The sequence below is a fragment of the Python bivittatus genome, unplaced genomic scaffold (genome assembly GCF_059951505.1).
Source record: "Python bivittatus isolate LINGU-HERP-01145 unplaced genomic scaffold, Pbiv_v1 ctg000810_np1212, whole genome shotgun sequence".
NCBI lineage: Eukaryota > Metazoa > Chordata > Lepidosauria > Squamata > Pythonidae > Python > Python bivittatus.
In genome coordinates, this window is record NW_028277111.1 from 2,747,933 (window position 1) to 2,815,872 (window position 67,940).

General features: G+C 50.1%; 2 protein-coding genes across 4 annotated transcripts; one reads left to right on the forward strand and one right to left on the reverse strand.

Moving 5' to 3' along the window:
* Positions 1–1,082: 1,082 nt before the first annotated feature.
* LOC103068224 (BOLA class I histocompatibility antigen, alpha chain BL3-7-like) lies at positions 1,083–21,849 on the forward strand. Of its 2 annotated transcripts, XM_088129687.1 has the most exons (7): positions 1,083–1,255; positions 9,593–9,868; positions 15,244–15,519; positions 16,659–16,940; positions 19,612–19,704; positions 20,238–20,270; positions 21,379–21,849. In XM_088129687.1, exons 1-7 carry the CDS (start codon positions 1,186–1,188, stop codon positions 21,444–21,446), a joined length of 1,098 nt encoding a protein of 365 aa, XP_087985813.1. In that variant the 5' UTR covers positions 1,083–1,185; the 3' UTR covers positions 21,447–21,849. The 2 variants fall into 2 exon arrangements, with proteins under 2 accessions (XP_087985813.1, XP_087985814.1); XM_088129688.1 differs by lacking the exon at positions 21,379–21,849 and having other exon boundaries at positions 20,238–20,278.
* A 9,745-nt stretch (positions 21,850–31,594) lies between these two features.
* LOC103064902 (BOLA class I histocompatibility antigen, alpha chain BL3-7-like) lies at positions 31,595–58,933 on the reverse strand. Of its 2 annotated transcripts, XM_088129689.1 has the most exons (7): positions 58,736–58,933; positions 44,773–45,048; positions 38,069–38,344; positions 36,855–37,136; positions 34,086–34,178; positions 33,519–33,551; positions 31,595–32,411 (listed from the first exon to the last, which is right to left on the reverse strand). In XM_088129689.1, exons 1-7 carry the CDS (start codon positions 58,803–58,805, stop codon positions 32,344–32,346), a joined length of 1,098 nt encoding a protein of 365 aa, XP_087985815.1. In that variant the 5' UTR covers positions 58,806–58,933; the 3' UTR covers positions 31,595–32,343. The 2 variants fall into 2 exon arrangements, with proteins under 2 accessions (XP_087985815.1, XP_087985816.1); XM_088129690.1 differs by lacking the exon at positions 31,595–32,411 and having other exon boundaries at positions 32,700–33,551.
* Between the last annotated feature and the right edge of the window lie 9,007 nt (positions 58,934–67,940).

Here is a 67,940-nt window from a genome sequence, read left to right on the forward strand (position 1 = left end):
TTCGAGCCTGTGTCTCAAGGAGTCTTTATTCAGCGCTGAGTGCAGCGACCTTTACACGGCCGAAACGGCAGAAAGGCAGTTCCAGAGACTCACCCAGCAATTGGAAGGTCCCTCTAAGGACCTTATAAATAGAGACCGTGAAAGGGAGGCAGAATCTCACTCCTCTTCCCCACAGGCACGGCCTAATTTCCACTCTGTACATGCTCGGTGGAAGGCTAACCGCAGAAGAGAGCAGGAGATGGTTCGAGACCTGAAAAGGCCCTTGCATCTTACTCACGCTTTGCTCAGCATAGGAAGCAGTACAGCAGCAACAATTCATTATCAACTAAATTTGGGAATCTTCATAACCACTATCATAACCAGAAGAGGGATTCATTATTTGAATCCATCATTCCCCAGAAGAACCGCCAAAGGAGGGAGCAGCCAGCTTGGTTTATTGCGGGAGACCCGAGGAGCGCTGAAGCTTCGTGAAGATTCATGTCTGCGCTGGAGAATGACAAGAAATGGGGGATTATTGGGGTTCTTTGCACCTCTGGCCTTTTCCCAGAGGAGACGCGTCTTCGCCTTTCAGAGGCCGCGAGAGCCGTCGGGCGTTTGGAGCAGAACCAGGTTCCAATAGAAGCGAATATGTGTCGCTCCCGGTTGAACTGCGGAGTCCTTGGGGTGCTCTGAGCTCGGCTGTTTTCTTGCAGACGTTTCAGACGCTTTCACTGAAGATCTTACCTAGCCGGGTTTGCAAGAAAACCACCGAGCTCAGAGCACCCCAAGGACGCCACAGAGCCAAGTCCACTCGGGGTCTCCGACCTTCGCCTCTTCCCCGCCTGCGAGGGCTCTGCGGGGTCCGAAAGGGACGCGACCCCCTGCCTGCGCCCCTCCCCCTCCCCCCGCCCGGATCAGCCTCCCGCTCTTTGGAGCCCCGCAGTTCCGCCCCTCCCCCAAGACGCGGAATCCCTGCAAGGGGGTTTTCCCGAAGGAACTTTCGCTTTCCTTTTCCGCCTCTCTGGAAGGCTGTGCCTGGACGTCTGCCTAGCACCCACTGACGACATGGGAATGCTTTTATTCCACTGGTTACGCCTGGCCAACGCCTGCTTTCTCTGGATTATTGGGGTGTTGCTCACCCGCCACTCCTCATCCTTTGCCCGCGACTGAAGGGGAGCGGAGCGCAGGTGGAGGTTTGCGGACAGGATGGCTCTGCGCTCTGTGTCCCTGCTACTTCTGCTGTTCGTGGCAGTCGCCCTTCCGGAGAGCTGCTTCAGTGAGTCCCTTTGGGGGCGTCGGGGGTTACAGCCCCCTTTTCTGCTCGTGGGAATTCATCCAGGGAATCTCTCTCTCTCCCCCCTCCCCCCAAAAGATGATCCCGAGAAATAGAACCCTGATTCGGTCCTCTCTCTAGTCCGCTCCCCCTCCAGCTCTTGCTACTTTCAGAACAGGCCCCAAAGCGTGGGTGGGGCTCTGCTGCCGCTCTCATTCCCCCCCAGGAGAGCCACTCCGGGAACAGGTCAAGGGTCCCCTCCAGCTGCCAGCCGAGTCTCCCTAGGCGCCCCGGAGCGCCTCCTTCCCGGCCCTCCAAGCGGAGGGGGTCGGGGGGCAGCGCTCGCCCACCCGTGGGCAGGTCCGTCCCGCAGAGCGCCCGGCTGCCCCCGCACGGCCCCTCCGCTCGGCCGCCTCGCCTGCCTCTGGCAGCGGCTGGGCTGCTCCTTCGGGCTTCGGGCGCTGGGAGGACCAGCCCGTTTCTCGGATCGGTTCCACGGATTGGGAAACGCGGAGGCTGTGCGAGGGAGCGATCGGGTTACGGCAGCCGTGTGAATGCAGCGGGGTGAGAGTCTGCAGAGAAACGCTCCTTGAATAATCTCCCTAAAGAACCGTCCAGCTGGATTTTCACCTTGGCCTCGATCTCCCCCCCCCCCCCCGTGTCCTAAACCCCAATATCCCCGGAGCCTTTTTCTTCTTCTTCCATCCCAGAACCCCCCAGTGTGGGGCAGCTTGCAGAATAAAAAATATGAAAAAATATTATTCCATATTATAATTTAGCTCAGCTTGCAGAGTTAAAAATATTTAAAAATCATTTAAATCCTGAGAAACTCAGAGCAGAGGAGCGTTTTTTCTTAATCTGCCTGAATCTCACTGGGCCAAATGGCCAATGCTGTGCTTTGCTATAATTCTTTCCTGCAATGGAAGAGGAGAGTCCTGTTACTCACAAAAAATCCGAGGGCATCTGAGGGAGGGAGCTCCAGATTTAATAAAGTTTGTTCCTGGGAAAAGGACTGCCACATTCCTCCTCATTTCTTGCAGTGCCTTCTTAGGCTCCAGCTTTCCCGCAGAAGGACAAAAGGTGTCTCTCCTTTATGGCGGGCTTTGCATCAGGGCCAGGATGCCAGAAGGGCGGGGGGGACGACAGAGTCTCTACTACTGTAGGTCACCCCCCAATTCCAGGAAAAAAGGGAACCTCTCCCTCAGATTGAACTCAGCGTAACAACAGAGAAGTGATTTTCTGTTGCCATCTTGTGGGATGTTTTTGTGAGTTTCTAGCCTGGCCTTCAGCCCCTGAGATTTCCTGGTGGTCTCCCAGCCAAGGACTAAACAGCTCCTTTCCTGCTTCTTTTTTTTTTAAATCTGCCAAGATTGGCTCTGTGTTGCTGTGAACACCTCGTTGTGACTTTTTGGGCATCACTGTGGGATATTCTTTGAGAACAGCATGAAAAAGAGAAAATACATGTTGTACTCTCCTGCTTTTCAAATTGCATTGTATAGTGTCATTTCAGGCTTTTTAAAATGGCTGTGACTGAATGTCTAGTTGATATTTTTCTAACAAATAATCCTAGCCTATTGCAGGGGTTTTCAAACTTTTTCAGGCAGCGGAAAAATTTTAATTTTTTTTTTAGTTAAAAAAATAAAAACCCTTGAATTTTACCATCCTTTGAGAGGTTACATTTTAACAAAGAAGTCGGTGTTGAAGGACTGGAATGTGATTGCTTTTCCTTGGATAAAAGTTGTAAGTGGAATCCTCTTCTCTATGTTGCCCAATTTTATACTTCTTTTTACTTGCTGTGTGTCAAGAGCAGGTTCTCTCAAAGGTATTTCAGTGCTCGATGGCAATTCCAGATATTCTTTTAAAACTTCTGTCCAATCCCCTTGATGGACATTCTCTGCAAACATTAATAAAAGTGGGCTGAATATTTTACTGCAGCCCTCCTCTTGGGAGGGTGGGGATCGATGTTTTCCTGGCAGCTTGGCCTGTGTCTGTGGTCTTATTTTGTGGGGTGGGGTGGGGTGGGGTGGGGTGGGGAACACTACCTCTTTTAAATCTTTGTTACTCTCAAATTGCTTTTCCTAATTGTGACACATTTTCCAAATCCCTGGGCTACCCTGTGGAGGGCACCAAGTTGGGGAAGGGTGCTCTAGAGCAGCGTTTCCCAACCTCAGCCACTTTAAGACGTCTGGACTTCAACTCCCAGAATTCCCCAGCCAGCACCTTAGTTGAAGTCCACACGTCTCAAAGTGGCTGGGGTTGGGAAACGCTGCTCTAGAACAGCGGATCTTCAGTTCGTTGGAGAACAGGATGCCATTGTTACCAGAATGTTTTTTCTATGTATTTGATTATCTTTCTTGTCTTTCTGTTCATAATAATCAGTATGACCCCTGGACAAGTATCATAAAGCTATATGGGAAACGCATCCTGTCCCTTCACTTTGCACCCTGTTTCTTAATGGATTCTTTCCCCAAAGTTCCTTTTGTCATCCTGTTTTTCTCTTTCTTTCTCTGATCTCCCCTGTTCCTTTCTGCCTAAAAGGCAAGCCCATTGTGTCCACTTGCCCCACAGCCATGATGACCTTGGTGTCCGTGGGGCAGGGGGGGACATGTGCCTTGTGACCCAGGTGATGGGAATGAAGCCCTGTTAATCACTTTAATGGGAGGCTAGAAATTCTGCAAAACCCTTAAAAAACAACAGGTTCAGTGGGGTCCAGTTCTCTGGAACAGCCCATGGGTGGTCAAATACGTAACAAGGCATCTTAGTTGGTGGGGCTGAATATCACTGAAGAAACTAACCGCTTCCTTTCCATCTATGTGTGACTATATGAGATAGTGGTTTTAGTTGTATGTTGTATTGTCCAGTTGGGGTCTGGAAAAATGGGGTTCTTTTCAGTGAATTATGTCTCCATAGACTGTATACCAAGATTAAAAAGGGATGTGTTGAAGACTGCATGAATTTGAGGAATATTGGACCTACTCAATGGGCTTTTTTTCAAGAGTAATGTCAATGACCGTTCACATTTGCAAGTGATTTTCTTTACATAAAAACGAACTTTAGATACAAACTCCTGACTCCTTATGGTGCGTCATTTGAGATCCTGCTCTGCAGCACACCTCCAACACCTTAACAGGAGGGATGAATCAGTCACGGCCCTTGTTTTAGCCCTGACACATCTGGAACCAGAAAGGTCATGCTAAGCTGTGCCATGCTTAACCATGCTCTGTAGCACAAATGTGTTTGCATGCCATCCCATGCCTAAACAGGGTTGATAAACCAGCATGGCTGGGTCCGTGCAACACTAAACCACAAGCCAACGCTGCAATGGCTCGGTTGCATCTGAGAGCTGTATGCGGTGGGTGACTGGAGCACGCAGCTCAGCGGGGCACAGAAGGCGATGGGGTGAATCTCTAGCATGTAGTGCCCATTGTGTGACTTATTGCAGGGTCAGCGGGGAATATAATGCAATATGATGGACCGCCTTCGACATGCTGCCCCTGGGGGCTCACTGGAGTTCGTTCAATACCCAAGTGAGGGACCAAGAAGTGGGATATCCATCTTTGAGGACCAGCTGCCCCATATGAACCAGGATCTCTTTCCCTGGGATCTCCTGGTAGTCTCCCAACACTGCCGGGGGAGTGGCTGGGAGGTGGGAAGGGAGGAGCCCCCAGATTCGCCGCCACGAAACAGCAGCTAGCGCTGTAAGCTCCGTCTCTCCTTGTCCGCAGCCCCCCCCCCCCGGACTGGTCGCCCCTTGCCCTGTCCTTAGGCCGGAGCCCCCAGGCCCATGCACCTGCTCCCCACCCTGGGCACTGGCGGGGTGTGCGAGGATGACAGTCCCCACCGTCCCCAGCCCCTCCTGCCCACGGGGCTCGCAGGCAGGACCCCCCCCTCATAATCCTCCCCCCCCCCGCTCTTCACTGTTCTTCTGCTTAGGTCCGCTGGGACGGCGGGGCGGGAAGACGGACGGGAGGACTTTGCCTCGGACCGCGGAGGGAGGGAAGCAGCCCGGGAGGGAATGAGCAGCAGGACTCCGCTTTTCTTTCTCTGCGCTGCGCAGCTCCTCCTTTCTCCGCGCAGACCCAGGTTGTGCGCAGGTCAATCCTGAAAAGGGTCTTGAGAAGGGAAGAATTTCCCATCCGAAGACCTTCCGAAGGGATCGCGTTGCCGATTGCGATGAGCAGCGCCCCCTGGTGGCCGTGCGGACTTTGCAGTTCAACCGCTTTCTCGGGAGCTCCGTATCTTCCTTTGATCCTTTCAACCGACTTACGAGCTGTTGTTTTCCTGTTAATTGGGCAGCCCAGTTACTTCCATGTTTGTCTTTTCACCTTTAAAACTAAAAAGTGACTTGATGGACTTTATGTGTTCCTTTTTTGTAGTTGTTAGGAAAAGTTGGCATTGTTTATGCCTTGTGAGTTTGGTCTGTCTCCCAGGGAAGGACTGGAAACTCTTTTATGCTCCAGGTCAGGAGTTTGCAAGATGGAAATTGACATATTTTTCCATGTTTATCTCTGACTCACCAGAAGGGCTCTACAGTTTGCGGGAGCCTCCACACACAGACTGAGTTTATGGGGAGGATGCCAGGTGAGCCCCCCCACAAGATGGGTGGTGGCAGCAGGAACTCCCAAGCAGCCTCAGCTGGGCAGGGGGTGCGGCCAGGGTGGGGAGACCCCATGGGTTTCTGGGAGTGAGGGGGAATTCTGGGAGTTTAAGTCCCCACTGAAGTCCAAGTGGCTGAGTTGAGAAACATTGATCTAAGCATTTATGTTGATAGTCATTGATCATTTGGAGAGTCGGATACAGTCAGGTCCAGAAATATTGGGACATCGACACAGTTCTAACATCTTTGGCTCTATACACCACCACAATGGATTTGGAATGAAACAAACACAATGTGCCTTAACTGCAGACTGTCTGCTTTAATTTGAGGGTAAGTACATCCAACTCAGGTGAACGGTGTAGGAATTACAACAGTGTGCATATGTGCCTCCCACTTGTTAGGGGACCAAAAGTAATGGGACAACTGGCTTCTCAGCTGTTCCATGGCCAGGTGTGTGATATCCCCTCAGTACCCCAATTACAATGTGCAGATAAAAGGCCGAGAGTTCATTTCAAGTGTGCTATTTGCATGTGGAATCTGTTGCTGTCAACTCTCAAGATGAGATCCAAAGAGCTGTCACTATCAGTGAAGCAAGCCATCATTAGGCTGAAGAAACAAAACAAACCCATCAGAGAGATAGCAAGAACATTAGGCGTGGCCAAAACAGCTGTTTGGAACATTCTCAAAAAGAAGGAACGCACCGGTGAGCTCAGCGACACCAAAAGACCCGGGAGACAACGGAAAACAACTGTGGTGGATGACCGAAGAATCCTTTCCCTGGTGAAGAAAACACCCTTCACAACAGTTGGCCAGATCAAGAACACTCTCCAGGACGTAGGTGTATGTGTGTCAAAGTCAACAATCAAAAGAAGACTTCACCAGAGTGAATACAGAGGGTTCACCACAAGATGTAAACCATTGGTGAGCCTCAAAAACAGGAAGGCCAGATTAGAGTTTGCCAAACGACATCTAAAAAAGCCTTCACAGTTCTGGAACAACATCCTATGGACAGATGAGACCAAGATCAACTTGTACCAGAGTGCTGGGAAGAGAAGAGTATGGAGAAGGAAAGGAACTGCTCATGATCCTAAGCATACCACCTCATCAGTGAAGCGTGGTGGTGGTAGTGCCATGGCATGGGCATGTATGGCTGCCAGTGGAACTGATTTTCTTGTATTTATTGATGATGTGACTGCTGACAAAAGCAGCAGGATGAATTCTGCAGTGTTTCGGGCAATATTATCTGCTCACATTCAGCCAAATGCTGCAGAACTCATTGGACGCCGCTTCACAGTACAGATGGACAATGACCCAAAGCATACTGCAGAAGCAACCAAAGAGTTTTTGAAGGGACAGAAGTGGAATGTTATGCAATGGCCAAGTCAATCACCTGACCTGAATCCCATTGAGCATGCATTTCACTTGCTGAAGACAAAACTGAAGGGAAAATGCCCCAAGAACAAGCAGGAACTGAAGACAGTTGCAGTAGAGGCCTGGCAGAGCATCACCAGGGATGAAACCCAGCGTCTGGTGATGTCTATGCGTTCCAGGCTTCAGGCTGTGATTGACTGCAACGGATTTGCAACCAAGTATTAAAAAGGGAGAGTTTGATTTATGATTATTATTCTGTCCCATTACTTTTGGTCCCCTAACAAGTGGGAGGCACATATGCACACTGTTGTAATACCCTACACCATTCACCTGAGTTGGATGTACATACCCTCAAATTAAAGCAGACAGTCTGCAGTTAAAGCACATTGTGTTTGTTTCATTCCAAATCCATTGTGGTGGTGTATAGAGCCAAAGATGTTAGAATTGTGTCGATGTCCCAATATTTCTGGACCTGACTGTAGCCCAGGTCCCCATCCTCCCAAGCTGGCTGAGGGGCTTTTCTACCTTTCTTGGTGCTGACAACGCTGCGATCCTCTCTGGGATCCCCACTGGCCCTAGGAGGCATCCTGAACCCAGGCTCAATATTGTCAGGACCCTCAGCTGGAGATGAAATACTCAGACCACAAAATGATGGTGTTTGCCAGAAGGCCAAAAACTTATTCCTGGCACGTTGTACAATATTTCTGCTTTAAATATCGGGGATGGGGGGGAGTATTTCATGCCTCAGGTAGATGAAGGGCACACCCAGCGATGTTGCCTTGACTGCACAAATAAATTCAGGAGCCATCTTGTTATTCCAGGGAATGGAGATGAGGGGGGATATTGCCTTCCCTTGTTTTTCTGAGGTACTTGATAAGGGCTATGATCAGGCAACATTGCTTATCAGGCAGTGCCTTATGGACGTGGAGCACCAAACCCATCTAGGCCAAGCCTCTAAAAGGCCAGTGAATCAGCGCATAAGCGCCTCCAGAGATCTGCCTCTCGCCTTACCCCGTTGGTTTATTCGGGGCACAGGAGAGCTCTCCCCCTGGCCAAGTGGGGGGCTCTTCCTTCAGGGAGGCTCAAGGGGAGGGACAGAAAAGGCCCCTCCCCAGAAGGACTGAGCCTGTGGGAGGGGGAGGGGAAACAACTTACACCCACGTGCAAAGCCCCTTTACCTCAGCATGGCTAGCAGACGTCCCAAGAGTTTTTATGCATCTCTCCTGCTGTCTGAAGGGAGCTCTGCTGTCACGCAGAACGTTGCCCGGTTTTTCTCCTCAGGTGGTTTCGTGTATTTCAGAAAGGGTAATTTTATAGTAGCTTTAGGTTTGTCCATATCTTATTTATTTCTGCTGAGGTTTGGGTTGCCTTTCTTCATCATAATAATTCATGTTTTTTAGCAGTATTATTATTCTGTGCCGATCTTTGGTTATAACAAAGTGTTTTAGATCTAGAGTAAATCTGGTGCGTTGCAAGCCCCTGGGAAGAAAGGTTTCGGTGTCCTAATTGTGCTGCCAAACTTAAGAAATCTTGGGATAATCAGCAGTGAGATTTTCTGTGGATGACAGTGAGCCCCTTTTGGTCCTGGGTTCAAAGCCAATTCCTGCTCAGATGCCTCAACTCTGGGACCGGAGGGGGAATCTCCCAGCCGGGTCCCAGCAGGAAGATCCATGGGGGCTGCGTGGCTTCACTCCTGCCCCCTTCGCTCCCCCCTTTGACTGCCCACATCTCCCTGGTTTGGGCTTCCCAAGGGTCCCGTGGCCTCTGGTCTCATCTGGATCCCTCTCTCCCCCCTTTCCCTCCCCCATTTTATAAAATCTCCCCTAAAATCTGCACCTATTAGCAATCCATTTTGGCCCTCGTGAGGTGAGAATGGGTTTTTCCCCGTGAATGGAAAGTTGGGGTGACCAGGTGGGGTTTCCTGCTGCTCCTGTTCTCCCTGTGGGGCAACTGCAGCCTCCATGGGCAGAGTCTCCACACTCCAGAAGAGGGTTTCAGGGAGGCCTTCCTGGAAGGGGGAAGGGAACAATTTTGGGCGGCAGATACGGTTTGGGGCTCCGGCTCTCCCTTTGGCCCTGCTTTCCCTTCCCTTCCTCTCTCACCCCTGAACTTCTCTCCCCTCCAACCCTTCAGGCCCTCCAGAAGCTGCTTCTTTGCCTCTCAGTCACTCCCTCTTTCCGCCCTTTGCCTCCTGTCCCTCTTCCATCTTCTCCCCCTTCCTTTCCCCTTCTTCCTCGCCCCCCCAGCCCCTCCGGTCTCTTCCTCCTCCTCCTCCTTCCTCCCCAGACGCTCAGCTCAGGGCCTGCTGTGCCCCATAGGATCAGGGTCCCTCGGCTGAAGCCCCCTAACTCTGCCCTCTGGGTCCCTTCCAGGCTCCTCCTCGCACTCCCTCAAGTATTTGTACATTACTGTGTCAGAGTCCAGTCAGGGGCTGCCCCACTTTGTCGCTCCGGGGTACGTGGACAATCAAGTCTTCATTTACTACGACAGCAACATCAGGAAGGTGCAGCCCCGAGTCTCCTGGATGGAGAAGGTGGGGAAGGAGGACCCCCAGTATTGGGACAGAAACATCCGGAAAGTACGTGGTGATGAGGAGGCGTCCAGAGCAAGCCTGGAGAATCTGAGGACTTACTATAATCACAGCGAAGGTGAGTGATGGGTCGGGTGGCTCCTCCTGCCCCATATTCCCCCCCAGGAGCAGGAGGGGGGAGAAAGGGGTCCTTCCCAGGGGAAAGGCCACTTCCACACTTTTTAAACAAGGTTATTTTAAAGTATTTTTATTGCTTTAAAAATATATATATATAATTTTATCCTTGCCCCATAACTGAAGTTCTCTGCACAGAATACAGTTACTAAAAACATTTTTAAAGTTTAAAAAAAAAATTATAGAGCACAGGAGTGATATACTGTAAAGGTAAAAACAGACCAAAATCTCCTCCCACCCGATTCTCCCCCAGCAAAGAAGGAGAGCCTGGCTTGGTGGACATCCTGCTGTGGGGGAGGAAGGGAATAACAGGTCTGCCCCCCCAGAAGGCAGGTGGATCCTAAGAAGATCCTGGTGGAAGCTGGTCCTTGTCCTTCTGTTTCCACCCCAGAGAAATGAGGGACCAAGTGCAGATCCAGCTGGGGAGACCAGATCCCCCCCAGGCTCATCCCCTCCAAGGAGAAGCATTTCTGGCACCCCCTTTTTGGAGGGGCGAGTTGGGCCCAAAGGCCAGGAGCCTCTTCTCTTCCTCCAGTCGGAAGAAGCGGCCAGGGATGCCAAATGGGGTGGAGGCTCTTGGAGGGGACACACAACCACTTCCAGCATCCTTCCCATCTTGGGGGGGAAGGAGAGAAAAGGAAGAGACCCCCCATTTGGTCCCTTCCTGAGCCACTTGGAGCTGCCATGTCTTCCCAGCCATGGTCCACCATGGCCAGACTCCTGCATTTCCCTCTTGGTGGAGCTGACCTTAAGGGGGGGAAGCCCTTCCTCAGCAGCCCCCCCCTTCTGCCATCTGGGGGCACAAGATGCACTTTACAGGAACCTTATTTAGAGGAGGGGTGTAAGCAAATGTGTAACTGTAGACTCCTTTTTGCTGAGACAAATCTTCTCCACAACCATAAGCCATTTTCTCTTTCATCACAAGGACATGCTGCCCCACTTCTTCTGCCCTTCTCTTGCCCCACACCAAACAGACACAAGAGCTTTGCTAGTTCTGCCCCTGCTCCAGGGAGGGTCTCCCCAAATCCCTTCCAGGTCCCCTCTGGCCCCTGAGAGACCCAGAGAGCAGCCAGAGCTCCCCCTGGTGGAGGAAGGAGGAAGGAGACCAACCAGGGCGGTGGGAAGCCCAGAAGACTCCTGGCACAGTCCTGAGTCTGTCAAAGTGGAGGACAAAAGAACCTCAGCAGTGCCCTGCTGGATCGGACCCCTGGCTCCTCTAGTCCAGCAGTCTGTTCCCCCAGTGGCCCACCAGCCGCACCCGGAAGCCCACTGGCCTCCCAGCAGATGGTCTTCAGAGCCAGACCCACTGCCATGAACGGTAAGAGCCGTGGATACCCTGGACTTCTATGAATTGGTCCAACCTTCTTTTGGAGAAGCCCAGCTGGTATCCAGCGTCAGTCCTCATGATACTGAATGCCAAAGTTGAATTCTGCATGGTGTAAAACAATATTTCCTTTTGTCTGTTCTGATTCTTCCAGGATTTAATTTAATTGGGTGACCTCTGGTTCAGGTCTCTGGGGAAGAGGGAAACAGCTTCTCCTTTTCCACTTGATCCACACCATCCCTGGTTTTGTACACCTTAGTCAGGTCCCCTCTTCTTTGCCTCCTTTCGAGGCTAAAGAGCCCCAAATGTCACAACCTTTCCTCACAGGGAAGCCGCTTCCGCCCTTTCATCCTCTGAGTCGCCCTCCTCCGACCCTTCTCTGGCTCCCTTGGATCCTCTCTGAGGTGTGGCGACAATATTCCAGAAGTGGTCTCACCTTTGATTTCTGTAAGGGCATTATGATATTAGCCTCTCTGTTTTCAATGCCTTTTTTATCATCCCTGACATACTGTTGGCCTTTTTTACAGTGGATGCCCACTGTGTCGACATCTTCATTGAACTGTTTCCCTTTACTCCAAGTTCTCTTTCCTCGTTTGTCCCAGCCAGCTCTGATCCCATTAGCTTCTATCAGGAGTTAGGATTTTTGGCCCAGCGTGCGTCACATTGGCTGACCTCTACCGTTTTGATGCCCACTCCTCTAATGGACAGAGAACCTTTGGAGCTCTTCGTGGTCCCTTAGGGTTTTTACCACTCTGAACCCTTTAGTGCCATCAGCGAATTCCACGAGTCACGCCCTGTTCTAGACCATTTAGAAATCTATTTTTAAAAAGTGGTCCTAGGCCAAAACCCTGGGAACCCACAAGAGGACCTGCCCTTTTATTCCACAGCTGCTAAGCTTACTGAGAAGTCTTTGCTAAGGGACTTTATCGAAGACTTTTTGAAACTCAGAGTAGGTGATGTCTACTGGCTCAGCCTCATCCATATGTTTATTACCCCCCTCAAAAACTCTAGCAGAGTAGTTAGACAAGATCTTCTTTTAGTGGAGCTGTGTTGGGTATCCTTGAGCAAGGCCTGGGTCTCCAGACGTTTGGTAATTCTATCTTTAATAGCACTTTCCACTCTCTTCCCAGGAACACACAGAGGTCCGTAAAGTCCTGGATCTCCCCATGAGCTCTTCTTAAAAACTGGAGTTACCTTGGCCACCTTCCAGTCCTCAACTCTAGAGGCTGAGTGTAGAGGCAGGTTGTGTATTTGAATGAGAAAGTGTCAGAACCTCGCAATCAATTAATCAGCATTACAGCTAGCTTGCTCACTCCTGCCATAGTAATGGGTATGTGTGTGTTAGATCAATAGCCGTTAGAGCAGATGGCTTGTTATCCAGTGCTCCAGAATGCCAAAGTCATGCTGGTGTGAGAGCAGGAGAAGGCCCCAGAAAGACTGAGGGGAGGAAGGGGGCAAGGAACGAGGGGTTAAGAAAGCATAGCCGCGGGTGGGCTTTTCAGTTCCAGCAATCTCTACTATGGACTGTATGTTAATCCTCAATGAACTGATTTTCTTTTGGACTTGCTGAGTTCCAGGGAAGGTTTCCTTTTATTGTGGTTGAAAGCTGCAGTTCCTGACAGAAAGTCCACAATCTCAGCTCTGAGCTCCTTCCAAACCTCGGGTGGATCTCATGGGGGCCTGGTGATCTGCTGAGGCTCAGTTTGTCCATAAGGCCCAGCGCTGCTTCTCCTGTCACCGCTCTGGGGCTCAGCTCAGCTGGTTCCCCTCCTGAGAACAGAGCAAAGGCTCAGGGACTCCCCCAGTTTGCCTCCCGTGAAGACGCAGGCAAAGAAGAGCCAGCCGAGGGAGAGATGCAGAGGGTGGAGGTGCAGAGGTTCAAGGGGGGACCTGCAGTAGGAGCCTGGAGGGAAAAGTCATGTGAGCCCCCTGGGGGGGTTTGGACCAGTCCCACCTTTTCATCCCAACCTACCTCACAGGGTTGTTGTAGTGGGGAGGAGGGCACGCTGTATGTGCTGCCCTGAGCACCAGAAGGTGGCCTTTTAAAAGAAAGAAATGAATAAATAATGGACAGATTCATAAATAGGAAGAGACCTGTAGCAGTAACACATAGAAATAGTCTCATTATAGAGATCTAGAAATAAGGAATAATTCTATAAGAATGTTATATAAAATAAGCAGATATCAAATATTTCAACTGTAAAACCAAAACCTTTATTGATTTAAGAAATTTCCCCCTGCATTGAACGTTTCTGTGACTTGTCTCTCGCGGAGTCTGGGCTCCATCCGGCCATTTTTGGTCCGAAGCTCCTTCTGCAGCTGGTCTCCCGGCCGAGGAAGCGGAGTCACTCCAGTCGCTCTTTCTTGAACCCGATTCTCAGCTTCACACTTAGATCTGAATCACGTAATCATAAAACCCCCATGTGAATGTGTCAAGGGGCCCATGAAGAAGCTACCTTAAAAAAACAATTAAGCTTCAAAATCCATTTAGAAGGTCAATAACACTTTGGGCGTGCAAGTCACTCTTTGAATGAGATGGGCGGTGACTAAATTTGAAATAAAAATCAATATTGGGCCACTTCCTACTGTTCCTAAGGAAAATATTTCTTTGTGGCCCTTCAAGGCTTCATTCCCACACTGCACTAAGCCGAGGTTTGTTTCTGGTTAGGCTAAAGTGGGTATCAGCCCTTGTGACTTCATGCTATTTGTGAATGCAGACCACGATTTACGGTCACCAGGATCCCTGCCAGCTTCTTCCCAGATCGACCGGATCCTCTTTGAGGCCATGAGATTCTCGGTCCCTCTTTGCAGCTACAGATTCAGGAAACTGTTTCTGCGCTGGGATCCCTTCCCTTCCCCCCAAGACTCCCCCAACAGAGGGGCGGCAGAAAGAAAGATGGAGGAGGCTCCATCCCTCCGTTTCTTCTGCGCCTCCATCTCCTCTCGGCCCCCCTCGGGATCCTCCACTGCGTTTTCTGATCCTAGGAAGTGAAAGTGGGACTTGCCAGCTGCCCTCTTCCTGGCGAGGCTCCTGCTAGAGGGCAGGGCTCCATCCCGGGGGAGATGCAGGGACCCAGGCTGGCATCGAGGGAGGGGAGAAAGGGGGCAATTGGGGGGACTTTCTTTCCCTTGAACACTAGTGAAGAAATGGGGGTGTTGGTTCCCCTTCTTGGAGGGTTTGGGGGCAACCACGCAGACATGCAGGACTCCTGAGAGAGCAACAGGGGCCATTTTGGGGGGGCCAAGCACTCACGGGCCCTGGACCCTTTTCCTTCTGGGCTGGGAAGTTCCCCCTTTTGGGGGGCAATGGATGGAAGGGCAGAGCCTGGGGAACCCCTTGCCATCCCCCATTCCTTTGGGGAGCAGAAGAAGTGGGGAAGGGCCCCTCAGTTGGCTTCTCTCAAGCAAAAGGAGGTTGTGGGGACTGGACTCTCTATACTTTTTGGAGGGGGAACCAGAGCCCCCATCATTGTGATGTGTGAATGCAAAAATCTCAATGGGGGTCTGATCAGGGGACCTCAAGACAGATGTGGGGGGAGGAGTGGGGCTTTTCCTGAGGAAAAAGTTTCTGAGGAGCCTCTCTTGGGGGGCTTGGCAAGGGGGTTGGGGGCCCCTCTGCCCCTTACCCCCCTTCCGGCCATTTGTCTCTGCGTTGAGCCTCCAGACAGAGGACTTTGGGCTCTGCTTGTTCTACCTTTTGCCCAGAAGGAGACTTTGGGGAAGGGAGAAGATGGAGGGAAACCGGGGAGGATTTCAAGTGGGGGGCAGCTGGGTCTGGAGACCCTCAAGGCCCAATTTGGGGGCAGGATGGGGGGCTTCAAGGCCTCACTGAGAGGGACATGAGGAATTTCATGGGGAAGAATGTATTTATTTCATTTTACAACCATTATTTATCCCTTTTCTCACTGCCTCCCTCCTCCATCAAAGTTGCTGCAGGGAGGGGGTCTCTGTCTCTCCTGAGGACTCCCCAAACCATCTTCGTGTCCCTCTTTCAGGCCTCCACACCTGGCAGATGATGTGTGGCTGTGAGCTCCAGGGAGACGGGAGCAAACAAGGGTTTTGGCGCTATGGATATGACGGGAGGACGTTCCTCACCTTTGACAAGGAGACCCTCACCTGGCTGGCTTCTGAGCCCCAGGCCGAGATCACCAAGAGGGAATGGGAAACTATTCCAGGATTCAGTCAGGGAAGGAAGGCCTACCTGGAGAAAATCTGCATTGAGTGGCTGGAGAAGTACCTGTCCTACGGGAAGGAGATGCTGCTGAGGACAGGTGAACATCTAGGCCCAGGCTGGACTTCCCTCCTTTATGGCCGGATTTCTTGCACACATTCGGCCCCCTTTGGGTCCCTGCTCTGCAGCCTGGATGCCCGGGAGGGAATCCCCCTCCTCCCCTTCCTGCCTCTCCAGGACGCGGGAAGCCCTGCTTAGTTCCCATTGCCAGGCAGCCATTAAGTTGTGCAGGAACCGCAGCCTCTGCCCTCCCAGGCCGTAGGTGTGGCTGCCCAGAATCGAGGGCTTGGAGGGTGTCTGTGTGGGTCAGGCAGCCAAAGCACTGAGGGGTGTCCCATGCACATCCCACGAGGAGGCAACAGGGCCACTTGGGCTTCTTCAGGGAAGCCACCATTAGCCAAAGTGTGGCCAAGTGTGATGCGCGGCCTTGACTTCCTCCCGGCAACTGTCCTTCCCTCCCCATCCCACAGGGGGCTCCCTCCCTCCCTCCCTCCCTGCCTTGCACCCCCCACCCCCGGCTCTCCCCCTCTGGAGGTTTTGGTGTCCCTTGAAAGGGGCCTGGAGCAGCCCAAGATTTGGGGGAGCGGAAGAGGACCCAAAAAGTAGGGAGAAACCTGTGTGTGGTTTTTTTGAAAGGGAACTTATAAGAGCAGCTCCAGTTGCTATGGGGATGTTTGTGATAAGGGGTTCACAATCAGCCCAGTCATACCAACTTCAAGGGTGCTGCACATTCCTTTATGTGTCAATTTTATTAAGGCGATCCCATTCATCTGAGGCCTCTAGAAACGTGCTTCTTTTACCCAAAGATTCACCCAAAGATATCTTTTCCTCATTTTCCTCACATTTTTTTGAAAGGGAAGTTAAAAGAGCAGCTCCGGGACCCCTCCCCTGAAGGGAGCAGCCCAAGATCTGTGTGGAATTTCCTCAGACCCTCAATTTGCCGGCAGAGATTTTTCAGACTGAGTCACTGGGAAGGACTCAAAATCAGGAGTCCTTGTGGCTGAGCCTTTTCCAGATTTGCAGCATTTCCTAAAACTGTTGGAGACGCTGCAGGTGCGGAGTGTTAATTTCCTGCATTAAGACTAAGTAGTGGGAGCCTTTCCTGCCCGTCAAGTTTCTCGTCCCCCTTCCGGGCTCTGGAGGGGCTCAGAGTTAATTCTGGGGGTGCCGTTTCTGCAGAGGCCCCAGTGGTGACGGTGAGCAGCAGGACGGAGGCCGACGATGGGACGGAAACTCACGTCTGCCACGTGGATGGCTTCTACCCCAAGGAGATCGATGCCTCCTGGAGGAGGGATGGGGAGGTCTGGCTGCAGGACTCCTTCCGTGGGTCTGTGGCCCCCAATGCAGATGGGACCTACCACTACTGGCTCAGCATCCGGATTGATCCCCAAGAGAGGGACCGCTATCGGTGCCACGTGGAGCATGACGGCCTGCAGGAGCCTGTGGATGTGGCCATGAAGGGTGAGAGGCTGCAGGGGGGGAAAGGCTGAGCTCTTTTTCAGGCTGGAGGATTGTGGGAGAGCAATTTGACCCCAGCTGTGTCCAGATGTAAACATCCTTGAGCTTTAATCCAGTGGTTTTTCCCATGTTTGAGGTTTGTGGACCTGCAGAGAACAGTCCGTAGAATTGGCTTCTGGTTCTTGAAAGGAAGCAGCGGAGTCCCACCCCAGTGGTTGTTCCATCCTGAGGAAATGCTCCCAGATCCTCCCTTAGCCTCTCTCCTCCCCCGTTTGCTGCCTCCAGCAGAGGAGGAGGAGTTACGCTGAGGCCAGAAACATGTTTCGTTTTTTGGGCATTCCTCCACTGCAAAAGTCAGGAGGAGTTGGGTTGCCCCTTTTCTGAATACCAAAATGTATTAAAATTTGTGAACCGCAGCTCTCTTCAGGAAATGCATAGAGTGGCTGGACTGGTGCATCAGTAGTCAGAAAAGGGGCTGCCAGCTTGATATTTTGCCATGATAGACCAACAGCTTCCCTCCTGTAAAGAACAAAACATCACTGTGCATTGCTGCTCTAGGAAAGAGGTGCAGACATTATTTTATGATCAGTGATCGATTGGGATTCCTGAGGCTCAGCCTAAAACCAAAGGAAAAAGCCTTGTATCAAACAACTCTCTGTATGCTGATAACTTCCATTAACATTTTTTACCCTGGACTTCCAAAACTGCAGAATATCAGTCTTTTATTGATGATAGCATCACAATTATACAAAAAATGCTCAAATTTTATTTTTATGCTGATATCCCAGGCACAATAAAATACTCCTTTGGTTTCTTTACCAAGCATCAAATCACAAGTGCCATGGCTGCTATTCAGTGAGGGTCACGAGTTTTGTGCAAGAGAAATTTAAAGTTCTTTTATTCTCTTTTGTTGTTGTTGATCATAATAAAATAGAAAACAGATAGATTTGTGATCTCTGAAGGATGATAAGATCATCTGGATGTTACATGAGATTAATTTTTAATGGTAAATCAGGCATTTTGTCTGGTAAAAGCTCCATCTGGAGGCAGTCAGGAGCCTCTTCCATTAATTAAAGGAGGTCAGAGAGCCTGACAGTTAAGGGGATCCACAGCTGGCTTGAATATCTTCCTCAAGGAGTGCCCGTTGATGATTCCTCATCAGGTTGAAGGTATCAGGTGGAGTGCCAGAAGAATCAGCCCTGCGTCCTCTGTTCTTCAATATTCCATTTAATGGCTTGGAAGAATAGGTAGAACAAGGAGTTATCAGATTGGCAGAGGATCTGAAACTGGCTGAGTGAGGAGATATCGTCAAAGAAAGAAGTAAAATTCAGAATGGGCTGAGAGTCACAGAATGAAATGGAAAAGAGACTTGAAACGAAACAGTGTCCACGAAGGATGGGAAATCTCAAATGAGATAGTAAAGATCCTGCACTAAGCAGGCGGTTAGACTAGTTGACCTCTTAGGTTCCTTCCAGTGTATGATTCTAAGTACAATGTTCCTCGCTTAGGAAACAAAAATCAAAGGTCCGGGTATTAGGTGGGGAATCCTTGGCTTGCTAAAAAGATTTTGTAATAGGGATTGATTGGAGACTGAATATGAGCCAGAAGCACGAAGTACCTTCAAAGAAGCCATGTGCAAGTTCAGGCTACATCAAATCAATGATAACTTCCAAATTCTGAGGGTAATTTCCTCACATGTGTCCTGGGCAACACCCATCAATACAGATTCCGAGCAATTGGAAAAGGTTCCCAGTAGAGCAACAAGGCTGATCGGGGATAGAAACCGAATCCTCTGTAGATGAAGAGAAGGAGCTCAGCATGTTTAGTCTTGAGAAGAGGGTGCTGGGGTGTGTGACAGCATTTTTCGAACAAGCGGAAGGCTGTCACAGAGACGGAGGACAAGATCTCTCGTCCCTCATTCCTGAATGCAGGGCATGGATTTAAATTACAGAAAGGCCTTCCCGGGGTCCTTCCCCCCCAACCCCGGGGTGTGTGTGAGGCAAGAGGATTCCCACCTCCTGGGCTGCCTTCCTGGCAGTTGGAAGCTCCAAACGCAAAGGCGGAAACAGTTTCTGTCCTGCCACTCCCTGGCCAGATGACAGAGCGTAGAAGTGAGGATTCGCTCCTTTCTTCTCCTTTGGAGGAGAGACCAATCTTACGAGAGAGGAACAAAATGAAACTGTATACTCAAAAAAGAGATAGGTGATATGAACCCTTTTACTTTAAATGATTAAATGCAAATATTCAAGCTTAAGAAAAAGATAGCTGCCCAATTACAGCCAGAGTCCTGACAAATTGGGACACCCTATAAAAAAAGAGAACAAAAATGTTTTTATGGTTTCATTAATTTAGTTTATATTATTGAATTGTTGCTTTATTTCTGTAAAGTGCTGAAAGTCACAAGATTGAAAACTGCTGCTTTTGAACCGAACAGCTAAAGATGCATGTCAGCTGCCTTCAGCTGGGCTGGTGTGAGACGAAGGCAGCATCATGAGGACATGTCGTCTAACCATGGTTAGCAAGGCGTCTTCATGCTACAACGAGAGGGACCTGAGGATGAGCCCTTAGACTTTTTAACTTGGGAAGTTCCCAGTCTTTTGGCTGTGTTAGCTCTCCCCTCTTTGGAATGATTGCTTGGCATTCTCCTTCAATTCTGCTCTTTCTCTCAATTCAGTTCCAGAATCCAACCTGGGGCTGATCATCGGCTGCATTGTGGCTGTTGTTGTCCTGGTGATTGCTGGGATTGCTGGGATCTTGGTGTATCGCAGTAAGTGTCCTGTAACTACCTTTGCTGGGTGGTTGTGAAGGAAGGTGGGGAGATTCCTCCCAAGTCTCTCTGTTTGGGAGCTCCTTCTGGAACTTCTTCCCAGTTTTCCCGGTTTTCCCAGCCCTCTTTGGGAGCATCTGAAATGTCGGCCTCTTGCTGGGAATCCAGTCTTGACTCAGCGGAGTCTAAGATCCGGACAGTCCTGTCTTCTTCTTAGCTGGGAGGAGGCATCGCGGTTCGGTCCCTTCCAAAGGCTTTGGTCAAAGACCAGCAGAGGAGGATTTCTATGAAAATGTTCCTCCTCTCGGAGCTGCTGCTGCTTTCCCGATTTCCCTCCATCCATCTCAGAGGCAGAAGGTCTCTCTTGGAGCAAAACTGGTGGTGTCTGAACACCTTCCTGTGTCTCTTAAATAGTAGCTGTCAGAGGGTGTGACAAAGCAACTGTGAAAAGATCTCCTGGGGCTCTTCCTCCTACAGGGGGAGAGATTGGATGATCTCTGATCTTTTAGCTTTGCCTATGTTTTTCCGTGCAGAGAAACATCAAGAAGGCTACGAGGAAACATCAAGTGAGTGATTTGTCCTCTTTACCTGTTAGCTCCAATTCAGAGCGGGGATCAGTTGAAGGGTGTGTGTGTTTGTATGTGTCCAAACAGAAAAGCAGCTCATGAAGCTGCAGAGTTCTGCTATCTTCCTCTTCTTTCCAAGAATTAAGTTGGGGGAGGTGGGTCCCCTTTTATTTACAGCAAGGCTGTCCCTGGGAGTGGAGACCACAAGGAGAAACATCTGGTACAAGGAACCCTCAGGAAGGTGAGAAAACCTGGCTGGGTGGAAGATCCATCTGATGGAGAAGCTGTTCTGTCTTCCAAGCATGCAGAAAGGAAAGGCTTGGCCAAAATCTGGTCAGGAAGCTCCATAAAAGTAATGAACAAAGAAGGGATTTAGGAGAAAAGGAGCTTTGGTAGATGCCAGCTGGATCTCCTTTTGTTCTGCCACCACAAGGCTCTCAAAGTATGAACTGACTGGAGAAACAAACTTTGGAGCCATCTGTATCCTGACCTCAGCTGCACCCTGTGGCTGTAGAGTTGCTGAAATATTGCTCTGTCTGGGTATATCTATATATGTATGTATGTTAAGAATTCTTTCCTGTGTCCCTTAGTTAAAGTAGTTTGGTTGAAACTCTGTGGGTGTATTTGTGCATTTTTGTGTGAAGGAAAGAGGGAGCTGGGGTCAGAAAGAGCAGAGTCTCCCCACCTCTTCCCATCCAACCAAGGGACTGACCTCCACACCTTCTTTTCTTTCTTTTCCAGTGAGTGAGAAAAGATCTGATAGTAGGAGCTGCTCCTGAATGAGGAAGAGCAATTGTGCCTCTTAGCAAGAGTGCTGGGGTGGGGGGTGAAAAGAGGGACAGCCCACACCCCACTGTTTTTAAAGGGTCCCCTAATGCGCACTCCACGTATTTCCTCTGCGTGTGGTTGTGTTGAAACCAGGATTTATTAGGAAAGAACTGGAACCCACCCAGTTGATTCCTCTCCATCTCCATCTCCCTCTCTTGAGGCTGCTGATTCTGGTCCTTCGCTTGATGATCAGCACTGGTCCTCCAGCCTGGACCCTGGGCTTTCTCATCTTGGCTTCCTCTCAAACTAATCCTCTTTGTTTTTTCCACCCTCTTTATAGCGCAACTTTGGGGCTGCAGACTCCCCACGTGGGGAGAGAGGAAAGAAGAGCAAGCAACCTTCTGCTGAATTACGCTGTTCTCTTAGGAGGACCTCTTCAGGCCCTTCCAGCCAGATGTACCTAGGATGTATTTCCAGTCTTTTATGAGTGCCCTTGTGCAGATTTTTGTCTGGGAAGATCAGGGTTTTTTCATCTGCAGGAGTAATTCTAGGACCTCCCCTGAAGAGGAAATGTGGGTGGTTCATCTGGAGAATGAAAGAAGGGATGGGAAGGGGAAATGCCTCTTTCAACTGCTATTTCGAAAGTGTGCTTTGAGATTTCTTCCAGAAAAAATAATTGTTTTTTAAAAAAATTAATATGTTGCCCAATTAATTGGATTATATATTTGATTAAAAGTTTGACAAATAACCAATATGCCAACTGAGGGCAGCCTTCAGACACAGAAAATGGTACACCTTTTCTAGACTTCAGTTAATGGATTTAATAATTTAGAAAAATGGAAGATGACATCAGCTGTGCAGCCAGGGTGCTCCCTTCCTAAGCGCTGCGGTTTCCTTGAGATTTGGGGCGATGATTTTGATTCATCAAATTAATTGTTCAGCTTTGCCCAGTCAAGAAAGCAAATAACGTCTCTTTGAAATTGGGGTTTCCTGTAGAAAAACATTAATATGCATTCAGGTATTTCTTACCCTCTTTTAATAACTGTGGTGGCTAAGTCATTTGGAGTTTTGCTTCATATAATATTTGTTTACACACATTTTGTAAGATTGCCAAAATTGCTTGCTGCAAAATAAATGATTTTGTTTTCGTTTCACCTCAGTTGCTGCCTGTTTTGGGAGGTTGGAAATAGGGGGGATTTGACCCACCTTGTTGATCAGAGACCCTGATTTCACTTTGAGCAGTAGGAAGGGGAGAGCCAAGGTGAACCTGGAAGGAGCAAGAACTGGGGTGGCTCCTGCCTGCTCCTTTGGGGAGGCAGACATTTTGCTCCTATGTCCAGATGTTTCTGTAGCATCACCAACTGATCTGCAAAATGCCTATTTGGTTTTGGCTTGGTGGTTGCGGCAACAGAGGCTGCGTTTCCCTCAGATCCACCTTTTCATCAGGCTGTTGACCAAGTGACTGGTCCTTGAGCCTCATCAACTGGCACGTTGGGGAAGAGGAGTGCAATGACCAGCACAGCCATCCCTGTCTCCTTGGGAAAGGGCAGATTCTCCTGCTTTCCTGTTTCTGAGAGATCTCACTCCGTGCTCTTCAAATGCCCAATTTGACGCTGTGGCCCAAAAGTGGGGAGACCCTTCATTTATGGGAAAGACGTCACTCACACCACGGTGGAAGCTGTTTGGGCAAGGAGGAGTGATGAGGGTGGGGTCTTTCATTCCCTTGGGCTTCCCAGATGCCCCCAAGAGCTGGCCGTCTTTGACAGCCTAAAAAGCAGACTTTAAAGCATTTGGTGGGAATTCAGTAGGTATTTGAGCCTCTTCTACTGACGCAAAACTTTTAGAAAGTTTTTTTTTTTTATTTATTTGAATGTATGACTGCCCAGCTCACAGAAATGGCTCTAGGCAGCCAACACAATAAAAACATCGAAACAAGAACAGGAGAGTAAATACAACACAAAAATAAAAATAGGCACCGTGGATAAACCAGTCAGCCACAAATTCATACAACTCACAGGCTGAACTATCTCCCGACTCCTGTGCCTGAAAGGAAAGCCACATCTTTACAAAAGGCCAGGAAGGTTCAGTCTAATGTCTGGGGGAACGGTGTTTCAGAGGGCAGGCGGTGTTACAGAAAAGGCACCCTTCCTAGGTCCCCCAGAGGACACTCGAATCAACAGGATCCAGAGCATGGCCCTTCTGATGGGTGGAGACCATAGGGGAGAGGTGGTCCCCCAAATAGGCTGGCCCCATGCCCTGAAGGCCTTTGTAGCTGACAACCAGCACCTTGTGTTGCACCCAGAAGCCTGCTGGGAGCCAGTGCAGCTCAGGAACCCAAAGAAACATGGGCGTACCAGACAGGCCCAGAATTGGCGGTGCTGCTGCATTCTGGACCAATCGCAGCTTCCGGACGTTCTCCAAGGGCAACCCCATGTAGAGTGCTTTGCAGTAGTCCAGTTGGGAGGTGACCAAAGCATGAATGACTGTGCAGTGCCACCTGATCCAGGAAAGGGCACAATTGGTGCACAACATGGAGTGGTGCAAGAGCCATCTTGGCCGTGGCTGCAACCTGGTCCTCAAACAGGAGTTGGGAGTCCAGGAGGACTCCCCAAATTGCTCACTGTTTCCCTCTGTGGCAGCGCGACCCCATCTAGAAGTAAAGATGGAAAATCACTAGATCCAGCAAGCCCTAAAACCCAGAGCCACTCAGACTGAAGTGAAGCCAGTTCTTCTCCATCCAGACTCCCATGGCCTCCAGACACCAAGACAGAACCTCCACAGCCTCCCTTGGCCAGGCTGGGACGGAGATGTTACAACTGGGGATCATCAGCACACAGATGGTGCCTCACCCTGTGCCATCGGATGGCCTCACCCAGCAGCTCCTCAATCAATACCGCCTGGAACTGGCCCCAGAGGAAGGAGGAGAACCAGGGCAAGACGGTGCCCCCAACTCTTACCTCCCGGAGCTAGTCCTGAAGGACACCAAGATCGATGGCATTCAAAAGAGATCAAGAAGAGCCAGGATGGATGCGCTATTCCCACCCCACTCCCTCCAGAGGTGGTCCACATGTGCAATCAATGCAACACAATATCTAAAGAAGAGGCATCGTGAAACCCCTGAAACGCCTAGTGATGACTGTGGTGAGATGTGCCTCATCAGGCAGGGAGAAGCGAGGAAGAAGTTCCAGATCTGAGTGAGGCCTCAAGGCTAAAACTCTTTTGGACAAGGATTGCGGGGAGGGGGAGACCAGGGAGTTTATCCAAGCATGCGCTTAACAAAGGAAGAGGAAAAAATGGATAAGGAAAAATTAAGTGAAAAAAACTGTAGTGAAAGTAGAATGATGTCAGGAATAGAAAGGACTTTGTGTGTGTGTTTTAGTGCCTTTGAGTCAGTCTTGACTCCTGGTGACTGCCTGGACTGACTGCTCCTGCCAACAGTTTCCAGAAGTGGGTAGTCCTGACTTCCTCCTTCCTAAGGCTGAGAGAGACTGGCCCAAGGTCACCCAGCTGGCTTTGCGAATAAGGTGGGACTTGAACTCGTGGCCTCCTGGTTTCTTGCATGGGGCCTTAACAACTAGACCAAACTGACTCCCATCAATAGTATCAGAAGAAGATCAATTCATCTTCCCAGAGAATGAACAAAGAAACAGATTTAGGGACAGAGGGAAGCTGCCTGGAAGGGAGTGCAAAGCACTGTATGGCGTGCTGCAGAGGTGCACGGAGGTGTAAATGGGAAGTGTAGAAAAGGAGGTTTGGTGGAATGAGGAGGTGAAAGAGTGTGGGTGTGAAATAATAGGTACAGTATCAGAGAATGAGTGCTGCAAAAATGAGATATATTTACGGTGCATATAGAAAATGGGGACCCAGGAAAGCTTCAGTGATGATAAATTGGAATTTAAGGCGCCCCCAGATACCATGTTGTATCCACACTTACTTGGGGAAAAGCTCGGCTAAATCCACGGGATTAACTCCAGAGCAGACGCCCCTGTGGGGCTGGTGAGCAGCGATGACAGAATTCTGCGTCTCCTATGCAGATTTCCAGGTATGGAGTCTTTGCTTCCAAAAAGCCTGGAAGAGGTTTTTTCCTTCAGCCAAATCCCCAGGAGAGGCCAGTGTCCGTCCTTCTCTCCAGCACAAGGAGCTGAGTAGAAGAGATGTAGAAAGAGATCAACATGTTGAGCCTGGAGGATAGTGAAGGAAGGCCATGAATTCCTGACCTCAAGCACCCAAAGGCTAGTCCGTGCGCAAGAGGAGGGCGGAAGTGGGTAGAGCTGGCAGGAGGGGAAACATCTCCTGGCAGGGGAGGTTCCACAGCGGAGGGTCTACCTCGCAGGGAGGTTGTCACAAGCAAAGGCTGCAGAATCATTTGAGGGGGAAATGGGGGCCATCCCCCACTGCGCATTTTGCCTTAAGCAGGACGTTGGACCGAGTGCCGCTCTCTGGTTCGGTAAAAAAGGAATCAGACGAAACGGGTGGAGATCTCCCAATCTTTCATCCATCTGGCACCAGCCTTCCTCTCTGTCTTTGGCTGCTCTTTCCAGGAAAAAAAAGACACGGTGTTTTGTAGGTTGTGCGAAGGAGACTCCCAGGCAGCCAGCGGAGAAAGCACCGCGGGCCCCGCGCGGCCTCCCTCCCCTCCCATCCGAGCCCCCCCGCCCCCCAGCTGAGCCCGGCGGAGGAGCCCGTGAAGCCGCGGCCTCGCAAGAGGCGGGAGGAGCCCGGGGAGCGCGGCGGGGCCCCGCGTGGCTCGGACGCGCCGCAGCAGGAGCCGCCGCCGGGCGGAGGACGGCGCTTCCCTCCCCGGAGACCGGCCGGCCCGGAGGAGAGAGAAGCAGCGCGGGAGGGAGAAGGAGAAGGCCCGCAGGAGAGCCCGCGTGGAGGGGCGCAGGCGCTCTGCAGGCCGGCCGGGAACGGAGGGGGAAGTGGGGCAGAGCGGCGTCCGTGGGGAGGAAGCGTTGCCAACGTGGCCGTAGAGGAGCTGCGCAACAGAGCCTCGTGCAGAGGAAATACCGCAACAGCAATGGAATAGCAGGAGAGTTATTGTGACGGTAGCAGTAATTAGCATAGAATTAGCGTGTAGTATAGGAATAGTAGTAGAATGTAGAACATTGTGCAGTGTTATTAGTAATAGCAGCAGAGTGTAGGAGAGAGACAGTAGAAAACACAGAGAGACTTACAGGGTTTATATTTCACTTTTGTATCTTGAATAGTGTTGTGCACAAATCGTGGTTTCAGCCCAGCCCTTTAACCCGATGAAAGACGGCTCGAGAAACTCAGTCACTCATTTATTAAGGCACCTTAGTAATTGAGGACTCCCTCCCAAGAAGAGAGCCCCGAAAATAGAAAATATGAGTCTTTTATCTCTTTTGAAAAACAGCATCATTATCAGAGATTATATGATTGGTTACATAGTTGAGCACGCACACTTAATTATACATTTTCTTCAGAGTTGGTTGCTGTCCTGGCATCTGCCTCGGGGTTCTTGTTCTTTGGTGACTGCTGCCCAGCAGGGGAGACACCTCAGTGAGTTGCCACCTTCCCTCCCAGATTCCCCATTGACTTTCCTTGTGGGAAGCTGGCAAGGTAGGTCACAAATGGTGATCAGGTGATCATGGGGTGCTACAACTCTCATAACTGTGAGCCAGTTGCCAAATGCCCAGACTGTGATCGCGTGACTGCGGGGGTGGTGCGACAGCCTGAACTCATGGACTGGTTTTAACCACCATTCGTTCAGCGTCATTGAATGGTCGCTGAACAAATGGTCGTAACTCAAGGACTACCTATATATGTTGCAACAGAGGCAAGCAGGATTTAATTTCAGGGGAGCCAGGCACCAGGACCGGTGGGTTTTCTGGGAGGAAAGTGGGCCTTTAGGGGATGAACCGAGGGGACGGATTTTGCCCACCTGCAGTGAAGCCTCCTTCCAGCTCCCAGATGAATCCCAAGGCACCGGCTTCTGTCACTGCTCTGCTTGCGTCTTCCTCGCTGCAGCCTCGCAGGCTGTAGGTGAGATTCTCCCAGACGGAGCCAGAGAAGAGGACGGGCTCCTGGCCCACCAGCGCCACCTGCGATTGGACAGGAGGCCTATCAGGACAGGGCTGGGCTGAGGGAGAGACTCCAGCCATCCTCCTCATCAGGCACCTTTCCAGGGTGGGGCTGGGTGACGCTCAGGGCGCAGCTGTTCCAGATGTAAGATTCACTAGTCTCCCAGCTGAAGAGGCTGAGCTGTTTTCTGCTCTTTTTAATCTGGAGGCTACGTGGGAGCACCCAGCCAGCCTTGGCTGATTTTGAGAAGCTAAGCAGGGTCAGACCTTGTTGGTCCCTGGATGAGATTCCACCAGGGAATTCCAGGTCTGTGGCTCCCAACTCATGAAAAGTGCAGTGTATGGCACTGAAGGGCATTATTTTAATACACAATTTTATACTCTATAGATATTTCACATGATGTATAACATACATTTAATAGTGCACTCTATTTTACATTATGTTTAAAACTTAAACTTGCAACTTGCTTTTTGCTTTTTAAAGAGCACAGAATTTCCCCCACCCCATTTTCCTTTGCCTTGAGGCAACCAGCTGATAGATGCCTGACTGTCTTTGAATAAAAAAGTTGTAAATTAGCTTGGTACCAGGCAAAGAAAGTTGCCAAGAGAGAGACCCTGAATTTCAAAGAGGAACAAAGAAGAGATAAGAAAGACTAACGGGATGTTTCCTTGGTAACAAGAAACAAAAGTTAAACTTAGATTCACCTCTTTAGGACCCACCTTTACCCCTCCCCTAGACCATCCCAAAAATCCTTTGTATGGGTATGAGAGGATGCACTAACTGATTTTAATTTTTTTACTCCTGTCCCTTTCTATAAAGCCTCTGATGTTTGCTTTGCAAGGTGTGGTTCAATCGGCATTCATTGCCACGGTGTTGATTGGGCTCACCCAGATGTGTCTTGGCCAGAATATATCTGTTTACTTTTAAAGAAGTCTCGTCTCAAGGTTTTGTTTGGCTCTCTGAAACTTGGGTAGCAAAGAGTGCCTTACACCATAAAAAGTGGAATTTAAAACAATTTAAAACAAGCACACAAAGAAAACTACAATGCCTCCCAAATCCCAAACAAGTTCAGCTTTCAATAGAAGCGAATATGTGTAGCTCAGGGTTGAGCCGTGGAGTCCTTGGAGTTCTCTGAGCTCAGACAACTCCAAGGACCCCAAACTTTCAGCTTTGTCCTTGGTCCTCCCCACCCTGCATTGTCCCCTCCCCAAAAAGTCACCAAGTGTACATTCAACCACCCAAAGGTACCCAGGTGATGTGGGTGAGAGAGAGAGAGAGTCCCTGGATGAATTCCCACCAGCAGGAAAGGGGGCTGTAACTCCCGACGTCCCAGAAAGGACCCACCGAAGCACGAGAAGCAACAGGGGCACAGAGCCATCCTGTCTGCAAAGCTCCACCTGCGCTCCGCTCCCCTTCAGTCGCGGCCAAAGAAGGAGGCGCGGCGGGTGGTCAACAACACAGCAATTCAGAGCGAGCAGGCGATTGGCCACGTGTAACCAGTAGACAAAAAGCATTCCCGTGTCGTCTGTAGTTGCTAGGCAGACGTCCAGGCACAGCTTGCGAGAGAGGCGGAAAAGGAAAGCGAAAGTTCCTTCGGGAAAACCCCCTTGCAGGGATTCCGCGTCTTGGGGGAGGGGCGGCACTGCGGGGCTCCAAAGAGCGGGAGGGGGATCCGGGCCGGGCGGAGGGGGAGGGGCGCAGGCGAGGGGTCGCATCCCTTTTGGACCCCGCAGAGCCCCTCGCAGGCAGGGAAGAGGCGAAGGTCGGAAGCCCCGAGTGGACTTGGCTCTCTGGGGTCCTTGGGGTGCTCTGAGCTTGGTGGTGTAAGGCACTCTATGCTACCCAAGTTTTAGAGAGCCAGACAAAAAACTTGAGACGAGACTTCTGTGAAAGTTAACAGATGTATTTTGATCAAGGCACAACTGGATGAGCCCAATCAACACCGTGGCAATGAATGCTGATTGAAACCACACCTTGCAAAGCAAACAACAAAAGCTTTATAGGCATTCACAAATGTATCAAACTTTTAATCAGATAGTACATCCCCTCACACCCATACAAGGAAATGCAGGAATGGTCTAAGGGGGAGGGAGGGTGAGCTCAGAGGGAGAAAGTCAGCTTAACTCTCTTCTTTTGTTACCAAGAAAATACCACCTTCTTATCTCTGTGGAATTCGGAGGGCCTCTTTCTTTGCAACGTTTCAACCTTGTTCCCAGCGAATCTACAAGTTGTTTATTCAAAGACAATCAGGCATTTAGATGAGATGAGGAAGGGGGGGAGTCTGTGCTCTTCAGAAGGCAAAAGCAAGTTAAACCTTTATAAGATAGAGTGCACTGCTATATGTATGTTTATACATTATGTGAAATATATATAGAGAGTATAAAATCGTGTATTAAAATAATGCCCTTCAGTGGTTTTCTTGCAAACCCGGCTAGGTAAGATCTTTAGTGGTGGCACTGAAACGTCTGCAAGAAAACAGCCGAGCTCAGAGCACCCCAAGGACTCCGCAGTTCAACCGGGAGCGACACATATTCGCTTCTATTGGAACCTGGTTCTGCTCCAAACGCCCGACGGCTCTCGCGGCCTCTGAAAGGCGAAGACGCGTCTCCTCTGGGAAAAGGCCGGGGGTGCAAAGAACCCCAATAATCCCCCATTTCTTGTCATTCTCCAGCGCAGACATGAATCTTCACGAATCTTCTCTTCTTGATCTCTTCAATGCCATCAATCTTGGTGTCCTTCAGGACTAGCTCCGGGAATTAAGAGTTGGGGGAACCGTCTTGCCCTGGTTCTCCTCCTTCCTCTGGGGCCAGTTCCAGGCGGCATTGATTGAGGAGCTGCTGGGTGAGGCCATGCGATGGCACAGGGTGAGGCACCATCTGTGTGCTGATGATCCCCAGTTGTAACATCTCCGTCCCAGCCTGGCCAAGGGAGGCTGTGGAGGTTCTGTCTTGGTGTCTGGAGGCCATGGGAGTCTGGATGGAGAAGAACTGGCTTCACTTCAGTCTGAGTGGCTCTGGGTTTTAGGGCTTGCTGCATCCAGTGATTTTCCATCTTTACTTCTAGATGGGGTCACGCTGCCACAGAGGGAAACAGTGAGCAATTTGGGGAGTCCTCCTGGACTCCCAACTCCTGTTTGAGGACCAGGTTGCAGCCACGGCCAAGATGGCTCTTGCACAGCTCCATGTTGTGCACCAATTGTGCCCTTTCCTGGATCAAGCAGCACTGCACAGTCATTCATGCTTTGGTCACCTCCCAACTGGACTACTGCAAAGCGCTCTACATGGGGTTGCCCTTGGAGAACATCCGGAAGCTGCGATTGGTCCAGAATGCAGCAGCACCGCCAATTCTGGGCCTGTCTGGTACGCCCATGTTTCTTTGGGTTCCTGAGCTGCACTGGCTCCCAGCAGGCTTCTGGGTGCAACTCAAGGTGCTGGTTGTCAGCTACAAAGGCCTTCAGGGCATGGGGCCAGCCTATTTGGGGGACCACCTCTCCCCTATGGTCTCCACCCATCAGAAGGGCCATGCTCTGCGTCCTGTTGATTCGAGTGTCCTCTGGGGGACCTAGGAAGGGTGCCTTTTCTGTAACACCGCCTGCCCTCCAAAACACCAATCCCCCCGAAATTAGACTGAGCCCTGCTGGCCTTTCGTAAAGATGCAGCTTTCCTTTCTGGCACAGGAGTCGGGAGATAGTTCAGCCTGTGAGTTGTATGAAATTGGGGCTGACTGGTTTATCCTCGGTGCCCATTTTTATTTTTGTGTTGTATTTAGTCTCCTGTTCTTGTTCTGATGTTTTTATCGTGTTGGCTGCCTAGAGCCATTTCTGTGAGCTGGGCAGTCACATGTTCTAATAAATAAATATATTTCTAAAAGTTTGCATTAGTAGAAGAGGCTCAAATACCTACTGAATGCCCACAAAATGCTTTGAAGTCTCCTTTTTAGGCTGTCAAAGATGGCCAGCTCTTGGGGGCATCTGGGAAGCCCAAGGGAATGAAAGACCCCACCCTCGTCACTCCTCCTTGCCCAAACAGCTTCCACTGTAGTAGGAGGGACGTCTTTCCCAGAAATCAAGGGTCTCCCTGCTTTTGGGCCACAGCGTCAAATTGGACATTTAAAGAGCACAGAGTGGGATCTCTCAGAAACAGGAGAGCAGGAGAATCTGCCCTTTCACAAGGAGACCGGGATGGCTGGGCCGGTCATTGCACTCCACTTCCCCAGCATGGAAGTTGATGAGGCTCAAGGACCAGTCACTTGGTCAACAGCCTGAGGAAAAAGGTGGATCTGAGGGAAACGCAGCCTCTGTTGCCGCAACCACCAAGCCAAAACCAAATAGCCATTTTGTAGAAGATCAGTTGGTGATGCTACAGAAACATCTGGACATAGGAGCAAAAGGTCTGCCTCGGGGTCTCTGATCAACAAGGTGGGTCAAATCCCTCCTATTTCCAACCTCCCAAAACAGGCAGCAACTGACGTGAGAGGAAAACAAAATAATTTATTCTCAGCAACCAATTTTGGCAATCTTGCAATATGTGTGTAAAGAAATATTATATGAAGCAAAACTCCAAATGACTTAGCCACCACAGTTATTAAAAGAGGGTAAGAAATACCTGAATGCATATTAATGTTTTTCTACAGGAAACTGGAATTTCAGAGAGACGTTATTTGTTTTCTTGACTGGGCAAAGCTGAACAATTAATTTGATGAATCAAAATCATCCTCCCAAATCTCAATGAAACTGCAGCGCTTAGGAAGGGAGCAGCTTGGCTCAGATGTCATCTTCCATTTTTCTAAATTATTAAAATCCATTAACTGAGTTCTAGAAGATGTTCTAGAACATCTAGAAAGTTCTAGAACATCAAGTTCTAGAAAAGATTTCTGTGCCTGAAGGCTGCCCTCAGTTGGTATATTGGTTATTTGTTAAACTTTTGGATAATCAAATATATAATTCAATTAATTGGGCAACACATTAATTTTTTAAAAAATTAACTATTTTTATGGAAGAAATCTGAAGGCACACTTTCGAAATAGCAGCTGAAAGAGGCATTTCCCTTCCCGTCAATGGACAAAGCCTTCTTTCATTCTCCAGATGAACCACCCACATTTCCTCTTCAGGGGAGGTCCTAGAATTACTCCTGCAGATGAAAAAACCCTGATCTTCCCAGACAAAAATCTGCACAAGGGCACTCATAAAAGACTGGAAATACATCCTAGGTACATCTGGCTGGAAGGGCCTGAAGAGGTCCTCCTAAGAGAACAGTGTAATTCAGCAGAAGGTTGCTTGCTCTTCTTTCCTCTCTCCCCACGTGGGGAGTCTGCAGCCCCAAAGTTGCGCTATAAAGAGGGTGGAAAAAACAAAGAGGATTAGTTTGAGAGGAAGCCAAGATGAGAAAGCCCAGGGTCCAGGCTGGAGGACCAGTGCTGATCATCAAGCGAAGGACCAGAATCAGCAGCCTCAAGAGAGGGAGATGGAGATGGAGAGGAATCAACTGGGTGGGTTCCAGTTCTTTCCTAATAAATCCTGGTTTCAACACAACCACACGCAGAGGAAATACGTGGAGTGCGCATTAGGGGACCCTTTAAAAACAGTGGGGTGTGGGCTGTCCCTCTTTTCACCCCCACCCCAGCACTCTTGCTAAGAGGCACAATTGCTCTTCCTCATTCAGGAGCAGCTCCTACTATCAGATCTTTTCTCACTCACTGGAAAAGAAAGAAAAGAAGGTGTGGAGGTCAGTCCCTTGGTTGGATGGGAAGAGGTGGGGAGACTCTGCTCTTTCTGACCCCAGCTCCCTCTTTCCTTCACACAAAAATGCACAAATACACCCACAGAGTTTCAACCAAACTACTTTAACTAAGGGACACAGGAAAGAATTCTTAACATACATACATATATAGATATACCCAGACAGAGCAATATTTCAGCAACTCTACAGCCACAGGGTGCAGCTGAGGTCAGGATACAGATGGCTCCAAAGTTTGTTTCTCCAGTCAGTTCATACTTTGAGAGCCTTGTGGTGGCAGAACAAAAGGAGATCCAGCTGGCATCTACCAAAGCTCCTTTTCTCCTAAATCCCTTCTTTGTTCATTACTTTTATGGAGCTTCCTGACCAGATTTTGGCCAAGCCTTTCCTTTCTGCATGCTTGGAAGACAGAACAGCTTCTCCATCAGATGGATCTTCCACCCAGCCAGGTTTTCTCACCTTCCTGAGGGTTCCTTGTACCAGATGTTTCTCCTTGTGGTCTCCACTCCCAGGGACAGCCTTGCTGTAAATAAAAGGGGACCCACCTCCCCCAACTTAATTCTTGGAAAGAAGAGGAAGATAGCAGAACTCTGCAGCTTCATGAGCTGCTTTTCTGTTTGGACACATACAAACACACACACCCTTCAACTGATCCCCGCTCTGAATTGGAGCTAACAGGTAAAGAGGACAAATCACTCACTTGATGTTTCCTCGTAGCCTTCTTGATGTTTCTCTGCACGGAAAAACATAGGCAAAGCTAAAAAGATCAGAGATCATCCAATCTCTCCCCCTGTAGGAGGAAGAGCCCCAGGAGATCTTTTCACAGTTGCTTTGTCACACCCTCTGACAGCTACTATTTAAGAGACACAGGAAGGTGTTCAGACACCACCAGTTTTGCTCCAAGAGAGACCTTCTGCCTCTGAGATGGATGGAGGGAAATCGGGAAAGCAGCAGCAGCTCCGAGAGGAGGAACATTTTCATAGAAATCCTCCTCTGCTGGTCTTTGACCAAAGCCTTTGGAAGGGACCGAACCGCGATGCCTCCTCCCAGCTAAGAAGAAGACAGGACTGTCCGGATCTTAGACTCCGCTGAGTCAAGACTGGATTCCCAGCAAGAGGCCGACATTTCAGATGCTCCCAAAGAGGGCTGGGAAAACCGGGAAAACTGGGAAGAAGTTCCAGAAGGAGCTCCCAAACAGAGAGACTTGGGAGGAATCTCCCCACCTTCCTTCACAACCACCCAGCAAAGGTAGTTACAGGACACTTACTGCGATACACCAAGATCCCAGCAATCCCAGCAATCACCAGGACAACAACAGCCACAATGCAGCCGATGATCAGCCCCAGGTTGGATTCTGGAACTGAATTGAGAGAAAGAGCAGAATTGAAGGAGAATGCCAAGCAATCATTCCAAAGAGGGGAGAGCTAACACAGCCAAAAGACTGGGAACTTCCCAAGTTAAAAAGTCTAAGGGCTCATCCTCAGGTCCCTCTCGTTGTAGCATGAAGACGCCTTGCTAACCATGGTTAGACGACATGTCCTCATGATGCTGCCTTCGTCTCACACCAGCCCAGCTGAAGGCAGCTGACATGCATCTTTAGCTGTTCGGTTCAAAAGCAGCAGTTTTCAATCTTGTGACTTTCAGCACTTTACAGAAATAAAGCAACAATACAATAATATAAACTAAATTAATGAAACCATAAAAACATTTTTGTTCTCTTTTTTTATAGGGTGTCCCAATTTGTCAGGACTCTGGCTGTAATTGGGCAGCTATCTTTTTTCTTAAGCTTGAATATTTGCATTTAATCATTTAAAGTAAAAGGGTTCATATCACCTATCTCTTTTTTTGAGTATACAGTTTCATTTTGTTCCTCTCTCGTAAGATTGGTCTCTCCTCCAAAGGAGAAGAAAGGAGTGAATCCTCACTTCTACGCTCTGTCATCTGGCCAGGGAGTGGCAGGACAGAAACTGTTTCCGCCTTTGCGTTTGGAGCTTCCAACTGCCAGGAAGGCAGCCCAGGAGGTGGGAATCCTCTTGCCTCACACACACCCCGGGGTTGGGGGGGAAGGACCCCGGGAAGGCCTTTCTGTAATTTAAATCCATGCCCTGCATTCAGGAATGAGGGACGAGAGATCTTGTCCTCCGTCTCTGTGACAGCCTTCCGCTTGTTCGAAAAATGCTGTCACACACCCCAGCACCCTCTTCTCAAGACTAAACATGCTGAGCTCCTTCTCTTCATCTACAGAGGATTCGGTTTCTATCCCCGATCAGCCTTGTTGCTCTACTGGGAACCTTTTCCAATTGCTCGGAATCTGTATTGATGGGTGTTGCCCAGGACACATGTGAGGAAATTACCCTCAGAATTTGGAAGTTATCATTGATTTGATGTAGCCTGAACTTGCACATGGCTTCTTTGAAGGTACTTCGTGCTTCTGGCTCATATTCAGTCTCCAATCAATCCCTATTACAAAATCTTTTTAGCAAGCCAAGGATTCCCCACCTAATACCCGGACCTTTGATTTTTGTTTCCTAAGCGAGGAACATTGTACTTAGAATCATACACTGGAAGGAACCTAAGAGGTCAACTAGTCTAACCGCCTGCTTAGTGCAGGATCTTTACTATCTCATTTGAGATTTCCCATCCTTCGTGGACACTGTTTCGTTTCAAGTCTCTTTTCCATTTCATTCTGTGACTCTCAGCCCATTCTGAATTTTACTTCTTTCTTTGACGATATCTCCTCACTCAGCCAGTTTCAGATGCTCTGCCAATCTGATAACTCTTTGTTCTACCTATTCTTCCAAGCCATTAAATGGAATATTGAAGAACAGAGGACGCAGGGCTGATTCTTCTGGCACTCCACCTGATACCTTCAACCTGATGAGGAATCATCAACGGGCACTCCTTGAGGAAGATATTCAAGCCAGCTGTGGATCCCCTTAACTGTCAGGCTCTCTGACCTCCTTTAATTAATGGAAGAGGCTCCTGACTGCCTCCAGATGGAGCTTTTACCAGACAAAATGCCTGATTTACCATTAAAAATTAATCTCATGTAACATCCAGATGATCTTATCATCCTTCAGAGATCACTTAATGTGTTTTCTATTTCATTCTCATCAACAACAAATAAAAGAGAATAAAAGAACTTTAAATTCCTCTTGCACAAAACTCGCAACCCTCACTGAATAGCAGCCATAGCGCTTGTGATTTGATGCTTGGTAAAGAAACCAAAGGAGTATTTTACTGTGCCTGGGATATCAGCATAAAAATAAAATTTGAGCATTTTTTGTATAACTGTGATGCTATCATCAATAAAAGACTGGTATTCTGCAGTTTTGGAAGTCCAGGGTAAAAAAAGTCAGTGGAAGTTATCAGCATACAGAGAGTTGTTTGACACAAGGCTTTTTCCTTTGGTTTTAGTCTGAGCCTCAGGAATCCCAATTGATCACTGATCATAAAATAACATCTGCACCTCTTTCTTAGAGCAGCAATGCACAGAGGTGTTTTGTTCTTTACGGGAGGAAAGCCGTGTTCATCTACGATGGCAAAAAATCAGACTGGCAGCCCCTTTTCTGAGGACTGATGCACCGGTCCAGCCACTCTATGCATTTCCTGAAGGGAGCTGCAGTTCACAAATTTTAATGCAATTTGGTACTCAGAAAAGCGGCTACCAGACTCCTCCTGATTTTTGCACTGGAGGAATTCCAAACAAAAGGACACCTGTTTCTGGGGCTCAGCGTAACTCTTCCTGCTCTGCTGGGTGCAGCAAACAGGGGCGGGTCAGAGGCTAAAGGAGGATCTGGGAGCATTTCCTCAGGATGGGACAACCACTGGGGTGGGACTCCACTGCTTCCTTTCAAGAACCGGAAGCCGATTCTACGGACTGTTCCCTGCAGGTCCACAAACCTCAAACATGGGAAAAACCACTGGATTAAAGCTCAAGGATGCTCACATCTGGACACAGCTGGGGTCAAATTTCTCTCCCACAATCCTCCAGCCTGAAAAAGAGCCCAGCCTCTCCCTCCCTGCAGCCTCTCACCCTTCACGGCCATGTCCACAGGCTCCTGCAGGCCGTCATGCTCCACGTGGCACCGATAGTGGTCCCTCTCTTGGGGATCAATCCGGATGCTGAGCCAGTAGTGGTAGGTCCCATCTGCATTGGGGGCCACAGACCCACGGAAGGTGTCCTGCAGCTGTTCCTCCCCGTCCCTCCTCCAGGAGGCATCGATCTCCTTGGGGTAGAAGCCATCCATGCGGCAGACGTGAGTTTCCATACCATCGTCGGCTTCCGTCCTGCTGCTCACCGTCACCACTGGGGCCTCTGCAGAAACGGCACCATCAGAATTAACTCTGGACCCCTCCAGAGCCCGGAAGGGGGACGAGAAACCTGACAGGCAGGAAAGTCTCCCAATACTTAGTTTTAACGCAGGGAATCAACACTCGACTCCTGCAGTGCCTCGAAGAGTTTTAGGAAATGCTGCAAATCTGGAAAAGGCTCAGCCACAAGGACTCCTGATTTTGAGTCCTTCCCAGTGACTCAGTCTGAAAAATCTCTGCCGGCAAATTGAGGGTCCAAGGAAAGTCCACACGGGCTGCTTTGAACTGACTGATCTTGGGCTGCTCCCTTCAGGGGAGGGGTACTGGAGATGCTCTTTTAAGTTCCCTTTCAAAAGAACAACACAGAAGTTTCTCCCTACTTTTTGGCTCCTCTTCCGCTCCCCCAAATCTTGGGCTGCTCCAGGCCCCTTTCAAGGGACACCAAAACCTCCAGAGGGGGAGAGCCAGGGGTGGGGGGTGCAAGGCAGGGAGGGAGGGAGGGAGCCCCCTGTGGGATGGGGAGGGAAGGACAGTTGCTGGGAGGAAGTCAAGGCCGCGCATCACACTTGGCCATGTTTTGGCTAATGGTGGCTTCCCTGAAGAACCCCAAGTGGCCCTGTTGCCTCCTCATGGGATGTGCAAGGGACACCCCAAGTGCTTTTGCTGCCTGACCCACACAGACACCCTCCAGGCCCTTAATTCTGGCCAGCCACACTTACGGTTTGGGAGGGCAGAGGCTGCGGTTCCTGGTCAATTTAATGGCTGCCTGACAACGGGAACTAAGCAGGGCTTCCCGTGTCCTGGAGAGGCAGGAAGGGGAGGAGGGGGATTCCCTCCCGGGCACCAGGCTGCAGACCAGGGACCCAAAGGGGGCCGAAAGTGTGCAAGAGGTCTGGCCATAAAGGAGGGAAGTCCAGCCTGGGCCCAGATGCTCACCTGTCCTCAGCAGCATCTCCTTCCCGTAGGACAGGTACTTCTCCAGCCACTCAGTGCAGATTTCCTCCAGGTAGGCCTTCCTTCCCTGATTATATCCTGGAACAGCATCCCATTTCCTCTGGGTGATCTGGGCCTGGGGGTTGTGAGCCACCCAGGTGAGGTTCTCCTTGTCAAAGGTGATGAAAGTCCTCCCGTCATAGCCAAAGTGCAAAAACCCTCCTTTGCTCCCGTCTCCCCGGAGCTCACAGCCGTACATGCCCTGCCAGGTGTGAAGGCCTGAAAGAGGGACAGGAAGATGGTTTGGGGAGTCCTCAGGAAAGACAGAGACCCCCTCCCTGCAGGGACTTTGACGGAGGAGGGAGGCAGCGAGAAAAGGGATAAATTATGGTTGGAAAATGAAAGAAATACATTTTCCCCCATGAAGCTCCTTATCCTGCCCCCAAATTGGACCTTGAGGGTCTCCAGACCCAGCTGCCCCCCACTTGAAATCCTCCCCGGTTTCCCTCCATCTTCTCCCTCCCCCAAAGTCTCCTTCTGGGCAAAAGGCAGAACAAGCAGTGCCATCTTGGCCTTGGATCCGCAGAGCCCAAAGTCCTCCGTCTGGAGGCTCAACGCAGAGACAAAAGCCCAGAAGGGGGCGAGGGCAGAGGGGGCCCCCAGCCCACATGCCAAGCCCTCCAAGAGAGGCTCCTCGGAAGCTTTTTCCTCAGGAAAAACCCCATTCCTCCTCCCCACATCTGTCTTGAGGTCCCCTGATCAGACCCCCATTGAGATTTTTGCATTCATACATCATGGTGATGGGGGCTCTGGTTCCCCCTCCAAAAAGTATAGAGAGTCCAGTCCCCACAACCTCCTTTTGCTTGAGAGAAGCCAACTGAGGGGCCCTTCCCCACTTCTTCTGCTCCCCAAAGGAATGGGGGATGGCAAGGGGTTCCCCAGGCTCTGCCCTTCCATCCATTGCCCCCCAAAAGGGGGAACTTCCCAGCCCAGAAGGAAAAGGGTCCAGGGCCCGTGAGTGCTTGGCCCCCCCAAAATGGCCCCTGTTGCTCTCTCAGGAGTCCTGCATGTCTGCGTGGTTGCCCCCAAACCCTCCAAGAAGGGGAACCAACACCCCCATTTCTTCACTAGTGTTCAAGGGAAAGAAAGTCCCCCCAATTGCCCCCTTTCTCCCCTCCCTCGATGCCAGCCTGGGTCCCTGCATCTCCCCCGGGATGGAGCCCTGCCCTCTAGCAGGAGCCTCGCCAGGAAGAGGGCAGCTGGCAAGTCCCACTTTCACTTCCTAGGATCAGAAAACGCAGTGGAGGATCCCGAGGGGGGCCGAGAGGAGATGGAGGCGCAGAAGAAACGGAGGGATGGAGCCTCCTCCATCTTTCTTTCTGCCGCCCCTCTGTTGGGGGAGTCTTGGGGGGAAGGGAAGGGATCCCAGCGCAGAAACAGTTTCCTGAATCTGTAGCTGCAAAGAGGGACCGAGAATCTCATGGCCTCAAAGAGGATCCGGTCGATCTGGGAAGAAGCTGGCAGGGATCCTGGTGACCGTAAATCGTGGTCTGCATTCACAAATAGCATGAAGTCACAAGGGCTGATACCCACTTTAGCCTAACCAGAAACAAACCTCGGCTTAGTGCAGTGTGGGAATGAAGCCTTGAAGGGCCACAAAGAAATATTTTCCTTAGGAACAGTAGGAAGTGGCCCAATATTGATTTTTATTTCAAATTTAGTCACCGCCCATCTCATTCAAAGAGTGACTTGCACGCCCAAAGTGTTATTGACCTTTTAAATGGATTTTGAAGCTTAATTGTTTTTTTAAGGTAGCTTCTTCATGGGCCCCTTGACACATTCACATGGGGGTTTTATGATTACGTGATTCAGATCTAAGTGTGAAGCTGAGAATCGGGTTCAAGAAAGAGCGACTGGAGTGACTCCGCTTCCTCGGCCGGGAGACCAGCTGCAGAAGGAGCTTCGGACCAAAAATGGCCGGATGGAGCCCAGACTCCGCGAGAGACAAGTCACAGAAACGTTCAATGCAGGGGAAAATTTCTTAAATCAATAAAGGTTTTGGTTTTACAGTTGAAATATTTGATATCTGCTTATTTTATATAACGTTCTTATAGAATTATTCCTTATTTCTAGATCTCTATAATGAGACTATTTCTATGTGTTACTGCTACAGGTCTCTTCCTATTTATGAATCTGTCCATTATTTATTCATTTCTTTCTTTTAAAAGGCCACCTTCTGGTGCTCAGGGCAGCACATACAGCGTGCCCTCCTCCCCACTACAACAACCCTGTGAGGTAGGTTGGGATGAAAAGGTGGGACTGGTCCAAACCCCCCCAGGGGGCTCACATGACTTTTCCCTCCAGGCTCCTACTGCAGGTCCCCCCTTGAACCTCTGCACCTCCACCCTCTGCATCTCTCCCTCGGCTGGCTCTTCTTTGCCTGCGTCTTCACGGGAGGCAAACTGGGGGAGTCCCTGAGCCTTTGCTCTGTTCTCGGGAGGGGAACCAGCTGAGCTGAGCCCCAGAGCGGTGACAGGAGAAGCAGCGCTGGGCCTTATGGACAAACTGAGCCTCAGCAGATCACCCGGCCCCCATGAGATCCACCCGAGGTTTGGAAGGAGCTCAGAGCTGAGATTGTGGACTTTCTGTCAGGAACTGCAGCTTTCAACCACAATAAAAGGAAACCTTCCCTGGAACTCAGCAAGTCCAAAAGAAAATCAGTTCATTGAGGATTAACATACAGTCCATAGTAGAGATTGCTGGAACTGAAAAGCCCACCCGCGGCTATGCTTTCTTAACCCCTCGTTCCTTGCCCCCTTCCTCCCCTCAGTCTTTCTGGGGCCTTCTCCTGCTCTCACACCAGCACGACTTTGGCATTCTGGAGCACTGGATAAGAAGCCATCTGCTCTAACGGCTATTCACCTAACACACACACACGCATTACTATGGCAGGAGTGAGCAAACTAGCTGTAATGCTGGTTAATTGATTGCGAGGTTCTGACACTTTCTCATTCAAATACACAACCTGCCTCTATACTCAGCCTCTAGAGTTGAGGACTGGAAGGTGGCCAAGGTAACTCCAGTTTTTAAGAAGAGCTCATGGGGAGATCCAGGACTTTACGGACCTCTGTGTGTTCCTGGGAAGAGAGTGGAAAGTGCTATTAAAGATAGAATTACCAAACGTCTGGAGACCCAGGCCTTGCTCAAGGATACCCAACACAGCTCCACTAAAAGAAGATCTTGTCTAACTACTCTGCTAGAGTTTTTGAGGGGGGTAATAAACATGTGGATGAGGCTGAGCCAGTAGACATCACCTACTCTGAGTTTCAAAAAGTCTTCGATAAAGTCCCTTAGCAAAGACTTCTCAGTAAGCTTAGCAGCTGTGGAATAAAAGGGCAGGTCCTCTTGTGGGTTCCCAGGGTTTTGGCCTAGGACCACTTTTTAAAAATAGATTTCTAAATGGTCTAGAACAGGGTGTGACTCGTGGAATTCGCTGATGGCACTAAAGGGTTCAGAGTGGTAAAAACCCTAAGGGACCACGAAGAGCTCCAAAGGTTCTCTGTCCATTAGGGGAGTGGGCATCAAAACGGTAGAGGTCAGCCAATGTGACGCACGCTGGGCCAAAAATCCTAACTCCTGATAGAAGCTAATGGGATCAGAGCTGGCTGGGACAAACGAGGAAAGAGAACTTGGAGTAAAGGGAAACAGTTCAATGAAGATGTCGACACAGTGGGCATCCACTGTAAAAAAGGCCAACAGTATGTCAGGGATGATAAAAAAGGCATTGAAAACAGAGAGGCTAATATCATAATGCCCTTACAGAAATCAAAGGTGAGACCACTTCTGGAATATTGTCGCCACACCTCAGAGAGGATCCAAGGGAGCCAGAGAAGGGTCGGAGGAGGGCGACTCAGAGGATGAAAGGGCGGAAGCGGCTTCCCTGTGAGGAAAGGTTGTGGCATTTGGGGCTCTTTAGCCTCAAAAGGAGGCAAAGAAGAGGGGACCTGACTAAGGTGTACAAAACCAGGGATGGTGTGGATCAAGTGGAAAAGGAGAAGCTGTTTCCCTCTTCCCCAGAGACCTGAACCAGAGGTCACCCAATTAAATTAAATCCTGGAAGAATCAGAACAGACAAAAGGAAATATTGTTTTACACCATGCAGAATTCAACTTTGGCATTCAGTATCATGAGGACTGACGCTGGATACCAGCTGGGCTTCTCCAAAAGAAGGTTGGACCAATTCATAGAAGTCCAGGGTATCCACGGCTCTTACCGTTCATGGCAGTGGGTCTGGCTCTGAAGACCATCTGCTGGGAGGCCAGTGGGCTTCCGGGTGCGGCTGGTGGGCCACTGGGGGAACAGACTGCTGGACTAGAGGAGCCAGGGGTCCGATCCAGCAGGGCACTGCTGAGGTTCTTTTGTCCTCCACTTTGACAGACTCAGGACTGTGCCAGGAGTCTTCTGGGCTTCCCACCGCCCTGGTTGGTCTCCTTCCTCCTTCCTCCACCAGGGGGAGCTCTGGCTGCTCTCTGGGTCTCTCAGGGGCCAGAGGGGACCTGGAAGGGATTTGGGGAGACCCTCCCTGGAGCAGGGGCAGAACTAGCAAAGCTCTTGTGTCTGTTTGGTGTGGGGCAAGAGAAGGGCAGAAGAAGTGGGGCAGCATGTCCTTGTGATGAAAGAGAAAATGGCTTATGGTTGTGGAGAAGATTTGTCTCAGCAAAAAGGAGTCTACAGTTACACATTTGCTTACACCCCTCCTCTAAATAAGGTTCCTGTAAAACGAATCTTGTGCCCCCAAAGATGGGAGAAGGGGGGGCTGCCGAAGAAGGGCTTCCCCCCTTAAGGGCAGCCCCACCAAGAGAGCAGTGCAGGAGTTCAGCCCTTGTGGACCATGGCTGGGAAGACACAGCAGATCTGACCGGTACAGGAAGAGCCCCAAATCGAGGGTTCTCTTCCTTTTATCTCTTCCCTCCCGCAGATGGGAAAGATGCTGGAAGTGGTCCTGTGCCCCTCCAAGAGCCCCAACCCCACTTGACATCCCTGGTCTCTTCTTCCAACTGGAGGAAGAGAAGAGACCCCTGGCCCTTGGGGCCCACTCGCCCCTCCAAAAAGGGGGTGCCAGAAATGCTTCTCCTTGGATGGGATGAGCCTGGGGGTAGGAATCTGGTTTCGCCAGCTGGATCTGCACTTGATCCCTAATTTCTCTGGGGTGGAAACAGACAGGAGGACAAGGATCAGCTTCCACCGGGATCTTCTTAGGATCCACCTGCTGTCAGAATCTGCAGCAATCAAAAGAACAGCCAAAAGAGGACTGATGTATTAGGGATAATAAATGCTGGGTTTGCTTGCTTTGACTCTGTAATTTGTAACAAGGGAGGGGGGAATGAAAGAAGACAGAACTGGTGTCATCTCGAAGGCCAGGAAGAAGAGGTGTTATCAGGGTGAGGAATTCCAAGGCCTCGACTGGGTGAGAAAGAAATCGGGCGCCAAAGAAGAAGAGGGGAGCAGAGGGGGTAAAAGTAGAGGCAAAGTTAGGCGGGCTTTAGTTTTAGCAATGGTTTGCTTAGAGCTGCATGTATCATTCCATTAAAGGAGATTTTATCTGAACCAGGCCTGGTTTAATGAGGATTCTTCTGGATTGGGTTTTGGACGTTGTAGACCTAACACCTGCTTTCGTGGGGGGGGGGGGGGAGACCTGTCATTCCCTTCCTCCTGAGAGAGGAGGAGGAATCCAAAAGTTATTGTGGGCAGTTAAAAATGATATGAAGTTGCCCCACTCTGCTCTTAGGCATAACTTCCCTTCTCTGACCATAGCTCCTGAGCATACCTCCTATACTTTTGTTTCTGAAGCTACCTCAAACTAAGGAGAGGAGGCGTTGCCATGGTTACCAAGGGGCTCCAAGAAGCTGGAAAAGAGGAGTGGGGAGATGTCTCTGGTGTGAGATAACACCAGTTTGGAGCAGTTTGACCTGTCCAAAGTGATACTTAGCAGAGATCTTGTAGGAATCCATGAACTCTTGCCCCCCAACCCTTATTAGCCTAATAAAAACCACACCCCGCATAGCTAATCACCTATTTACCATAAACATGTGATGTATGTAGTATGTATAGTATGTAGTGGTTTGTAGAAGGGGGGTAACAGGAAGTAGGCGGACGGAAAGAGTGTGACCTCAAAAGTACCTCAGCCAATGGGGAAATGGGGAGAAATGAGCGTCAGCATCGGATTGTATAAAATGTGCTGAAATCTGTAAGGGGGGGCGGCTTCTTATTTGCAACGAAGCCCACCAGCCTTTGCAAACGCTTCAATAAACTTTACTTCTGACTAACCCAGAGAGAGACTCCTGAGTGCATTTCTCACACTCCCCCACAGCAGGATGTCCATCAAGGCCAGGCTCTCCTTCTTTCCTGGGGGAGAATTGGGGGGGGAGGAGATTTTGGTCTGTTCTTTACCTTTACAGTATATCACTCCTGTGCTATGTAATTTTTTGTTTTACTTTAAAAATATTTTAAAGTATTCTGTGCAGAGAACCTTAGTTATGGGGCAAGGATAAAATTATGTTAATTTTTTAAAGCCATAAAAATACTTTTAAAATAACCTTTTTAAAAAGTCTGGAAGTGGCCTTTCCCTTGGGAGGGACCCCTTTCTCCCCCCTCCTGCTTCTGGGGGGGAATATGGGGCAGGAGGAGCCACCAGACCCATCACTCACCTTCTCTCTGATTGTAGCGAGTCCTCAGAGTCTCCAGGCTTGCTCTGAACACCTCCTCATTGGCACGTTCATTCTGGGTGTTTCTGTCCCAGTATTGGGGGTGCTCCTTCCCCACCTTCTCCATCCAGGAGACTCGAGGCCGCATCTTCCTGCTGTTGCTGTCATAGTAAACGAAGACGTGATCGTCCACGTACCCCACAGTGACAAAGTGGGGCAGCCCCTGACTGGGCTCTGACACGGCAGTGTAGAAATACTTGAGGGAGTGCGAGGAGGAGCCTGGAAGGGACCCAGAGAGGCAGAGTTAGGGGGCTTCAGCAGAGAGACCCTTGTCAGAAAACGACAGACACGGGTTCGGTTATCCAGTAGACAGAAGTTTTTATTGGGCACGTTTGCAAAGGTGGGTCCCTCCCGCAGCAATGGAGGAACCCCGAAGCAAGGTCTGACAGGTTTTTATACCCCCTATCTGTCCTCCCCCTCCTGCGAGGGCTTGGCTCACAATCTCACCTTTTTTACTGCCCTGGAGCGCCGCTAATTAACCGCAAAACCGCAGACATTCCACTTTCCGAATCCAATCAGCGCAATACACATTCCAATCCCCACTTGACCCGACAGCCGCCCCCTGCCGTTTCTCTTCACTCTGGTGCGAATGTGCCTCTTGCCTGCAGTCTTTCCTCCCTCCTGCCGTCCCTCTCCACTCTGGTGCGAGTGTGCCTTCTGCCCATCCTCCCTCCTGCCACCCCCAAGGCTGCCCCATGGTGCACAGCGCTCTCCCCTAGCAAACATGGTTCGTTTGAGGCCCTCACTTCTCCCTGCCTTCTCACAATCCCCCCTTTTTCTTTTCACGCCTCTGTTGGGCCTCAAACCTGGCTAACAGGATTGCTCCCTCGTCCCGGACCCGGGGCTTCACACACTGGGACAGGTAATTCCCACAAGCAGGGAGACATTGCATTAAGCAACATACTAGGACCAGTAAGGCAATGAAACCAATGGCTAGTACAAAAAGTTGTTTTAACCAAGCAAAGTTAGGTAACCAACTAGTGAGCCACGACCAATTCCATCCCTCTGGATCCTCGGATATGCGAGAGGCTAAGGTCTTCAACTTGGCTAGTTTTGCTTCAACATAATTCTTATTGTTGGTTAGGTTAAAGCAACAAAGACCTTGAAAAGATTCACAGCCTTGTCCTGCCCTTAATAGGAGATAGTCTATAGCTATCCGATTTTGAATGACCACCCTCCTGATCTCAGTGACTTCTTCAGTGAGGGCTGCAATGAGAGAGGATGTAAGGTTGACACTTTTAGCCAGGAGGCAGGCCACCTTCCTTAGGTCCAGGTAAGTTCTTCCGCTTAGTGCAGGAACCCCTACTAAGGAGAGGGCCAGAGCCATGGCTTCTGTTTCGGACAAGAGTGTCACATCACTCTCACAATCAGATGGCAGCTCCCTTTTCTTTTTCTTTTGATGGGTGCGCTTGCATTGGAGGCAGGGCATATAGAGAGGTCAGGCGCCCTATGGCACAAGGGCCCCCTGAACTATAGGCTGGAACATAGGTGTAAGCTTCATGTCCACATAACAAAAAGAAACCTTTAGGTAGGTATAGAGGGGTTGAGGCGTAAGGGATATTATAGACCCCTCCACAAGTGAAAGCAGGACCTTTTGAGGGCAATGGGTGGGTACGGTTCTGGGTATTGTTGAAATATACACATTGAGTTGCATTGGTTATCCCCAAGAGATTTAGAGCAGTCCAGGGTCTTGGTATGGGAGAAGACCCAAAATGATAGAACATCCCCCTCCCACGGGGATCATCCCCAGTGATCAAAGCTGTCTGTGCCAATTCTACGCCTTTATGTTGGTCATCTCCTCCCCTGCCTTAGTTCAGTTCCTTTTAAGTTTTACTTTGAGTCTGTCTCCCGGTTGGGCAGTCCATGGTCGGGGGTCGGGAGCTTGCTTAACCCGATGGTAGTGGGTCCAACCCCCCTGTCAGGTCCGAACCGCTGATTCAGTTGTCAGGAGAACTTGGTATGGTCCCTCCCAAGATGATTTCAGCTTCTCATCCTTCCACGTCTTTATCAGGACCCAATCCTCTGGCTTGTGGGGGTGTTGGTCTTTCAGCAAGGGGGCCGTTGAGCGAGGAGTCCCTGTTTTCTTAGAGACAAGAGAGATTGTGACAGTACCAAGAGATACTTTCTCAGGAAGGCATCCTTTAGCTCGGGGATAGGCTCTCCCATTGGAGCCAGGAAAGGTCTTCCCATCATCAGCTTGAATGGGGAGACCCCCACATCCTTGCGAGGGGCTGTCCGCATTCGAAGCAGAGCAACCGGAAGTGTCTTTGTCCAAGGTAGCCCTGTTTCCAATCCCAGTTTGGTGAGATGTTGCTTCAACACCCCGTTGGCCCTTCCCACAGCTTTACAGTGTCTACCAAAGCCTGAACCCACCGTGAGACCCTTCGTGCAGTTTCTCCACCATCCCCTCATGTCAGCACGGCTCACTACTGGGGTGAGGGACACTCCCTTTCCCAACTCTAGTGCCCGTTTCAAAGCGTGCACTTCACACAGCTGAGCCGACCAATCCCCTGGTAGTGCCCCCTTCTCTATTGTCTCTCCCTCCGCCGCCACTATCGCATATCCTGACTTCCTTTGTCCCTGCTCTACTCGACTAGACCCATCCACAAACCAGACCTCACCCTCCTCCAGCGGGACCTCCTGCAGGTCCTCCCGGGTCTTTGTTTGCAGCTGCAACAGGGTGGAGCACTCGTGCTCTGCCGGCTCCCATTCTTTCCACTACCCCGCAAGAAACTCCGCTGGGTTCAAATTCCTGTCTGTTCCTACCACCACATCAGGACTTATCCGGAGAACTGTCTCATATTTCAACATCCTCCCTTCTGTCATCCAAGCAGCCGCCTGCTGACTAAGCACACTTAAGATCTGATGGGGTGAATGGACAATCACGGGGCTCCCAAAAGTGAGTTTTTTCCCTTCTGTCACTAGTACAGCAGCGGCAGCCACTGCCTGCACACAAGTCGGCCATCCCCTCACCACCGGTTCTAGGGCTTTGCTCAGGAAGGCCACTGGTTGATATTTCCCAGCCCGTCTCTGAGTCAGCACTCCAATGGCAGTTCCAAGTTCGGTAGAGCCGGGGCCGTCACCAGGCTCCTTCGTAATTCCCCCACTTCTCTGTGTCCCTGTCTGTCCATTCTACCCTGTCAGATGATCCTTTCAACTTCTCATACAGAAACTGAGCCTTGCTCATGTACTCATCTATCCATAGCCTGCAATATCCTACTAAACCCAGAAACCGCCGCACCTCCGTTTTAGTATGATGGGGCTTCAACTGCATTATCCCCTGTATCCGAGAAGGATCAATCAACTTCTCGCCCTTCCGGAGTACATGTCCTAAATACTTGACCTCCCTTTCCACAAATTGGACCTTCCCTTTTGACACCTTCAATCCTTCTTCAGCCAACCAGTTCAATAAAGCCACTGAGTCTTCTCTCACCTTTACTTCCTTCTCTCCAGACACCAACAAATCATCCACATACTGCAGCACCCGAGAACCCCCAGGGGCCCGGAACCCCTGGAGTTTCTCTTCCAATGCCTGTCCAAACAAGAGGGGGCTCTCGGTGTACCTCTGGGGCAGCACCGTCCATCTCAGTTGTTGCTTCAGCCCGCGCCTCCCATCCCGGGACAGCGGGTATTGGGCTTGCCGCAAACCCGTCACCCCTGGTTTCAAGGGGATGCTAATTGGGGCTATGCGAAACCGCCCCGCCACCTTCTCCTGCCCATACCTCAGGGTTCACAACCTCCACGTCCGCCTCCCGCAACAAACACATCCTTTCTGCCTGTTCCACATTCCACAACTCCACTCCTAGACTACCCATGAGATCCCTTCCCAGCAAGTTCACTCTCGCCTGTGGGATCAGTAACACATCTGCAGTTACCTCCTTCCCATTCCACTCCAGTCTCACTTCCTCCAGTACGTCTGCCTTGACCAGAGAGCCTCCCACCCCCATCACCGATACCGATGCGCCCCGGGATTTCGCAATCCCTGGGATGTTCGAGAGGCTCTGGTGTCCACGAGGAACTGCCGTTCCTCGCCAGTGGGACCCACCGTGATGTTTACCAAGGGTTCCCCGTGGGTCCCGGTTGGGGAACCATGACCCCCCTAGTCGTACAGGGGGAAACTCCTCTCATGTTCTCCCGATGTTCAGCATTATTGGGATCCCAATTTGGGTCTGCCAGAGGGAATTTAGTATCTGCGGCCAGGGCATTTGGGACATTTGCATTCCTTTGCTCCCAAGCCCGAGCGCAGCTCGCCAAATCTGGCCCCTCTCTTCTGGCGTATAGAGGTGGGCTAAAATGTAATTCAGTTCCCCCAGGAGTATTCCACCGGGCCGAGAAAAAGTTCCAATTGTTCGGCGGCGGTATGGGCGTTCTCTTGCATACGAGGGAGGGTCCTTTTAATTCCCTCAACTCACTGGGTTTGATGGGAATCGTTACGTAACTGGTGACGGCCACCCCCTGTGCGTTCGTTCCGTTCGGGACTTCCCGGACGGGGAAGGCACTGGCCAACCTTAGAATAAAGGGCAAGTTCTGAATGTCTTGGTTCAGCTGGTCCAGCTCTTTCCGCAGCCCGGGATAGGGTGGGGGCGCCGGAGGGGGAGCGATAGGAAGAGGAGGAGGAGGAGGAGGTAGCGGCCCCCATTGAGGTCTAGTCAGCCAGAGGTCCTCCTCATCCTCCTGTTCTTTTTGGACAAAAATTTTGGCTAACTTGGGTCGAGGCCCCTCCCAATGAACATGGAACCAGACTTCCACATAGGGTTCCTGTGTTAACATTTTATGCTCCACAATGTAGTTTTTTAGTTGGGTCACCCAGTAATTACTGGGGATTCCAATGGTAGGGGAATTCGGGGTCCACTAGTGGATATTTTCGCCATTCTTTAGTGCACAAAGTTATCATGGTCGGTTTTTCCAGACCCCTGGTGAATGGACACAACCAGGGTGTCTCCCACTGTTGCAACAATTGTCCTAATGGAGAATCCATGGGGATTCCCCCTACTGCATTTTTCCCACTGGCCCCTGGCCTTACACTCTTACTCTGCGCCTTACCCATCCTTCCTGACTACGTTTCCCACCTTACAGAAGGTCCCGGACTCTTCTGTCCCCTTGCGGCGTCCAACGCCTCGTAACCACGCTAATCTACCCGAGATTATGGGTAGGCTGTACTCACCAGACCTCCCGGAGGTCTCCTCGTCGGCCGACTTCCTCTTTACTTCTGTCTGACTGGCGATTGGAGTCCCGTCCTGGACCCGACTCCGGGGAAAACGGGAGACACCTCAACGGGGTGTTACGGCCGATTACTCACCGGTTCCCCACAGTCCGGTCCACGTCGAGGACTCCTGCCTGGCTCGCCAATTTTGTCAGAAAACGACAGACACGGGTTCGGTTATCCAGTAGACAGAAGTTTTTATTGGGCACGTTTGCAAAGGTGGGTCCCTCCCGCAGCAATGGAGGAACCCCGAAACAAGGTCTGACAGGTTTTTATACCCCCTATCTGTCCTCCCCCTCCTGCGAGGGCTTGGCTCACAATCTCACCTTTTTTACTGCCCTGGAGCGCCGCTAATTAACCGCAAAACCGCAGACATTCCACTTTCCGAATCCAATCAGCGCAATACACATTCCAATCCCCACTTGACCCGACAGCCGCCCCCTGCCGTTTCTCTCCACTCTGGTGCGATCGTGCCTCTTGCCTGCAGTCTTTCCTCCCTCCTGCCGTCCCTCTCCACTCTGGTGCGAGTGTGCCTTCTGCCCATCCTCCCTCCTGCCACCCCCCCAAGGCTGCCCCATGGTGCACAGCGCTCTCCCCTAGCAAACATGGTTCGTTTGAGGCCCTCACTTCTCCCTGCCTTCTCACACCCTGAACCTATGGGGCACAGCAGGCCCCGAGTTGAGGGCCTGGGGAGGAAGAAGGAGGAAGAAGAGACCTGGGGGGCTGAGGAAGAAGGGGAAAGGAAGGGGGAGAAGATGGAAGAGGGACAGAAGGCAGAGGGAAGAAAGAGGGAGCGACTGAGAGGCAAAGAAGCAGCTTCTGGAGGGCCTGAAGGGTTGGAGGAGAGAGAAGTTGGGGGGTGGGAGAGGAAGGGAAGGGAAAGCAGGGCCAGAGGGAGAGCAGGATCCCCAAACCGTACCTGCCACCCCAAATTGTTCCCTCCCCCCTTCCAGCAAGGCCTCCGTGAAACCCTCTTCTGGATTGCGGAGACCCTGCCCCAATGAGGCTGCAGTTGCCTCACAGAGAGAACGGGGGTTCCACCCCCCAGAAGCCCAAAAGCAGCAGGAAACCCCACCTGGTCACCCCCAACTTTCCATTCATGGAAAAAAAACCATTCTCACCTCACGAGGGCCAAAATGGATTGCTAACAGGTGCAGATTTTAGGGGAGATTTTATAAAATGGGGGAGGGAAAGGGGGGAAGAAGGGATCCAGGTGGGACCCTTGGGGGCAAAGCCAAAGTGCTTGCCAGGGAGATGTGGGCAGTCAAAGCGGGGAGTGAAGGGAGCAGGAATGAAGCCACGCAGCCCCCATGGATCTTCCTGCTCGGCCCCGGCTGGGAGATTCCCCCTCCGGTCCCAGAGTGAAGGCATCTGAGCAGGAATTGGCTTTGGACCCAGGACCAAATGGGGCTCACCGTCATTCCACAGAAAATCTCACTGCGGGTTGTCCCAAGATTTCTTAAGTGCAGCAGCACAATTAGGGCACCAAAACTCTTCTTCCCAGGTGTTTGCAAGACACCAGGTTTACTCTAGATCTAAAACACTTTGTTCACTTTCCATGGAACTTCTTCAGGAAGTTTTCCTCCTCCTGGGCTGATCCTGCACTTTTCTCCAGCAGCACTTTGGAAATCACCCTCCACAAGCAGACTCACAGCATCCACAAGATGAAAAGAGCCTTGGAGGTCATCTAGTCCACCCCCTGCCCAGTGCAGGGATCCCAATGAAAGCCTCTTTCTTCTCCCGAAGATGGTTCCAGCCTCCGCTTCAGCCTCCCCAGGGAAGGGGAGCCCCCAACTCTCTGGACGATGGGTTCTGTCAGGTTTAGCCCAGGGAACTCCAGGAGACCATGCAGATTCAATCCAGCAAGGTTTATTAGCTACAACCTCTATCAAGAATCTTCCCAGACTGGAACCAGTTCCCCGGGTCCGTCAGTAAACATAGTCTGCATTCCTCAGGGAGGTGCCAGCCTCATCCTCTTATCTCTTCCCCGCGCTTCGGGGGATGAAAGAGCAATCTTCACTCCCCGATTCTGGCCTCCACTATTCCAGTCCATCACAGGTTCCCTGGTCAAAATGCTTAGGGGAGCAGTTCAACTAGAATCTGCATCCCTTTCACCTCAATCCATCACGTTATGAATTATTGGACTGGATTTTTCTAATCCAATTGAAAGGGAACTTTGTTATGGCCAAAGATCAGCATAGGATAATCATACTGCTGAAAAAATGAAATATTATGATGAAGAAGGGCAACATACAAAACCATCATCATAGAATCAGGTGCACTACGATAAGTAGAAAAAACAGTATATCAGGAGAGTCAGGTCTATAAAGATATATAATAAGCAACCCACACCTCACCAGAAATAAATAAAGTATGGACAAACCTAAAGCTACTATAAAATTACCCTTTCTGAAATACACGAAACCACCTGAGGAGAAAAACCGGGCAACGTTCTGCGTGACAGCAGAGCTCCCTTCAGACACCAGGAGAGATGCATAAAAACTCTTGGGAAGTCTGCTAGCCACGCTGAGGTAAAGGGGCTTTGCACGGGGCTGTAATATTCAGTTGTTTCCCCCTCCCCCTCCCACAGGGGCGCAGTCCTTCCGGGGAGGGCTCTTCTCTGTCCCTCCCCTTGAGCCCCCCCCGAAGGAAGAGCCCCCCACTTGGCCAGGCTGAGAGCTCTTCTGTGCCCCAAATAAACCAACGGGGTAAGGCGAGAGGCAGATCTCTGGAGGCGCTTATGCGCTGATCCACCGGCATTTTAGAGGCTTGGCCTAGATGGGTTTGGTGCTCCATGTCCATAAGGCACTGCCTGAGAAGCAATGTTGCCTGATCATAGCCCTTATCAAGTACCTCAGAAAAATAGGGATCTGGGGTAGAACAATCTGACGGAATCCAGGGGCCAAGGCCTCTCCCCACAGGAAAAGAGGTTTCAGCTAACAGGCAAAAATTAGGAGCCAGAATCTGCCCTCGACCTTCATCAGCCCCAACTCCAGGCACGGGGACCTTGAGGAACCCAACAAGGCGCCTGAAACATCGCCTGGAGGAATCAGGGCTGGACGTGCTCCAAAGAGACAAAGCTGGAAAACGGTCCAAGCTGCGCCCCATAAGTGAGCCGGACCAAAGATTTAGCTGGGAATAATTTCAGAGCCGCTGAAAGGCATCATCTGCCCCCCAACCCCCATTCCCTGGAATCACAAGATGGCTGCTGAACCTCTTTGTGCAACGTAGCTGGGTGTGCCCTTCATCTACCCGAGGCATGAAACACTCCCCCCTCCAGGTATTTAAAGCAGGAAAACTGTACAATGCAAACTTTATTCATGTGCCAGGAATAGTTTTAGGCCTTCTGGCAAACACCATCATTTTGTGGTTTGAGTAATTCATCTCCAGCTGAGGGTCTTGACAACTTTGAGCCTGGGCTGGCAATGCCTCCTAGGGCCAGTGGGGATCCCAGAGAGGATCGCAGCGTCGTCAGCACAAAGAAAGGTAGAAAAGCCCCTCAGCCAGCTTGGGAGGACGGGGATCCGGTCTATGCAACTCTCCAAATGATCAATGATCTTCAATGTCACCGCCTAGATCAATGTTTCTCAAACTCAGCCATTTGGACTTCAGTGTGGACTTCAACTCCCAGAATTCCCCCTCAGTCCCAGAAACCCATGGGGTCTCCCCACCCTGGCCCCACCCCTTGCCCTGCTGATGCTGCTTGGGACTTCCTGTTGCCACCACCCATGGGGGCGTGGCTCACCTGGATCCTCCCCCTAACCTCAGTCTGTGTGTGGTGGGTCCAGTAGCCTGTAGAGCCCTTCTGGTGACTCAGAGATAAACAGAGAAAATTATGTCAATTTCTGTCATGCAAACTCTGGAGAAAAAAGTTTCCAGCCTCAAATTCACAGGCAGAAACAACACCAACTTTTACGGAAAACTATAAAAAAAGAACACATAAAATCACTTTTAAAGGTCAAAAGACAAGCATGGAAGAGACAGACTCCAGGGCTGCCCAATTAACAGGAAAACAGCCGCTTCTAAGTTGGTTGAAAGAATCAAAGGAAGATACGGAGTTCCTGGGAACTCGGTGAACTGCAAAGTCCGCACGGCCACCGGGTGGCGCTGCTCTACCGCAATCGGCAACGCGATCCCTTCGGAAAGCTCCTAGGATGGGAAATTCTTCCATTTTCAGGACTGACCTGCGCACAACCTGGGTCTGGACGGAGAAAGGCCGGAGCTGCGCAGCGCAGAGAAAGAACCAGCGGGGTCCTGCTGCTCATTCCCTCCCTTTGCGGTCCGAGGCAAAGTCCTCGCGTCCGTCTTCCCGCTCCATCCCCACTGTCTCAGCAGACCTCACCAGGGGCAAAAAGGCTCTGCCCTCCGGAGAGGATTATGGGGGGGGCGGTCCTGCCTGTGAGCACCGTGGCAGGAGGGGCTGAGGACGGTGGGAACTGGCATCCTCGCACACCCTGCCAGTGCCAAGGACGGGGGACGGGCGCATGGGCCCGTGGGCTCTGGCCTAAGGACCAGGCAAGGGGTGACCAGTCCGGGGGGGCTGTGGACGAGGAGAGGCGGAGCTCACAGTGGCGGCAGCCAATTTCGGTGTTGTGGGGCGAGTCTGGGGCTTTGGGCGCCTGGCTCCCCCTCTTCCCACCTCCCAGCCACACCCACGGCAGGGTCGGGAGCCTACCAGGAGATCCCGGGGAAGAAGGTCCTGGTTCATAGGAGGCAGCTGGTCCTCAAAGATCGATACATATTTATCCCATGGACCAGGCAATACCCACTGAGCTGTACACTCTAGTCACCCACCGCATACAGCTCTCAGTTGCAACCAAGCTATTGCAGCATTGGCTTGTGGTTTAGTGTTGCACGGACCCAGCCACGCTGGTTTATCAACCCTGTTTAGGCACGGGATGGCGTGTGAACACATTTGTGCTATAGACCATGGTTAAGCATGGCACAGCTTAGCATGACCTTTCTGGTTCCAGATGTGTCAGGGCTAAAACAAGGGCTGCGATTGATTTATCCTCCTGTTAAGGTGTTGGAGGTGTGCTGCAGAGCAGGATCTCAAATGACACACCATAAGGAGTCAGGAGTTTGTATATAAAGTTCGTTTTTATATAAAGAAAATCACTAGCCAACGTGAACTGTCATTGACGTTACTCTTAAAAAACCCTCACTGAGTGGGTCCCATATTCCTCAAATTCATGCAGTCTTCAACACATCCCTTTTTAATCTTGGTATACACTGCGTGCACAATTATTAGGCAAGTTGTATTTTTGAGGATGAATTTCATTATTGAACAACTACAGTGCTCTTGGTCAATCCAAAATGTTAATAAACCTCAAACCTGAATATTTAAGAAGTGTCTTCTAAAAACTGGCAGTAGGTTTGGGAGTTGATTTTGAGTCCATCTTCAACCCAGAAAGGTCCAACTAGCTCACCTGTAACAATACCAGCCCATACCAGTCCCCCCCCTCCACCCGGCTGGCGTCTGAGTCGAAGTGGAGCTCTGTGCCCGTTACTGATCCAGCCACGGGCCCATCCATCTGGTCCGTCAAGGGTCACTCTCATCTCATCAGTCCATAAAACCTTTGAAAAATCTGTCTTCGGATATTTCTTGGCCCAGTCTTGCCGTTTCAAATCATGTGTCTTGTTCAGTGGTGGTCGAGTTTCAGCCTTCCTTCCCTTGGCCATGTCTCTGAGCACTGAACCCCTTGCACTTCTGGGCACTCCAGGAAGGCTGCAGTTCTGGAACATGGCAGCGCTGGAGGATAATGGGTTCCTGGTAGCTTCACCTTTGATTCTTCTCGAATCTCTGGCAGTTAATTTCTGTCTTTTTTTCTTAACACGTTTCTTGCGACCCTGTTGACTATTTGCAACAAAACGTTTGATGGTTCTGTGGTCACACCCCAATATCTTAGCGATTTCAAGAGTGCTGCATCCCCCTGAAAGACTTTTTACAATTTTTAACTTTTCAGAGTCAGTTAAATCTCTTTTTTGGCCCATTTTGCCAGAGGAAAAGAAGCTGCCTACTAATTATGCACACCTTGATGTAGGATGTTGACCTCCTTAGGCCACACCCTCCCTCATTACACAAACACACATCACCTGATATGCTTATATCCCATAAGCATTCAGGTTTCTACAGCTTGGAGGTGGAAAATGCGCATAAAAATGATCATATGGTCAACATACTCACTTGCCTAATAATTGTCCACATAGTGTATAGTCTATGGAGGGGTGATTCACTGGAAAGAACCCCATTTTTCCAGACCCCAATTGGACAATACAACATACAACTAAAACTATCTCATATAGTCACATATAGATGGAAAGGAAGCGGTGAGTTTCTTCAGTGATATTCAGCCCCACCAACTAAGATGCCTTGTTACGTATTTGACAACCCATCTAGAGAACTGGACCCCACTGAATCTGTTGTTTTTTATGAGTTTTTCAGAATTTCTAGCCCCCCTTTAAAGAGATTAACAGGGCTTCATTCCCATCATCTGGGTCACAAGGCACGTGTCCCCCCTGCCCCATGTACACCACGGTAATCATGGCTGTGGGGCAAGTGGACACAACGGGCTTGCCTTTTAGGCAGAAAGGAAGACGGGAGATCAGAGAAAGAAAGAGAAAAACAGGATGACAAAAGGAACTTTGGGGAAAGAATCCATTAAGAAACAGGGTGCAAAGTGAAGGGACAGGATGTGTTTCCTAAATAGCTTGTCCAGGGGCCATATTGATTATTATGAACAGAAAGACAAGAAAGATCATCAAATACATAGAAAAAAATATTCTGGTAACAATGGCATCCTGTTCTCCAACGAACTGCAAGATCCGCTGTTCTAGAGCAGCGTTTCTCGACCCCAGCCACTTTGAGACGTGTGGACTTCAACTAAGGTGCTGGCTGGGGAATTCTGGGAGTTGAAGTCCAGACGTCTTAAAGTGGCTGAGGTTGGGAAACGCTGCTCTAGAGCACCCTTCCCCAACTTGGTGCCCTCCACAGGGTAGCCCAGGGATTTGGAAAATGTGTCACAATTAGGAAAAGCAATTTGAGAGTAACAAAGATTTAAAAGAGGTAGTGTTCCCCACCCCACCCCACCCCACCCCACAAAATAAGACCACAGACACAGGCCAAGCTGCCAGGAAAACATCGATCCCCACCCTCCCAAGAGGAGGGCTGCAGTAAAATATTCAGCCCACTTTTATTAACGTTTGCAGAGAATGTCCATCAAGGGGATTAGACAGAAGTTTTAAAAGAATATCTGGAATTGCCATCGAGCACTGAAATACCTTTGAGAGAACCTGCTCTTGACATGCAGCAACTAAAAGGAAGTATAAAATTGGGCAATAGAGAAGATGATTCCACTTACAACTTTTATCCAAGGAAAATCAATCACATTCCAGTCCTTCAACACTGACTTCTTTGTTAAATTTTAACCTCTCAAAGAATGGTAAAATTCAAGGGTTTTTATTTTTTTAACTAAAAGCTTCTGCTGCCTGAAAAAGTTTGAAAACCCCTACAATAGGCTAGGATTATTTGTTAGAAAAATATCAACTAGATATTCAGTCAGAACATTTTAAAAACCCTGAAAGGACACTATACAATACGATTTGAAAAGCAGGAGAGTACAAAATGTATTTTCTCTCTTTTGTCCTATTCTCAAAGAATATCCCATGGTGGTGTCCATAAAGTCACAAGATGTTCACAGCAGCACTGAGCCAATCTTGGCAGATTTTGAAACAAAAGAAGCAGGGAAGGGACTGTTTAGTCCTTGGCTGGGAGACCACCAGGAAATCTCAGAGGCTGAAGGCGAAGCTAGAAACTCACAAAAACATCCCACAAGATGGCAACAGAAAATCACTTCTCTGTTGTTACTAAAAAGCAACATGGGTAAGTCCTTGAAGTCACGGGAGTTGAGTTCAATCTGAGGGAGATCTTGCCTTTTTTCCTGGAATGGGGGGGGGGGGTGACCTACAGTAGTAGAGACTCTGTCTTCCCCCCCCCCCTTCTGGCATCCTGGCCCTGATGCAAAGCCCGCCATAAAGGAGAGACACCTTTTGTCCTTCTGCGGGAAAGCTGAAGCCTAAGAAGGCACTGCAAGAAATGAGGAGGAGTGTGGCGGTGCCTTTTCCCAGAAACAAACTTTATTAAATCCGGAGCTCCCTTCCTCAGATGCCCTCGGATTTCTTGCAGCCACACATGGACTAGCACGACTCTCCTCTTCCATTGCAGGAAAGAATTTAAGCAAAGCACAACTTTGCCACTTGGCCCAGTGAAATTCAGGCAGATTAAGACAAAAAAGTCCTGTTCTGAGTTTCTCAGGACTTAAATGACTTTTTAATATTTTTAACTCTGCAAGCTGAATTAAATAATAATATGGAATAATAATAATTTTAAAATATTTTTAATTCTGCAAGCCGCCCCACATTGGGGGGGGGGGGAGGTTCTGGGATGGAAGAAGAAAAAAGCTCCGGGGATATTGGGGTTTAGGATGCGGTGGGGGGGGGGAGATCGAGGCCAAGGGGAACATCAAGCTGGACGGTTCTTTAGGAAGACTATTCACGGAGCGGAGCGTTTCTCTGCACACTCTCACCCCGCTGCATTCACACGGCCACCTTTTGGGGGGAGGGGGAAAAGAGAGAGATTCCCTGAATGAATTCCCACGAGCAGAAAAAGGGGCTGTAACCCCCTACCCCCCCAAAGGGACTCACCGAAGCAGCTCTCCGGAAGGGCGACTGCCACGAACAGCAGAAGCAACAGGCGCACAGAGCGCAGAGCCATCCTGTCCGCAAACCTCCACCTGCGCTCCCCCCCCCTTCAGTCGCGGGCAAAGAATGAGGGTGAGCAACACCCCAATAATCCAGAGAAAGCAGGCGTTGGCCAGGCGTAACCAGTGGAATAAAAGCATTCCCATGTCGTCAGTGGGTGCTAGGCAGACGTCCAGGCACAGCCTTCCAGAGAGGCGGAAAAGGAAAGCGAAAGTTCCTTGGGGAAAACCCCCTTGCAGGGATTCCGCGTCTTGGGGGAGGGGCGGAACTGCGGGGCTCCAAAGAGCGGGAGGCTGATCCGGGCGGGGGGAGGGGGAGGGGCGCAGGCAGGGGGTCGCGTCCCTTTTGGACCCCACAGAGCCCTCGCAGGCGGGGAAGAGGCGAAGGTCGGAGACCCCAAGTGAACTTGGCTCTGTGGCGTCCTTGGGGTGCTCCGAGCTCGGTGGTTTTCTTGCAAACCCGGCTAGGTAAGATTTTCAGTGAAAGCGTCTGAAACGTCTGCAAGAAAACAGCCGAGCTCAGAGCACCCCAAGGACTCCGCAGTTCAACCGGGAGCGACACATATTCGCTTCTATTGGAACCTGGTTCTGCTCCAAACGCCCAGCGCCTCTTGGGGCGTCTTAAAGGCGAAGACGCGTCTCTCCTCTGGGAAAAGGCCAGAGGTGCAAAGAACCCCAATAATCCCCCATTTCTTGTCATTCTCCAGCGCAGACATGAATCTTCACGAAGCTTCAGCGCTCCTCGGGTCTCCCGCAATAAACCAAGCTGGCTGCTCCCTCCTTTGGCGGTTCTTCTGGGGAATGTTGGATTCAAATAATGAATCCCTCTTCTGGTTATGATAGTGGTTATGAAGATTCCCAAATTTAGTTGATAATGAATTGTTGCTGCTGTACTGCTTCCTATGCTGAGCAAAGCGTGAGTAAGATGCAAGGGCCTTTTCAGGTCTCGAACCATCTCCTGCTCTCTTCTGCGGTTAGCCTTCCACTGAGCATGTACAGAGTGGAAATTAGGCCGTGCCTCTGGGGAAGAGGAGTGAGATTCTGCCTCCCTTTCACGGGTCTCTATTTATAAGGTCCTTAGAGGGATCTTCCAATTGCTGGGTGAGTCTCTGGAACTGCCTTTCTGCCCTCTTAGCCGCACCTTCAGATACTCTCTTTCCTCTCTGGGTTCGCAGCAGGCTTAACCTTGTTTGTTTTCAGAGACTGGTTAGTTTCTGGTGCAGCATCTTGTGCAAACAGGGGGATTCACACAGTCCCACGAGGGCAAACTCACCAAGGTTGCCACTAACCTGGTGTGAGGAGGTTGTGCAAAGGCACCTCCCAGGTGTATCACTGGCCCAGTTAAATCTGCTGTGTGAACCCGGCCTCCTTGGGCCTGGAGAATCCCTGCAAACGAAATGCCAGCTGCTTCCAGAACCGGGATGTTGGAAAGCAGTCAAATGTGAGACTGGCTAAAGCCTCTCAGGGCTCTGCCCAAGTGTTGGGGGGGCTCTTTCTGCAGGCACAGCCCCCACATGAAGCTGCCTCATCTGGGGAGGCCCTTGGCCCCTCCAGACCCCCCCCCCACCTCTCCAAGTGCCTTCCCAAGGATGCCCAGAGTTTCCAGCTTGAGCCTGAAATAAATTTCACCAGCCTTTCTCTCCAGCAGTTGATGACTTCAACTCCCATCATCCTAGGAAGGGCCATGTTGGCTAGGGATGATGGGATATCCAGTCCCACCCATCTGGAGGGCACCAGTGTGGGGAGGGCTGGTCTATTTGGAGAGTCTGGGCTTTGAGCCGGGTCCACCCATCCCAAGGCTGGTGATCCTCTGTGTTGGGGGGACAGTTAGCCTCCCTTCCGTGCGGGACCAGTTTCCAAGGTGGGACGGAGCCCCAGCTGCAAAATGGGCCCCTGAGCATTTACTCCCTTCCAGCAGAAAGATGTTGTTGGCTGCCCCTTGCATGCATGCGTGGACACAGAAACACATGCATACGTACACAACGCAAGTTTGGCAAGGCGTCTGCTGAACATGTTCATGTCCTTAAAGACTACAGTACCATGTTTATTAAGGCATCTCCTCTGACGCTGTGGTTGCTGGGAAGAACCAGGTGTATCTTTCTGCAAACCAACAGGCCTTGGTTGAGTTTCTTCTCTGCAGGGTAGGGGTCCAAATATTCTCCTTCCGTTCCTCTCACAACAGCCCTCTATGGTAGGCCAGCTGGGTAACAGCGGCGAAAGCCTTCCCCTGGACAAAAGAGCCAAGAAAGAGGTCACTCCTCCGTCCAGTGCTGGAGAGTTTCCCATCGGCCGTGGCTGTGGCTGCATCCCCTTCCCTCTCTCTGCCACCCCATGAAAGAACCCTTTGAGTCAGGCTCTCTGACTGTGAGAGAGACATAGAGAGAGAGCCTTTATTTTGGGACGTTGTAAATTTAGTTTACTGAAATCACAAGAAGTATTGGGCTCTTTTGGGACACAGCTAAACCGGCTGCCTTCTTTTTCCTCCCCACCTCCCAGCTGAAGATTTTGTCATCTTGCTTAGCTTTCGACAATGTCAGCCAAGTTGGCACATCAACTAATTACACTTCTCCAATTACATGCTAGAGTCACGTGCCCAGCAGAGAGAGAGAGAGAGAGAGAGACTCTCCCAGGGCTGCTTCCTCTCAACTTGCTTGTTTGAGGTCAGTGCAAATGAATATCACACAATGATGGAAAGACTATTTCAACATTGCAAAACTCTCAATGGGTTTGCAAGACTGCAGTTCCTGGCTTCATCTGCCAAAAGTGCCCAAGCACAGCCTTTATTTTGGGAAATTGTAAGTTTAGTTTCCTCAGACAAGGGGAATTGTTGGGCTCTTTTTGGACACACCTGAACTTCTTTTTCCTCCCCACCTCCCAGTCGAAGATTTTGTCATTCTTGGTTCGCTTTCTGCAGGGTCAGCTTCCAGACCTGTTGGCACTACAAAACTCCCAGAAAATTCAAGCTCCTCGTTTTGTGGTTGCTCCTTTTTTACCCCTTTTCCAGCCAAATGATCCCCTTTCTTGCCCAACGGGGAACCCAGAACCACCTGCAGATCTTCCTTCTTGCCTTTCAACCGTGGCTGCTTAGACCTTGTCTTGTGGGTCCAACATTTCTACTGAAGGGTGGTGTGGAAATCGACTGGGAGCCTTATGTGAATTTTTTACTGGAAGAAGAAAGGACAGAACTGATGATTGATGGATTTGGGGATTGGGAAGAGTTAAAGAGGGAGGGGAATGAAGCTCAATGATAATGAAGCTCAAGCTCAGATATTTTGGCCACCTAATGCGAAGAGAGATCTCTTTGGAGAAGACCCTGATGCTGGGAAAGATTGAAGGCAAAAGGAGAAGAGGACGGCAGAGGATGAGATGGTTAGATAGCATCACTGAAGCAATGAGCATGAAACTGAGCAAACTCAGGGAGGCAGTGAAGGACAGGAAGGCCTGGCGCAATATGGTTCATGGGGTCACGAAGAGTCGGACACGACTTAACGACTAAACAACAACAACAACAACAAAGAGGGAGGGGAAAAAGCAAGTTGGCAATTACTCCATAGAAAGAAGAGTGGAAGTCAAAATTCTGTGCATGCTTTCTTTTTTTCACCTCTTTTCTTTTTCTTGTATTTTTTCTTTTTCTTATTTTTCTGTTTAATTTTCAGTGAAAGGGTCCTGTTGATTCAAGTGTCCTCTGGGGGACCTAGGAAGTCTGCCTTTTCTGTAACACCACCTGCCCTCCAAAACACCGTTCCCCCCGAAATTCTGCTGGCCTCTCGTAAAGACGTGGCTTTCCTTTCCGGCACGGGAGTCGGGAGATAGTTCAGCCTGTGAGTTGTATGAATTTGGGGCTGACTGGTTTATCCTCAGTGCCCATTTTTATTTTGTGTGTTGTATTTATTGAATCTTGTTATTGTATCTATGTTTTTATTGTGTTGGCTGCCCAGAGTCACTCATGTGAAATGGGCAGTCATGGAAATGTAATAAATGAAATTTTAAGAGCTTTGAATCAGTAGCTCAAATACCGATTGAATTCCCACAAAATGCTTTGAAGTCTGCTTTTTAGGCTGTCAAAGACGGCCAGCTCTTGAGGGCATCTGGGAAGCCCAAGGGAATGGGGATGAAAGACCCACCCTTGTCACTCCTCCTTGCCCAAAAAGCATCCACCATGGTGTGAGGGATGTCTTTCCCATAAATCAAGGGTCTCCCCACTTTTGGGCCCCAGCGTCATCTTGGGCATTTGAAGAGCACAGAGTGGGATCTCTCAGAAACAGGAGAGCAGGAGAATCTGCCCTTTCCCAAGGAGACCGGGATGGCTGGGCCGGTCATTGCACTCCTCTTCCCCAGCGTGGAAGTTGATGAGGCTCAAGGACCAGTCACTTGCCAATAAAAGAGAATATCTGTAGCTCAGGGTTGAACTGTGGAATATTGTGTATTAGAGTGTGTTGTGTAGTACTGCTGACTTGGCTCACACTGACATACATCAGAAACATCTCAGAAACAAGCAACAGACTGTTACAACCACACAACATCTCTGTAGCACACAAACCAACCAAACCCCTCCAAAACTTCTTAAGCAAACCAAAAGACCCAGTAGCCCAAGAAGAGAAAACAGGAGTCATCTACAACATACAGTGTAAGGAATGCAACAACCACTATCTATCTATCTATCTATCTATCTATCTATCTATCTATCTATCTATCTATCTATCTATCTATCTATCTATTTAATAGACTTGTCCCTGCCCATCTCCCCACAATGGGGGACTATGTAGGACAGACGGACAGAAGGCTGGCAGAGCGCATCCATGGACACCAACTAGCAGTCAGAAGACAAGATTAAAACTCCTTAATCTCACGACACATGGACAGACTCAACCATAGCTTCAGCTGGGAAACTGTCAGCATCTTGGACCAAGCTAAATCCAAAAATGCAAGGGAATTCCTGGAAGCTTGGTGTTCAGACAAAGCAGCCATCAACAGGCACACAGAGATAAACAAGGTCTATACACTATTCAAGAGAGAGAATAAAAAGGAAACAGAAGACCAGACCATCTCCTTGCCAGCAATCAACACCCAAATAAGCAGAGATTAACACCAAGATTAACCCCAGACAAACAATCAAGCAGCAAATGACAGCCTCATCAAGGAACTATCAGAGGTGGGGGGGGTACCCCCCCCAACAGTGACAGGGCAAGCCACTGTGTACAAACAGAGAGCAAACCCCACTCCCTTCTAGCACTGAAGATGTTAGGAAAGTAAGGAAACGTTTGCAAGAAAACAACCCAGCTCAGAGAACCCCAAGGACTAGTCACTGGATCAGCAGCCTGAGGCAAAGGTGGATCTGAGGGAAACGCAGCTTTTGTTGCTGAAACCACCAAGCCGAAACCAAATAGCCATTTTTATTTATTTATTTATTGAATTTGTCACCACCCATCTTGTTAAACAGCTCTGGGTGGTTTACAAAATCATTAAAATCAATTAAAAGTACAATATTGCAATCATAAACACAAAAGAAAAAGATCCCAAATAATTGTTGATCACTCAGGGAGCGTCATCGAGGCGCTCACCACCCCCAGGTGTCGGACGCCTCCCAATCAATTAAACCAGCTTCCTTTCTGCCTTGCAAGAGAAGGGGGGGGGAGCTAGAAGCTAGTTAGGTGCAGATGGACGGTTACCTGTTTCTCAGGAATGCCCAAGGTCGCACCAGCGTGAGGCTAGGAGAGACCCAGTGGCATGCACAAGAAGAACTATGGTGAAAGGGAAAGGGGTAAAATTGAGTTTGGCAGTGCGACCTTTTAGCCTCAGCAGTGCCCTAGAACTGTACTCTAGTCCTCAATATATGAATTCTTCTTTGAACCTTAATCGGTTTCAATGGGAATTGATTTCATTGGGAACTAAGCCTTGCACCTTCTTACACCAGGACTGGGTAGAGTTGTGATCCTCCCACGCAAGCTGGCAGAGCCAGGTCTTCAATTTTTTCTGGAGGACTGGGAGGGTAGGGGCCTGCTGCACCTCTGGGGGGAGAATGTTCCCAAGGGCGGGGGCAACGGCAGAGAAGGCTCTCCTCCTGGGCCCCACCAGTCGACTTTCTCTCGCTGATGGGATCCGCAACATGCCTTCTCTGCCTGATCGGGTGGGGGGGGTGAGACGGTCCCTCAGGTAACCTGGACTTATGCCGTGTAGGGCTTTAAAGTAATAACCAACACTTTGAATTGGACCCTGAAGCAGTCCGGGACCCAATGCAGCTGGTGTAATAAAGGTGTTGTATGCGCCGTGCTTGGGGCACTCAAATTTATCTGCATGGCCACATTTTGGAGATGGAGATGGAGAGCAATCAGCTGGGTGGGATTTCTGAGTTACAAGAGAGGATGAGCAGGGCTGTGAATGGCTGCTTGGGTGGGGTGGGGAACCTTCTTCACAAATTATAAAAAGTATAGATGCCCTCCCCCCTCAAATATACAAACCCAGTTCCCACCCAAATTATTTTGCTCCTGGAACCAAGTGCAAATCATTTCAGGGCCTCCAGAGAGTTCAGGTCTTCCTTCAGCATCTGGAGGGTTGGATTCCCAGATGAACACAAGGAGGGGAGAGAAGCCTCCTCTCCACCCATGACTGTAGGACATTCAGGAAGTCCCCCTGCTGCCTCCTCTCCCTTGCACTGGGGACACTCTGATCTCTGCAGGTCTCTGAGCCTTGTGAACGCAAGACAATCAGACCCTGGGAAGTGCCAGTCTTCCATACTGAAATGAAAGGGGGTCCACATTGACTCAGCCCCTTCAACCCACCCAGAAGAGGGAGAGGACACCATAGCGCGAGAGGAAGGAGGCTTCTCACCCACTGTCCTCCGCTCCTCTCCCACTCCAGCTCCTCCGGCTGAGCCTGAAGCTGCTCCTGATCGCCTGCGGGAACCAGCAGATCCATGCCGGCCTCATGAAGGATGAGGAAGGAAACTTGGTCTCCTTCCTCCTCCACCAGGCAGATGTGGGGGACCATGTGCAGGTCAGTGAACACTTCGATTCGAAAATGTTTTCTTCTGCAGCACTTCAGGTTCTTCGGTGGCTGTGACCTTCTGTGTCCCTCTGTTCCTCTGACCCATCCTGCCTTCCTCACAGCCTAGAGTTGAAATGCATTTCCTTCCACAGATTCTATTCCCTGCTTGGTACCTGAATGTATTTGCTTTGACTGTGTTGACTTTCGATGTACAGATCTAGGCTGGAATCCTGGGCCTGTTTGTGGGAGGAAGACTCATCTGGCTTTGCGGGAGTTACTGGATTTACTTTGTAGGATTGTACAGTTTATGTTGGGCCATGTGGGGTGGTCGTTCTGAAATGGACGTTCGAATGCCTTGGAGCTACGGATCTGCTGCTGTTACTGCACGTTGCAAGTGATGAAAAGGGATCGAGACGGAAGTGCTCATAAACACCCACTTGTCGCTTCCATGACAGATTTAAAAATTTGCTTTGATTTTCTTTGGATGAAGGAACACTGCATGTTTTGCAGAAATATTTGCATTATACACAGATCAACAAGTAGCAAATAAGGGGAAGCAAAAAATCAAACAGGTCATTTAGATGTGTATGTTAAAAAATGTTGCTGTTCCTTTGAGGAAATGGCGGCCGTACGTTATCAATGTGGTTGGTGCTTCTGGTCCTGTCCAAATTACTCCCTCCCCTGTAAGTTATTTGCCCTCAAAAATGCTGTTTTCCAAAAATATCACTTTGGCGGGCATTTACAAGATGGGGGATTTTTGTCTGTTTGTTTGTTAGTTCTGAATCCCTATAAGGGCTGTGAAGACATTCCAGATTTCGAATCGGATTCCCGTGGCTTCTCTTTTAGAAAAAAATGTGGCCACTTGAAACCGTTGTGAGGTGAAACCAGCAATTTGCACAGAGGTTGGTTCAAAGTTGCAAGATGGGAAACTGGAGTCGCGCCTTCAGGGAGCAAAGCAACTTGTTTTCTGGGATTCTGTTGCTTTCCAAAGACATTTAAAAGAGCCATAACATCCACTGTGAAAAACATGTTTTCCTTTTCTTTTCCCCCTGAACTACTCTTTCTCCACTTCGTGTCCAGCAGGAGGCAGCATCTGCTCTCTGGTTTCAGCAAGCAGGGCTGGGCCTGGTTGGTACTTGGATAGGAGACCACCTGGGGATCCTGAGGTGGTAAGTTGAATTGGGAAATCATCAAAACCTCCCACAGAAGCGCAGGCCAAGATCTGCCTGGTCAGCAGGAGTCCAGTTGGACTTGAGCCTATCGTTAATGTTGATCCTCTTCCCCAAGGCAGCTTCCTTCAAACACAGAAAGAGACTGCAGGGTGCCTTTCAAAGGAACAATTAATATCCTTAAGATATTCTATGTATAATGCTCTGGACAAATGCACTGAGCGAGATCCCTGGCTGTGAAGAAGTTGAATTTCTCATTCAAACAGGGCTTTTGAGTGTTGCGGGAGCAGAGTAGCGAGCTGCATATAATTCTTTGCAGAGGCTCTCATGTCTTAATGCTGCTGCCCCTCCTTTTCCCCCCACAGACCCCGATGTACACGTCTGGGGATGCCCTGAGCAACGTGGGAGCCGCAGAGAAGGTCTTGGAGTACCTTCGCCGGGAGCCGTCCGTCCGTCTGCACAGGAGGGACGCTGTCTCCGGAATCCCTCCACGGACACGCCTGCTTCCGAAACGTTTCCTCCCGCTATCCCTCTCGCCCCAACATCCAGGCCTTGAAGGTACCCTGTGGGGAGCTGAAAAGCTGTGGGGGGCTGCTTTGCATGGCACCCTAACAGCACATCATTGCTGAGGCTTTAACTGTAAGGTTTACCCCGTTCGTCTAGAGAAACTCTCGTGACACGTGTGTTCAACAAAGAAGTTTACTCAGGCGTAACGCAGCAGCTACAAACAAAGCCAGGACTGGCTTGGCACCTTTCATGGTACAGTTTATAGTTCTCCCCTCCCCGCGCTTTGCCCCGTTGCGATGTTACATGTTGCAGGTTGCAGATTACCGATTGCCCCAGGAATCCCCCCTGTTGCTCCAATGGCAGGTTCAGCCCAGTTCTCAGGTGCCTTGATGGCTCTGCCCCGCGGCGTGGTCGTGTTTCCTCTGGGTTCCTTCAGTTGCGCGCAAAGCCGGGGTTTTCTCAATCGCGCGCTGATCAGAGTGGATACAA

Coding starts and splice junctions, on each gene's coding strand:
- LOC103068224 (XM_088129687.1), top strand. CDS start 1,186: ATGGCTCTGCGCTCTGTGTCCCTGCTACTTCTGCTGTTCGTGGCAGTC. Junction 15,520..16,658: donor GGAGATGCTGCTGAGGACAG/GTGAACATCTAG, acceptor CCGTTTCTGCAG/AGGCCCCAGTGGTGACGGTG. Junction 20,271..21,378: donor AGGCTACGAGGAAACATCAA/GTGAGTGATTTG, acceptor CCCTCTTTATAG/CGCAACTTTGGGGCTGCAGA.
- LOC103064902 (XM_088129689.1), bottom strand. CDS start 58,805: ATGGCTCTGCGCTCTGTGCGCCTGTTGCTTCTGCTGTTCGTGGCAGTC. Junction 45,049..58,735: donor CCTTCCGGAGAGCTGCTTCG/GTGAGTCCCTTT, acceptor GGTCCCTTCCAG/GCTCCTCCTCGCACTCCCTC. Junction 34,179..36,854: donor TGTGGACATGGCCGTGAAGG/GTGAGAGGCTGC, acceptor CTCTCAATTCAG/TTCCAGAATCCAACCTGGGG.